This window comes from Hemiscyllium ocellatum, unplaced genomic scaffold (genome assembly GCF_020745735.1).
Source record: "Hemiscyllium ocellatum isolate sHemOce1 unplaced genomic scaffold, sHemOce1.pat.X.cur. scaffold_1801_pat_ctg1, whole genome shotgun sequence".
NCBI lineage: Eukaryota > Metazoa > Chordata > Chondrichthyes > Orectolobiformes > Hemiscylliidae > Hemiscyllium > Hemiscyllium ocellatum.
The window spans coordinates 1-67,969 of NW_026867883.1; the positions used below are offsets into that span (position 1 = coordinate 1).

A 67,969-nucleotide genomic window follows, 5' to 3' on the forward strand; every position below is an offset into this window, starting at 1 on the left:
AGGCAATGAATAGGATCTTTCCGTCAAGGCCAACATTTCTCGCCCCATGCCGAGATCAGCCTGGTGGTGAGCTGCTCTCTCGACCGCTGCAGTCCAAGTGCTGTCGGTAGCCCCGCGATGCTGTTTGGGCGGGGATTCCGATTTTGACCCGGTAACACCGGAGGAACAAAGACATATTTGCAATTCAGGACAGCGAGTGTCTCGGCGGGGGGGGAGAACTTGCGAATGGTGGTGTTCCTGTGGATCTGCTGCCGTCTTCCTTCGAGGCTGCGTTGGCCATGGGTTTGCAAGGTGATGCCTGAGGAATTCTGGTGAATCTTGTAGATGCCGGGGGAATGAATGACCCTGCCGGGGGAATGAATGACCCTGCCGCCGCCGCTGTCCCGATCACCGGGAGAAACCTCTCTGCAGTCGACCTGACGTGCGGTGGCTCCGGCCCGTGCCATCTGATTGGTCGTCAGCGCGACCTACGCGGCTACGTAACAGATGGAGAGAAAAGCACGGGGAAAGCACAGCGACTGCTGCAGAGTGATCTTCCGGTCTGGTTGGATATCTTGAAGGAAGGTAGACGGTAAGGGAATAAAGGAACTTTGAATATCATCAAACTGATGGAAAGGATAGTCGGCAAATATGACCTCCACCGTGGGAGTATTAATGTGCTATCGCTTCTCGGCCTTTTGGCGTGGAATATGTGTAGTTTCTGTTCTTATCAGTTTAATCGCTGATATCTCCGAAGGTGGGAGTGTTTGTATTAAATGGATTTTTGGAGCAGGGAGATGGCTTTAGGGCTTGCTCTGTCCTCTCCATGTATCAGCCTGGTATTGCAGTGTTTTCCAGGAATGGTGCACCCAACGCTTACCCAAGTTCAAAAGCAGGTGAATGCAATGTGAATCTCTTGCCTTTGCTAGTTTGGCGTGTTGATGGCAGTCAGTGATTGTTGCATCTATTGTCTTTTCAGTTGCAGGAAACTATCGTCTTTTGTTACGGGTTTTCTGTCTTATGAACCTGCTCTGCAGTTACCTGATGAAGGTGCAGAACGCTGAAAGCCAGGACAGGGGTAACCCCAACGTGCTACAGGGAACATTCTGAACCAGGGGCCTGCCAGGAAGGTAACTTGCCATTTGAATGAATGGATTTGCCCTTGTCTGCCGTTTTGGGCTTCTGCGGTCGTTCTTGGAACGTATCCACCGATGGTACGGCGGTGGCGGGGGGTGGGGTGACTGCTGTAATTTCAAAGAACCCCGTTGGCCTGAAACCTGGTGTTGTGGGATTTTTACACAGTCAAATCAGGTTGTGGGATCCCATGACTCAGCCAATGTCAAATGGCTATCAGATCAGCCCCCACAGCCCCTTCCCAAACCCCCCCGCCTCCCCCCCCACCCCGAGGCAACAAATTTATCCTAATATTTTCTTGAACAAGAAAGAAATGTCTTTGGTCTGTTTCCTGAATAGAGTGAAACCCCCATCTCTGTTTGTTTCTTCGCAAACTACTGTACGGAAGCGACCTGCTTTAGTAGCTACGTCTGTACGTAAAGATTATTCACGCAGACGATCGCCAAGGCTGGAACTGGCTTCAGCTCCCTGGTGCCACCAGGCAGCCGTACTAACCACTGATCCACTGTGCACCCGTACGATTTGGAACGATTTGTCATCATTGCGGTGCAAGTAGCGAAACAGTTGTCAGTTTGTCAACTGGGTCGGATTATAATGTTGTCAGCGATCTGCTGCAATGTGAACGGAGATGTCGAATCGAGCTGCTGGTGTGATGAGGCGCGCTTGCAGCGTGACATGTTTACACGGGGAGATCAGCTCCTCCCCATTCTCCACAGAGAGTCGGATACAAGTAGAGAGGATATTGAGAGTGGACGATAAAGAAAGGGTGCACGGACGTAATTCGCTTTTCGCAACTTTTCGGATTGATGCGGAATGCCGAGGAGCGAATCCTGTACGTGAGGGAAACGATGATTGGCATTTATGGGCAAGCTACACCAACCAAGGGGAGGCAATGAATAGGATCTTTCCGTCAAGGCCAACAATTTCTCGCCCATGCCGAGATCAGCCTGGTGGTGAGCTGCTCTCTCGAAACGCTGCAGTCCAAGTGATGTCGGTAGCCCCGCGATGCTGTTTGGGCCGGGATTCCCGATTTTGACCCGGTAACACCGGAGGAACAAGGACATATTGGCAATTCAGGACAGCGAGTGTCTCGGGGGGGGCGGGGGGGGAGAACTTGCGAATGGTGGTGTTCCCGTGGATCTGCTGCCGTCATCCTTCGAGGCTGCGTTGGCCATGGGTTTGCAAGGTGCTGCCTGAGGAATTCTGGTGAATCTTGTAGATGCCGGGGGAATGAATGACCCTGCCGGGGGAATGAATGACCCTGCCGCCGCCGCTGTCCCGATCACCGGGAGAAACCTCTCTGCAGTCGACCTGACGTGCGGTGGCTCCGGCCCGTGCCATCTGATTGGTCGTCAGCGCGACCTACGCGGCTACGTAACAGATGGACAGAAAAAGCACGGGGAAAGCACAGCGACTGCTGCAGAGTGATCTTCCGGTCTGTTGGATATCTTGGAAGGAAGGTAGACGGTAAGGGAATAAAGGAACTTTGAATATCATCAAACTGATGGAAAGGATAGTCGGCAAATATGACCTCCACCGTTGGAGTATTGATGTGCTATCGCTTCTCGGCCTTTTGGCTTGGAATATGTGTAGTTTCTGTTCTTATCAGTTTAATCGCTGATATCTCCCGAAGGTGGGAGTGTTTGTATTAATGGATTTTTGGAGCAGGGAGATGGCTTAAGGGGCTTGCTCTGTCCTCTCCATGTATCAGCCTGGTATGCAGTGTTTCCAGGAATGGTGCACCCAACGCTTACCCAAGTTCAAAAGCAGGTGAATGCAATGTGAATCTCTTGCCTTTGCTAGTTTGCCGTGTTGATGTCAGTCAGTGATTGTTGCATCTATTGTCTTTTTCAGTTGCAGGAAACTATCGTCTTTTGTTAAGGGTTTTCTGTCTTATGAACCTGCTCTGCAGTTACCTGATGAAGGTGCAGCACGCAGAAAGCCAGGACAGGGGTAACCCCAACGTGCTACAGGGAACATTCTGGAACCAGGGGCCTGCCAGGAAGGTAACTTGCCAATTTAATGAATGGATTTGCCCTTGTCTGCCGTTTTGGGCTTCTGCGGTCGTTCTTGGAACGTATCCCACCAATGGTACGGCGGTGGCGGGGGGTGGGGTGACTGCTGTAATTTCAAAGAACCCCGTTGGGCTGAAACCTGGTGTTGTGGGATTTTTAACACAGTCAAATCAGGTTGTGGGATCCCATGACTCAGCCAATGTCAAATGGCTATCAGATCAGCCCCCACAGCCCCTTCCCAACCCCCCGCCTCCCCCCCCACCCCCGAGGCAACAAATTTATCCTAATATTTTCTTGAACAAGAAAGAAATGTCTTTGGTCTGTTTCCTGAATAGAGTGAAACCCCCATCTCTGTTTGTTTCTTCGCAAACTACTGTACGGAAGCGACCTGCTTTAGTAGCTACGTCTGTACGTAAAGATTATTCACGCAGACGATCGCCCAAGGCTGGAACTGGCTTCAGCTCCCTGGTGCCACCAGGCAGCCGTACTAACCACTGATCACTGTGCCACCCGTACGATTTGGAACGATTTGTCATCATTTGCGGTGCAAGTAGCGAAACAGTTGTCAGTTTGTCAACTGGGTCGGATTATAATGTTGTCAGCGATCTGCAGCAATGTGAACGGAGATGTCGAATCGAGCTGCTGGTGGTGATGAGGCGCGCTTGCAGCGTGACATGTTTACACGGGGAGATCAGCTCCCTCCCCATTCTCCCAGAGAGTCGGATACAAGTAGAGAGGATATTGAGAGTGGACGATAAAGAAAGGGTGCACGGACGTAATTCGCTTTCGCAACTTTTCGGATTGATGCGGAATGCCGAGGAGCGAATCCTGTACGTGAGGGAAACGATGATTGGCATTTATGGGCAAGCTACACCAACACAAGGGGAGGCAATGAATAGGATCTTTCCGTCAAGGCCAACATTTCTCGCCCATGCCGAGATCAGCCTGGTGGTGAGCTGCTCTCTCGAACCGCTGCAGTCCAAGTGCTGTCGGTAGCCCCGCGATGCTGTTTGGGCGGGGATTCCCGATTTTGACCCGGTAACACCGGAGGAACAAAGACATATTTGCAATTCAGGACAGCGAGTGTCTCGGGGGGGGGGAGGGTGGAGAACTTGCGAATGGTGGTGTTTCCCGTGGATCTGCTGCCGTCATCCTTCGAGGCTGCGTTGGCCATGGGTTTGCAAGGTGCTGCCTGTGGAATTCTGGTGAATCTTGTAGATGCGGGGGGAATGAATGACCCTGCCGGGGGAATGAATGACCCTGCCGCCGCCGCTGTCCCCATCACCGGGAGAAACCTCTCTGCAGTCGACCTGACGTGCGGTGGCTCCGGCCCGTGCCATCTGATTGGTCGTCAGCGCGACCTACGCGGCTACGTAACAGATGGAGAGAAAAGCACGGGGAAAGCACAGCGACTGCTGCAGAGTGATCTTCCGGTCTGGTTGGATATCTTGGAAGGAAGGTAGACGGTAAGGGAATAAAGGAACTTTGAATATCATCAAACTGATGGAAAGGATAGTCGGCAAATATGACCTCCACCGTTGGAGTATTGATGTGCTATCGCTTCTCGGCCTTTTGGCTTGGAATATGTGTAGTTTCTGTTCTTATCAGTTTAATCGCTGATATCTCCCGAAGGTGGGAGTGTTTGTATTAAATGGATTTTTGGAGCAGGGAGATGGCTTAAGGGCTTGCTCTGTCCTCTCCATGTATCAGCCTGGTATTGCAGTGTTTCCAGGAATGGTGCACCCAACGCTTACCCAAGTTCAAAAGCAGGTGAATGCAATGTGAATCTCTTGCCTTTGCTAGTTTGCCGTGTTGATGGCAGTCAGTGATTGTTGCATCTATTGTCTTTTCAGTTGCAGGAAACTATCGTCTTTTGTTACGGGTTTTCTGTCTTATGAACCTGCTCTGCAGTTACCTGATGAAGGTGCAGCACGCAGAAAGCCAGGACAGGGGTAACCCCAACGTGCTACAGGGAACATTCTGGAACCAGGGGCCTGCCAGGATGGTAACTTGCCAATTTAAATGAATGGATTTGCCCTTGTCTGCCGTTTTGGGCTTCTGCGGTCGTTCTTGGAACGTATCCCACCGTTGGTACGGCGGGGTGGCGGGGGGTGGGGTGACTGCTGTAATTTCAAAGAACCCCGTTGGCCTGAAACCTGGTGTTGTGGGATTTTTAACACAGTCAAATCAGGTTGTGGGATCCCATGACTCAGCCAATGTCAAATGGCTATCAGATCAGCCCCCACAGCCCCTTCCCAACCCCCGCGCCTCCCCCCCCACCCCGAGGCAACAAATTTATCCTAATATTTTCTTGAACAAGAAAGAAATGTCTTTGGTCTGTTTCCTGAATAGAGTGAAACCCCCATCTCTGTTTGTTTCTTCGCAAACTACTGTACGGAAGCGACCTGCTTTAGTAGCTACGTCTGTACGTAAAGATTATTCACGCAGACGATCGCCCAAGGCTGGAACTGGCTTCAGCTCCCTGGTGCCACCAGGCAGCCGTACTAACCACTGATCCACTGTGCCACCCGTACGATTTGGAACGATTTGTCATCATTTGCGGTGCAAGTAGCGAAACAGTTGTCAGTTTGTCAACTGGGTCGGATTATAATGTTGTCAGCGATCTGCAGCAATGTGAACGGAGATGTCGAATCGAGCTGCTGGTGGTGATGAGGCGCGCTTGCAGCGTGACATGTTTACACGGGGAGATCAGCTCCCTCCCCATTCTCCAGAGAGTCGGATACAAGTAGAGAGGATATTGAGAGTGGACGATAAAGAAAGGGTGCACGGACGTAATTCGCTTTTCGCAACTTTTCGGATTGATGCGGAATGCCGAGGAGCGAATCCTGTACGTGAGGGAAACGATGATTGGCATTTATGGGCAAGCTACACCAACACAAGGGGAGGCAATGAATAGGATCTTTCCGTCAAGGCCAACATTTCTCGCCCATGCCGAGATCAGCCTGGTGGTGAGCTGCTCTCTCGAACCGCTGCAGTCCAAGTGCTGTCGGTAGCCCCGCGATGCTGTTTGGGCGGGGATTCCCGATTTTGACCCGGTAACACCGGAGGAACAAGACATATTTGCAATTCAGGACAGCGAGTGTCTCGGGGGGGGGGGGAGGGGGGAGAACTTGCGAATGGTGGTGTTCCTGTGGATCTGCTGCCGTCATCCTTCGAGGCTGCGTTGGCCATGGGTTTGCAAGGTGCTGCCTGAGGAATTCTGGTGAATCTTGTAGATGCCGGGGGAATGAATGACCCTGCCGGGGGAATGAATGACCCTGCCGCCGCCGCTGTCCCCGATCACCGGGAGAAACCTCTCTGCAGTCGACCTGACGTGCGGTGGCTCCGGCCCGTGCCATCTGATTGGTCGTCAGCGCGACCTACGCGGCTACGTAACAGATGGAGAGAAAAGCACGGGGAAAGCACAGCGACTGCTGCAGAGTGATCTTCCGGTCTGGTTGGATATCTTGGAAGGAAGGTAGACGGTAAGGGAATAAAGGAACTTTGAATATCATCAAACTGATGGAAAGGATAGTCGGCAAATATGACCTCCACCGTTGGAGTATTGATGTGCTATCGCTTCTCGGCCTTTTGGCTTGGAATATGTGTAGTTTCTGTTCTTATCAGTTTAATCGCTGATATCTCCCGAAGGTGGGAGTGTTTGTATTAAATGGATTTTTGGAGCAGGGAGATGGCTTAAGGGCTTGCTCTGTCCTCTCCATGTATCAGCCTGGTATTGCAGTGTTTCCAGGAATGGTGCACCAACGCTTACCCAAGTTCAAAAGCAGGTGAATGCAATGTGAATCTCTTGCCTTTGCTAGTTTGCCGTGTTGATGGCAGTCAGTGATTGTTGCATCTATTGTCTTTTCAGTTGCAGGAAACTATCGTCTTTTGTTACGGGTTTTCTGTCTTATGAACCTGCTCTGCAGTTACCTGATGAAGGTGCAGCACGCAGAAAGCCAGGACAGGGGTAACCCCAACGTGCTACAGGGAACATTCTGGAACCAGGGGCCTGCCAGGAAGGTAACTTGCCAATTTAAATGAATGGATTTGCCCTTGTCTGCCGTTTTGGGCTTCTGCGGTCGTTCTTGGAACGTATCCCACCGATGGTACGGCGGTGGCGGGGGGGGGGGTGACTGCTGTAATTTCAAAGAACCCCGTTGGCCTGAAACCTGGTGTTGTGGGATTTTTAACACAGTCAAATCAGGTTGTGGGATCCCATGACTCAGCCAATGTCAAATGGCTATCAGATCAGCCCCCACAGCCCCTTCCCAACCCCCCGCCTCCCCCCCCACCCCCGAGGCAACAAATTTATCCTAATATTTTCTTGAACAAGAAGAAATGTCTTTGGTCTGTTTCCTGAATAGAGTGAAACCCCCATCTCTGTTTGTTTCTTCGCAAACTACTGTACGGAAGCGACCTGCTTTAGTAGCTACGTCTGTACGTAAAGATTATTCACGCAGACGATCGCCCAAGGCTGGAACTGGCTTCAGCTCCCTGGTGCCACCAGGCAGCCGTACTAACCACTGATCCACTGTGCCACCCGTACGATTTGGAACGATTTGTCATCATTTGCGGTGCAAGTAGCGAAACAGTTGTCAGTTTGTCAACTGGGTCGGATTATAATGTTGTCAGCGATCTGCAGCAATGTGAACGGAGATGTCGAATCGAGCTGCTGGTGGTGATGAGGCGCGCTTGCAGCGTGACATGTTTACACGGGGAGATCAGCTCCCTCCCCATTCTCCAGAGAGTCGGATACAAGTAGAGAGGATATTGAGAGTGGACGATAAAGAAAGGGTGCACGGACGTAATTCGCTTTTCGCAACTTTTCGGATTGATGCGGAATGCCGAGGAGCGAATCCTGTACGTGAGGGAAACGATGATTGGCATTTATGGGCAAGCTACACCAACACAAGGGGAGGCAATGAATAGGATCTTTCCGTCAAGGCCAACATTTCTCGCCCATGCCGAGATCAGCCTGGTGGTGAGCTGCTCTCTCGAACCGCTGCAGTCCAAGTGCTGTCGGTAGCCCCGCGATGCTGTTTGGGCGGGGATTCCCGATTTTGACCCGGTAACACCGGAGGAACAAGACATATTTGCAATTCAGGACAGCGAGTGCCTCGGGGGGGGGGGGGGAGAACTTGCGAATGGTGGTGTTCCTGTGGATCTGCTGCCGTCATCCTTCGAGGCTGCGTTGGCCATGGGTTTGCAAGGTGCTGCCTGAGGAATTCTGGTGAATCTTGTAGATGCCGGGGGAATGAATGACCCTGCCGGGGAATGAATGACCCTGCCGCCGCCGCTGTCCCCGATCACCGGGAGAAACCTCTCTGCAGTCGACCTGACGTGCGGTGGCTCCGGCCCGTGCCATCTGATTGGTCGTCAGCGCGACCTACGCGGCTACGTAACAGATGGAGAGAAAAGCACGGGGAAAGCACAGCGACTGCTGCAGAGTGATCTTCCGGTCTGGTTGGATATCTTGGAAGGAAGGTAGACGGTAAGGGAATAAAGGAACTTTGAATATCATCAAACTGATGGAAAGGATAGTCGGCAAATATGACCTCCACCGTTGGAGTATTGATGTGCTATCGCTTCTCGGCCTTTTGGCTTGGAATATGTGTAGTTTCTGTTCTTATCAGTTTAATCGCTGATATCTCCGAAGGTGGGAGTGTTTGTATTAAATGGATTTTTGGAGCAGGGAGATGGCTTAAGGGCTTGCTCTGTCCTCTCCATGTATCAGCCTGGTATTGCAGTGTTTCCAGGAATGGTGCACCCAACGCTTACCCAAGTTCAAAAGCAGGTGAATGCAATGTGAATCTCTTGCCTTTGCTAGTTTGCCGTGTTGATGGCAGTCAGTGATTGTTGCATCTATTGTCTTTTCAGTTGCAGGAAACTATCGTCTTTTGTTACGGGTTTTCTGTCTTATGAACCTGCTCTGCAGTTACCTGATGAAGGTGCAGCACGCAGAAAGCCAGGACAGGGGTAACCCCAACGTGCTACAGGGAACATTCTGGAACCAGGGGCCTGCCAGGAAGGTAACTTGCCAATTTAAATGAATGGATTTGCCCTTGTCTGCCGTTTTGGGCTTCTGCGGTCGTTCTTGGAACGTATCCACCGATGGTACGGCGGTGGCGGGGGGTGGGGTGACTGCTGTAATTTCAAAGAACCCCGTTGGCCTGAAACCTGGTGTTGTGGGATTTTTAACACAGTCAAATCAGGTTGTGGGATCCCATGACTCAGCCAATGTCAAATGGCTATCAGATCAGCCCCCACAGCCCCTTCCCAACCCCCCCGCCTCCCCCCCCACCCCCGAGGCAACAAATTTATCCTAATATTTTCTTGAACAAGAAAGAAATGTCTTTGGTCTGTTTCCTGAATAGAGTGAAACCCCCATCTCTGTTTGTTTCTTCGCAAACTACTGTACGGAAGCGACCTGCTTTAGTAGCTACGTCTGTACGTAAAGATTATTCACGCAGACGATCGCCCAAGGCTGGAACTGGCTTCAGCTCCCTGGTGCCACCAGGCAGCCGTACTAACCACTGATCCACTGTGCCACCCGTACGATTTGGAACGATTTGTCATCATTTGCGGTGCAAGTAGCGAAACAGTTGTCAGTTTGTCAACTGGGTCGGATTATAATGTTGTCAGCGATCTGCAGCAATGTGAACGGAGATGTCGAATCGAGCTGCTGGTGATGATGAGGCGCGCTTGCAGCGTGACATGTTTACACGGGGAGATCAGCTCCCTCCCCATTCTCCAGAGAGTCGGATACAAGTAGAGAGGATATTGAGAGTGGACGATAAAGAAAGGGTGCACGGACGTAATTCGCTTTTCGCAACTTTTCGGATTGATGCGGAATGCCGAGGAGCGAATCCTGTACGTGAGGGAAACGATGATTGGCATTTATGGGCAAGCTACACCAACACAAGGGGAGGCAATGAATAGGATCTTTCCGTCAAGGCCAACATTTCTCGCCCATGCCGAGATCAGCCTGGTGGTGAGCTGCTCTCTCGAACCGCTGCAGTCCAAGTGCTGTCGGTAGCCCCGCGATGCTGTTTGGGCGGGGATTCCCGATTTTGACCCGGTAACACCGGAGGAACAAGACATATTTGCAATTCAGGACAGCGAGTGCCTCGGGGGGGGGGAGGGGGGAGAACTTGCGAATGGTGGTGTTCCTGTGGATCTGCTGCCGTCATCCTTCGAGGCTGCGTTGGCCATGGGTTTGCAAGGTGCTGCCTGAGGAATTCTGGTGAATCTTGTAGATGCCGGGGAATGAATGACCCTGCCGGGGGAATGAATGACCCTGCCGCCGCCGCTGTCCCCGATCACCGGGAGAAACCTCTCTGCAGTCGACCTGACGTGCGGTGGCTCCGGCCCGTGCCATCTGATTGGTCGTCAGCGCGACCTACGCGGCTACGTAACAGATGGAGAGAAAAGCACGGGGAAAGCACAGCGACTGCTGCAGAGTGATCTTCCGGTCTGGTTGGATATCTTGGAAGGAAGGTAGACGGTAAGGGAATAAAGGAACTTTGAATATCATCAAACTGATGGAAAGGATAGTCGGCAAATATGACCTCCACCGTTGGAGTATTGATGTGCTATCGCTTCTCGGCCTTTTGGCTTGGAATATGTGTAGTTTCTGTTCTTATCAGTTTAATCGCTGATATCTCCCGAAGGTGGGAGTGTTTGTATTAAATGGATTTTTGGAGCAGGGAGATGGCTTAAGGGCTTGCTCTGTCCTCTCCATGTATCAGCCTGGTATTGCAGTGTTTCCAGGAATGGTGCACCCAACGCTTACCCAAGTTCAAAAGCAGGTGAATGCAATGTGAATCTCTTGCCTTTGCTAGTTTGCCGTGTTGATGGCAGTCAGTGATTGTTGCATCTATTGTCTTTTCAGTTGCAGGAAACTATCGTCTTTTGTTACGGGTTTTCTGTCTTATGAACCTGCTCTGCAGTTACCTGATGAAGGTGCAGCACGCAGAAAGCCAGGACAGGGGTAACCCCAACGTGCTACAGGGAACATTCTGGAACCAGGGGCCTGCCAGGAAGGTAACTTGCCAATTTAAATGAATGGATTTGCCCTTGTCTGCCGTTTTGGGCTTCTGCGGTCGTTCTTGGAACGTATCCCACCGATGGTACGGCGGTGGCGGGGGGTGGGGTGACTGCTGTAATTTCAAAGAACCCCGTTGGCCTGAAACCTGGTGTTGTGGGATTTTTAACACAGTCAAATCAGGTTGTGGGATCCCATGACTCAGCCAATGTCAAATGGCTATCAGATCAGCCCCCACAGCCCCTTCCCAACCCCCCCGCCTCCCCCCCCACCCCCCGAGGCAACAAATTTATCCTAATATTTTCTTGAACAAGAAAGAAATGTCTTTGGTCTGTTTCCTGAATAGAGTGAAACCCCCATCTCTGTTTGTTTCTTCGCAAACTACTGTACGGAAGCGACCTGCTTTAGTAGCTACGTCTGTACGTAAAGATTATTCACGCAGACGATCGCCCAAGGCTGGAACTGGCTTCAGCTCCCTGGTGCCACCAGGCAGCCGTACTAACCACTGATCCACTGTGCCACCCGTACGATTTGGAACGATTTGTCATCATTTGCGGTGCAAGTAGCGAAACAGTTGTCAGTTTGTCAACTGGGTCGGATTATAATGTTGTCAGCGATCTGCAGCAATGTGAACGGAGATGTCGAATCGAGCTGCTGGTGGTGATGAGGCGCGCTTGCAGCGTGACATGTTTACACGGGGAGATCAGCTCCCTCCCCATTCTCCAGAGAGTCGGATACAAGTAGAGAGGATATTGAGAGTGGACGATAAAGAAAGGGTGCACGGACGTAATTCGCTTTTCGCAACTTTTCGGATTGATGCGGAATGCCGAGGAGCGAATCCTGTACGTGAGGGAAACGATGATTGGCATTTATGGGCAAGCTACACCAACACAAGGGGAGGCAATGAATAGGATCTTTCCGTCAAGGCCAACATTTCTCGCCCATGCCGAGATCAGCCTGGTGGTGAGCTGCTCTCTCGAACCGCTGCAGTCCAAGTGCTGTCGGTAGCCCCGCGATGCTGTTTGGGCGGGGATTCCCGATTTTGACCCGGTAACACCGGAGGAACAAAGACATATTTGCAATTCAGGACAGCGAGTGTCTCGGGGGGGGGGGAGGGTGGAGAACTTGCGAATGGTGGTGTTCCCGTGGATCTGCTGCCGTCATCCTTCGAGGCTGCGTTGGCCATGGGTTTGCAAGGTGCTGCCTGAGGAATTCTGGTGAATCTTGTAGATGCCGGGGGAATGAATGACCCTGCCGGGGGAATGAATGACCCTGCCGCCGCCGCTGTCCCCGATCACCGGGAGAAACCTCTCTGCAGTCGACCTGACGTGCGGTGGCTCCGGCCCGTGCCATCTGATTGGTCGTCAGCGCGACCTACGCGGCTACGTAACAGATGGAGAGAAAAGCACGGGGAAAGCACAGCGACTGCTGCAGAGTGATCTTCCGGTCTGGTTGGATATCTTGGAAGGAAGGTAGACGGTAAGGGAATAAAGGAACTTTGAATATCATCAAACTGATGGAAAGGATAGTCGGCAAATATGACCTCCACCGTTGGAGTATTGATGTGCTATCGCTTCTCGGCCTTTTGGCTTGGAATATGTGTAGTTTCTGTTCTTATCAGTTTAATCGCTGATATCTCCCGAAGGTGGGAGTGTTTGTATTAAATGGATTTTTGGAGCAGGGAGATGGCTTAAGGGCTTGCTCTGTCCTCTCCATGTATCAGCCTGGTATTGCAGTGTTTCCAGGAATGGTGCACCCAACGCTTACCCAAGTTCAAAAGCAGGTGAATGCAATGTGAATCTCTTGCCTTTGCTAGTTTGCCGTGTTGATGGCAGTCAGTGATTGTTGCATCTATTGTCTTTTCAGTTGCAGGAAACTATCGTCTTTTGTTACGGGTTTTCTGTCTTATGAACCTGCTCTGCAGTTACCTGATGAAGGTGCAGCACGCAGAAAGCCAGGACAGGGGTAACCCCAACGTGCTACAGGGAACATTCTGGAACCAGGGGCCTGCCAGGAAGGTAACTTGCCAATTTAAATGAATGGATTTGCCCTTGTCTGCCGTTTTGGGCTTCTGCGGTCGTTCTTGGAACGTATCCCACCGATGGTACGGCGGTGGCGGGGGGTGGGGTGACTGCTGTAATTTCAAAGAACCCCGTTGGGCTGAAACCTGGTGTTGTGGGATTTTTTACACAGTCAAATCAGGTTGTGGGATCCCATGACTCAGCCAATGTCAAATGGCTATCAGATCAGCCCCCACAGCCCCTTCCCAACCCCCCCGCCTCCCCCCCCCACCCCCGAGGCAACAAATTTATCCTAATATTTTCTTGAACAAGAAAGAAATGTCTTTAGTCTGTTTCCTGAATAGAGTGAAACCCCCATCTCTGTTTGTTTCTTCGCAAACTACTGTACGGAAGCGACCTGCTTTAGTAGCTACGTCTGTACGTAAAGATTATTCACGCAGACGATCGCCCAAGGCTGGAACTGGCTTCAGCTCCCTGGTGCCACCAGGCAGCCGTACTAACCACTGATCCACTGTGCCACCCGTACGATTTGGAACGATTTGTCATCATTTGCGGTGCAAGTAGCGAAACAGTTGTCAGTTTGTCAACTGGGTCGGATTATAATGTTGTCAGCGATCTGCAGCAATGTGAACGGAGATGTCGAATCGAGCTGCTGGTGGTGATGAGGCGCGCTTGCAGCGTGACATGTTTACACGGGGAGATCAGCTCCCTCCCCATTCTCCAGAGAGTCGGATACAAGTAGAGAGGATATTGAGAGTGGACGATAAAGAAAGGGTGCACGGACGTAATTCGCTTTTCGCAACTTTTCGGATTGATGCGGAATGCCGAGGAGCAAATCCTGTACGTGAGGGAAACGATGATTGGCATTTATGGGCAAGCTACACCAACACAAGGGGAGGCAATGAATAGGATCTTTCCGTCAAGGCCAACATTTCTCGCCCATGCCGAGATCAGCCTGGTGGTGAGCTGCTCTCTCGAACCGCTGCAGTCCAAGTGCTGTCGGTAGCCCCGCGATGCTGTTTGGGCGGGGATTCCCGATTTTGACCCGGTAACACCGGAGGAACAAAGACATATTTGCAATTCAGGACAGCGAGTGTCTCGGAGGGGGGGGAGAACTTGCGAATGGTGGTGTTCCCGTGGATCTGCTGCCGTCATCCTTCGAGGCTGCGTTGGCCATGGGTTTGCAAGGTGCTGCCTGAGGAATTCTGGTGAATCTTGTAGATGCCGGGGGAATGAATGACCCTGCCGCCGCCGCTGTCCCCGATCACCGGGAGAAACCTCTCTGCAGTCGACCTGACGTGCGGTGGCTCCGGCCCGTGCCATCTGATTGGTCGTCAGCGCGACCTACGCGGCTACGTAACAGATGGACAGAAAAGCACGGGGAAAGCACAGCGACTGCTGCAGAGTGATCTTCCGGTCTGGTTGGATATCTTGGAAGGAAGGTAGACGGTAAGGGAATAAAGGAACTTTGAATATCATCAAACTGATGGAAAGGATAGTCGGCAAATATGACCTCCACCGTTGGAGTATTGATGTGCTATCGCTTCTCGGCCTTTTGGCTAAGATCAAGTGTCTGTTCTTATCAGGACAGGTGTCGAGTTGCGAGTCATCAGAGCTAGTGGAGAGACCATCGCTGGATCGTGATTGGACGTTGGAGGATCGTTTGGTTGTGCTGACCTGCTATTGGTGGATCTTCATGCTGGCTTCGGCCTAACGCCAATTCAGGGACCAGCCAATCTTGGAGCCATGGCCTCAGCAGCCATTCGCAGCCCTGGCCAGGGCATTCGCAACACAGTCAGGGTGACTGTGAAGAAGGTGGAGGAGCACACACCGGTCGATCGGACGGTGTTTGTGAAGAAGGTCTTGCTGGAGTGCTGTGGGTTTGCAGCAGCGGATGTGTACTGCCTGCAGGATTTCCCTGGGGCAGGCTACTTCGACGTGACCTTCAGGAGCGTGAAGCATTGTGAGCAGCTCCTGAAGGTCTTCAAGGAGAAGGAAGGGGAACCTCTGTTCTCCATCTTGTCGGCGGTCCCGTTGTGTGTGCTTCCTGCGCAGAGAAGTCGGGTTGTTACAATCCAAATGTACAACCCCTACGTCCCAGCGGCAGATGTTCTCACCTTCTTGAAGAGGTATGTCCAGGTTGAAGGAGAAAGCACTGATGTCGTTGATCCTTTCGGGATCTGGACAAGTAAAAGACAGGTCAAGGTAACCCTGAGGGTCGATGGCAGCGGGAACATCCTCCACCCACCCTCCAGCTTCGCAATTGGAGGGAGCAGAGGCTACCTGACGTACGCAGGGCAGCCGAAGGTGTGCCGAACCTGCGGGAGGTCAGGCCACATGGCGGCCGACTGCAAGGTGACCGTATGCCGAAATTGCAAGCAGGAAGGCCACCTGACCAAGGATTGTAAGGAGGCCAAGAACTGTAACCTGTGCGGAGAGGCGGGCCACATGTACAAGGCCTGCCCAAGACGAGGAGCCGCTACCTACGCACAGATGGCCGGAGGTAGCAACACGAATACGAGCCGCGGACCAACAAAGGCGAGGAAGGCAAATGAAAATAGCGTGGAAACGGTGCCTGGAGGCACCCAGAAGGAAGAGCAGGCAGTAGCGGAGCAGACGGCAGACAGCGGGGAGGTGCAGCAGCCGATCCAAGCTCCGTCAATGCAGTCAGAGGAAATGGAAGAGGAGGAATCAAAGGATGCAGAGGACTGGATCACAGTAAAAAACAGGAAGAGGAAACCTCTTGGGGGCCCCAAAGCCACCCAGCGAAGGGGAAAGCGACACCTACAAGGCGAAGACGCATGCAGCTCTTCCGATGGTGAGGATGGGCGCAAGAAGGGTCGTCATCAGAGGAAGAGGCAGAGCGTTGTGAGGAGAAAGGAGGGCAGCACCGCCCAGGAAGGAAAGGACGATCCCTCTGAGGGGACGGGTAATGGCCTCCCCCTACCCGGTGAGAACCAGGAGGTACTCACCGGCCCACAGCTCCAGGTATCTGGGAGCAGCGGTCCTATGACAGCCCTGCTGTCAGACGGAGAACTGGTCAGTGCGGACCACGGGCCCGACACGAAGACAACAGAGTGGGGTAATGGCTCCAGCGCGGAGCTGGACAGTTACCTCAGCCCTGCGAAGGTCCAACAGTTTGCCGCCACCACAGGGATGCACGCAGCTACCCCAGAAGGGCAGGACCAGCAGCAAACGGACACCGGTAAACCTGTAAACTGTTAAAATGGGGTTGAAAATTGCTAGCATCAACGTGCGTAGCATCAAATCGGCTACGCGATGCGTTTCAACACTGGCCTCCCTGGCCAGCGTCAAAGCCGACGTCCTGTTTCTGCAGGAGTGCGGGATACCCCACCTCAGCAGTTACAGGAGGTGGTCGAGCTTGTGGGCCCATGGGCCGTCAGTGTGGTCGGGGGGCAACGATAACCGCTCCTCAGGCCTAGGGATCCTTTTGCGGGGAGGTAACTTCACTATCTCCGAGGTTAAGGAGGTGGTGGGCGGGCGCCTCCTCGTCGTGGATGTTAAATACAGAAACGCTCCCGTAAGACTAATCAACGTGTACGCCCCAGCGGATAAGAGTGAACGGTTGGCCGTCCTGCAACAGCTTCCACTGCTGCTGGCTACGTCCAGGCCGGTCATCCTGGCCGGAGACTTCAACTGCATCATTGATGCAGATGGACGATCCGGCGGGGGGGACAGTAAACTGGACGCTACGTCCAGAGCCCTGATGGAAACGGTCAAAGATGCCAAGCTGCACGACGTCTTCAGCACCCCTGCAGATGGAGCGCAGCGTAGATACACATGGTCACGGGCAGACGGGTCTATCCGCTCAAGGATAGATTACCTGTTTGTGTCCCGAACGTTCTCGGTCAGAACCACCGACGTCAAGCCGGTGTTCTTCTCTGACCACTGCCTCCTACTGGCCGACTGTCACCTACAGGACGAGCAGCGGACGGGCAAGGGAACGTGGAAACTGAACACTAAGCTGTTGACCCCGGGAAACATCAAGGAGCTCAAGAGGGATTACGCAGGTTGGAGAACCGCGAAGTGTCTCTTTGAGTCTCCAGCAGACTGGTGGGAAACAGTAAAAGGGAACATCAAGAGATTCTTCATCCTCAAAGGTGTTCAGGAGGCGAGAGAGAGGCGGGGAAAACTGTCCCAGCTCCAGGAAAGTATGCAGAACCTGCTCCTGCTGCAGACGTTGGGGGTCGATGTCACGGAGGACCTCAAGGAGGTGAAGGGCCAGCAAGCCTCGCTCTTTGCCTCGGAGGCCTCCAAGATAATCTTCCGGTCCAGGGTCCGCTCGGTAGAGCAGGACGAGACGTGCTCACGTTTCTTCTTCCAGAAGGTGCACAAAGAGAGCTCCGTGCTCAGCAGCCTGAAGGAAGAAGATGGCTCGGTAACGTCATCTCAGGCTGACGTCATGAGGATCAGTAAATCCTTCTATGCCAGCCTGTATGACGCGAAGCCAACCGACAGCACGGCCTCACAGTCGTTCCTGTCCTCTATCACGGAGGTCCTAGAGGACGGAACGCGAGAGAGGCTGGACCAGCCGCTATCTCTGGATGAGCTGACCAGGGCCCTCGAGTCCTTCGAAAAGAATAAAACTCCCGGAAGCGACGGCTTACCGGTCGAGATCTATTCCGCTCTTTGGGACTTGATTGGCCGGGACCTGCTGGAGGTGTATGTCAGTATGCTTCGGGCAGGTACCATGAGTGAATCCATGAGGAAAGGCATCATCACCCTCATCTATAAGCGGAAGGGGGAGAGGGATGAAATTAGAAATTGGAGACCGATCTCACTGCTAAACACAGACTACAAAATCTTGTCAAAGGTCATCGCAAACCGGGTCAGGTCTGCTCTGGGAACGGTGATCCACCCCGACCAAACCTGTGCTGTACCGGGCAGGAAGATCTCTGAGAGCCTCGCACTCCTCAGGGATACGATCGCCTACGTGCAGGACAGGGGGGTGGACACCTGCCTCATCAGCCTGGACCAGGAGAAAGCCTTTGACAGGATATCGCATACATATATGAGGGATGTCCTCTCCAAAATGGGCTTTGGGGAGGGAATCTGCAATTGGATCAGACTGCTCTACACCAACATTGTCAGTGCAGTCTCAATCAATGGGTGGGAATCAGATAGCTTCCCTGTAAGATCTGGAGTCAGGCAGGGCTGCCCACTCTCTCCTGCCTTGTTTGTATGTTGCATAGAGCCATTTGCCGAATCCATCAGGAAGGATGCGAGCCTGAGAGGGGTGACTATTCCTGGCAGCGGGGGCCTACAGGTTAAGGCCTCCCTGTACATGGATGACGTCGCCGTTTTCTGCTCGGATCCGCTGTCCGTGCACAGACTCCTGTGCATCTGCGACCAGTTCGAGCGGGCCTCGGGGGCCAAGGTAAACCGAGGGAAGAGCGAGGCCATGCTCTTCGGGAACTGGACCGACCAATCCTATATCCCCTTCACCGTCAGGACTGGCCACCTGAAGGTGCTGGGTATTTGGTTCGGGGGTGCTGGGGCGTGCGCCAAGACCTGGGAGGAGCGGATCAGGAAGATGAGACAGAAACTGGGCAGATGGGAGCAACGGTCGCTCTCCATCGCGGGGAAAAACCTGGTCATCAGGTGCGAGGTACTCTCAGTATTGTTGTATGTGGCACAGGCCTGGCCTATCCCCAGAACCTGTGCTGCCGCAGTCACCCGGGCCATCTTCCACTTCATGTGGAGATCAAAGATGGACCGGGTCCGAAGAGACACCATGTACAAAGACCGGTGCAATGGGGGAAAAAACACTCCCAATGCCACCCTCGCCCTGATGGCCACCTTTGTGTGTGGCTGCATCAAGCTGTGCGTGGATCCCCGGTACGCAAACACCAAGTGTCACTACGTACTGAGGTTCTACCTGTCCCCGGTGTTGCGAAGGATGGGCCTGGCCTCGCTGCCGCGGAACGCTCCGAGTAGTTGGACCGTTCCGTACCACCTGTCCTTCGTGGAGAAATTTCTGAAGAAAAACACCTTTGACCACAAGTCCATCAGGAAGTGGTCAGCACGTAGTGTCCTTGAGACCCTTCGGGAAAAGGAGAGGGCGGATCCTGTTGAGTGGTTCCCTGAGCAGACTGTCAAAGCAATTTGGCAGAATGCCTCATCGCCAGAACTTTCTAACAAGCACCAAGACATGGCTTGGCTGGTGGTGAGAAGGGCTCTACCCGTGAGATCGTTTATGCACGCCCGGACTCTCTGCCGCACCGCACGCTGCCCTCGAAGTGGCTGCGGGGGGGACGAGACTGTCACACACCTCCTTCTGGAATGTGCCTATGCAGAGGAAGTCTGGAGAGGAATGCAGTGGTATTTGTCGAGGTTCGTCCCGAGCAGCGCCGTGACACGGGACTCCGTGCTCTACGGCCTGTTCCCCGGGACGCACACCGAGACGAATATCAACTGCGCCTGGAGGATCATCAACTCGGTGAAGGACGCTCTCTGGGTGGTCCGAAACCTGTTGATCTTCCAGCTGAAGGAGTTGACCCCGACTGAGTGTTGCAGACTGGCACATTCCAAGGTCCAAGACTACGTGTTGAGGGACGCGCTGAAGCTTGGGGCAGCTGCCGCCAAGGCGCGGTGGGGAAAGACCACCGTTTAACATCTGCCTGTCTAAAGAAGATCAGGGGGCCCATGCAGTCATTTGGGCTCTGCTGACGCCTCAGCCCAATATAAGGGCATAGGAGTGAGAAATGCACAGACTTGCATATAAAAAGGAAAATTCTAAACTGTGTATGTTAATGTGAACATATGTATGGCATTACCCAATGTACAGTGTATCAAATTATTTATGAATATTTACGAATAAAGTATATTTTGAAATAAAAAAAAAAAAATTCTGTTCTTATCAGTTTAATCGCTGATATCTCCCGAAGGTGGGAGTGTTTGTATTAAATGGATTTTTGGAGCAGGGAGATGGCTTAAGGGCTTGCTCTGTCCTCTCCATGTATCAGCCTGGTATTGCAGTGTTTCCAGGAATGGTGCACCCAACGCTTACCCAAGTTCAAAAGCAGGTGAATGCAATGTGAATCTCTTGCCTTTGCTAGTTTGCCGTGTTGATGGCAGTCAGTGATTGTTGCATCTATTGTCTTTTCAGTTGCAGGAAACTATCGTCTTTTGTTACGGGTTTTCTGTCTTATGAACCTGCTCTGCAGTTACCTGATGAAGGTGCAGCACGCAGAAAGCCAGGACAGGGGTAACCCCAACGTGCTACAGGGAACATTCTGGAACCAGGGGCCTGCCAGGAAGGTAACTTGCCAATTTAAATGAATGGATTTGCCCTTGTCTGCCGTTTTGGGCTTCTGCGGTCGTTCTTGGAACGTATCCCACCGATGGTACGGCGGTGGCGGGGGGTGGGGTGACTGCTGTAATTTCAAAGAACCCCGTTGGGCTGAAACCTGGTGTTGTGGGATTTTTAACACAGTCAAATCAGGTTGTGGGATCCCATGACTCAGCCAATGTCAAATGGCTATCAGATCAGCCCCCACAGCCCCTTCCCAACCCCCCCGCCTCCCCCCCCACCCCCGAGGCAACAAATTTATCCTAATATTTTCTTGAACAAGAAAGAAATGTCTTTGGTCTGTTTCCTGAATAGAGTGAAACCCCCATCTCTGTTTGTTTCTTCGCAAACTACTGTACGGAAGCGACCTGCTTTAGTAGCTACGTCTGTACGTAAAGATTATTCACGCAGACAATCGCCCAAGGCTGGAACTGGCTTCAGCTCCCTGGTGCCACCAGGCAGCCGTACTAACCACTGATCCACTGTGCCACCCGTACGATTTGGAACGATTTGTCATCATTTGCGGTGCAAGTAGCGAAACAGTTGTCAGTTTGTCAACTGGGTCGGATTATAATGTTGTCAGCGATCTGCAGCAATGTGAACGGAGATGTCGAATCGAGCTGCTGGTGGTGATGAGGCGCGCTTGCAGCGTGACATGTTTACACGGGGAGATCAGCTCCCTCCCCATTCTCCAGAGAGTCGGATACAAGTAGAGAGGATATTGAGAGTGGACGATAAAGAAAGGGTGCACGGACGTAATTCGCTTTTCGCAACTTTTCGGATTGATGCGGAATGCCGAGGAGCAAATCCTGTACGTGAGGGAAACGATGATTGGCATTTATGGGCAAGCTACACCAACACAAGGGGAGGCAATGAATAGGATCTTTCCGTCAAGGCCAACATTTCTCGCCCATGCCGAGATCAGCCTGGTGGTGAGCTGCTCTCTCGAACCGCTGCAGTCCAAGTGCTGTCGGTAGCCCCGCGATGCTGTTTGGGCGGGGATTCCCGATTTTGACCCGGTAACACCGGAGGAACAAAGACATATTTGCAATTCAGGACAGCGAGTGTCTCGGAGGGGGGGGGAGAACTTGCGAATGGTGGTGTTCCCGTGGATCTGCTGCCGTCATCCTTCGAGGCTGCGTTGGCCATGGGTTTGCAAGGTGCTGCCTGAGGAATTCTGGTGAATCTTGTAGATGCCGGGGGAATGAATGACCCTGCCGCCGCCGCTGTCCCCGATCACCGGGAGAAACCTCTCTGCAGTCGACCTGACGTGCGGTGGCTCCGGCCCGTGCCATCTGATTGGTCGTCAGCGCGACCTACGCGGCTACGTAACAGATGGAGAGAAAAGCACGGGGAAAGCACAGCGACTGCTGCAGAGTGATCTTCCGGTCTGGTTGGATATCTTGGAAGGAAGGTAGACGGTAAGGGAATAAAGGAACTTTGAATATCATCAAACTGATGGAAAGGATAGTCGGCAAATATGACCTCCAACGTTGGAGTATTGATGTGCTATCGCTTCTCGGCCTTTTGGCTAAGATCAAGTGTCTGTTCTTATCAGGACAGGTGTCGAGTTGCGAGTCATCAGAGCTAGTGGAGAGACCATCGCTGGATCGTGATTGGACGTTGGAGGATCGTTTGGTTGTGCTGACCTGCTATTGGTGGATCTTCATGCTGGCTTCGGCCTAACGCCAATTCAGGGACCAGCCAATCTTGGAGCCATGGCCTCAGCAGCCATTCGCAGCCCTGGCCAGGGCATTCGCAACACAGTCAGGGTGACTGTGAAGAAGGTGGAGGAGCACACACCGGTCGATCGGACGGTGTTTGTGAAGAAGGTCTTGCTGGAGTGCTGTGGGTTTGCAGCAGCGGATGTGTACTGCCTGCAGGATTTCCCTGGGGCAGGCTACTTCGACGTGACCTTCAGGAGCGTGAAGCATTGTGAGCAGCTCCTGAAGGTCTTCAAGGAGAAGGAAGGGGAACCTCTGTTCTCCATCTTGTCGGCGGTCCCGTTGTGTGTGCTTCCTGCGCAGAGAAGTCGGGTTGTTACAATCCAAATGTACAACCCCTACGTCCCAGCGGCAGATGTTCTCACCTTCTTGAAGAGGTATGTCCAGGTTGAAGGAGAAAGCACTGATGTCGTTGATCCTTTCGGGATCTGGACAAGTAAAAGACAGGTCAAGGTAACCCTGAGGGTCGATGGCAGCGGGAACATCCTCCACCCACCCTCCAGCTTCGCAATTGGAGGGAGCAGAGGCTACCTGACGTACGCAGGGCAGCCGAAGGTGTGCCGAACCTGCGGGAGGTCAGGCCACATGGCGGCCGACTGCAAGGTGACCGTATGCCGAAATTGCAAGCAGGAAGGCCACCTGACCAAGGATTGTAAGGAGGCCAAGAACTGTAACCTGTGCGGAGAGGCGGGCCACATGTACAAGGCCTGCCCAAGACGAGGAGCCGCTACCTACGCACAGATGGCCGGAGGTAGCAACACGAATACGAGCCGCGGACCAACAAAGGCGAGGAAGGCAAATGAAAATAGCGTGGAAACGGTGCCTGGAGGCACCCAGAAGGAAGAGCAGGCAGTAGCGGAGCAGACGGCAGACAGCGGGGAGGTGCAGCAGCCGATCCAAGCTCCGTCAATGCAGTCAGAGGAAATGGAAGAGGAGGAATCAAAGGATGCAGAGGACTGGATCACAGTAAAAAACAGGAAGAGGAAACCTCTTGGGGGCCCCAAAGCCACCCAGCGAAGGGGAAAGCGACACCTACAAGGCGAAGACGCATGCAGCTCTTCCGATGGTGAGGATGGGCGCAAGAAGGGTCGTCATCAGAGGAAGAGGCAGAGCGTTGTGAGGAGAAAGGAGGGCAGCACCGCCCAGGAAGGAAAGGACGATCCCTCTGAGGGGACGGGTAATGGCCTCCCCCTACCCGGTGAGAACCAGGAGGTACTCACCGGCCCACAGCTCCAGGTATCTGGGAGCAGCGGTCCTATGACAGCCCTGCTGTCAGACGGAGAACTGGTCAGTGCGGACCACGGGCCCGACACGAAGACAACAGAGTGGGGTAATGGCTCCAGCGCGGAGCTGGACAGTTACCTCAGCCCTGCGAAGGTCCAACAGTTTGCCGCCACCACAGGGATGCACGCAGCTACCCCAGAAGGGCAGGACCAGCAGCAAACGGACACCGGTAAACCTGTAAACTGTTAAAATGGGGTTGAAAATTGCTAGCATCAACGTGCGTAGCATCAAATCGGCTACGCGATGCGTTTCAACACTGGCCTCCCTGGCCAGCGTCAAAGCCGACGTCCTGTTTCTGCAGGAGTGCGGGATACCCCACCTCAGCAGTTACAGGAGGTGGTCGAGCTTGTGGGCCCATGGGCCGTCAGTGTGGTCGGGGGGCAACGATAACCGCTCCTCAGGCCTAGGGATCCTTTTGCGGGGAGGTAACTTCACTATCTCCGAGGTTAAGGAGGTGGTGGGCGGGCGCCTCCTCGTCGTGGATGTTAAATACAGAAACGCTCCCGTAAGACTAATCAACGTGTACGCCCCAGCGGATAAGAGTGAACGGTTGGCCGTCCTGCAACAGCTTCCACTGCTGCTGGCTACGTCCAGGCCGGTCATCCTGGCCGGAGACTTCAACTGCATCATTGATGCAGATGGACGATCCGGCGGGGGGGACAGTAAACTGGACGCTACGTCCAGAGCCCTGATGGAAACGGTCAAAGATGCCAAGCTGCACGACGTCTTCAGCACCCCTGCAGATGGAGCGCAGCGTAGATACACATGGTCACGGGCAGACGGGTCTATCCGCTCAAGGATAGATTACCTGTTTGTGTCCCGAACGTTCTCGGTCAGAACCACCGACGTCAAGCCGGTGTTCTTCTCTGACCACTGCCTCCTACTGGCCGACTGTCACCTACAGGACGAGCAGCGGACGGGCAAGGGAACGTGGAAACTGAACACTAAGCTGTTGACCCCGGGAAACATCAAGGAGCTCAAGAGGGATTACGCAGGTTGGAGAACCGCGAAGTGTCTCTTTGAGTCTCCAGCAGACTGGTGGGAAACAGTAAAAGGGAACATCAAGAGATTCTTCATCCTCAAAGGTGTTCAGGAGGCGAGAGAGAGGCGGGGAAAACTGTCCCAGCTCCAGGAAAGTATGCAGAACCTGCTCCTGCTGCAGACGTTGGGGGTCGATGTCACGGAGGACCTCAAGGAGGTGAAGGGCCAGCAAGCCTCGCTCTTTGCCTCGGAGGCCTCCAAGATAATCTTCCGGTCCAGGGTCCGCTCGGTAGAGCAGGACGAGACGTGCTCACGTTTCTTCTTCCAGAAGGTGCACAAAGAGAGCTCCGTGCTCAGCAGCCTGAAGGAAGAAGATGGCTCGGTAACGTCATCTCAGGCTGACGTCATGAGGATCAGTAAATCCTTCTATGCCAGCCTGTATGACGCGAAGCCAACCGACAGCACGGCCTCACAGTCGTTCCTGTCCTCTATCACGGAGGTCCTAGAGGACGGAACGCGAGAGAGGCTGGACCAGCCGCTATCTCTGGATGAGCTGACCAGGGCCCTCGAGTCCTTCGAAAAGAATAAAACTCCCGGAAGCGACGGCTTACCGGTCGAGATCTATTCCGCTCTTTGGGACTTGATTGGCCGGGACCTGCTGGAGGTGTATGTCAGTATGCTTCGGGCAGGTACCATGAGTGAATCCATGAGGAAAGGCATCATCACCCTCATCTATAAGCGGAAGGGGGAGAGGGATGAAATTAGAAATTGGAGACCGATCTCACTGCTAAACACAGACTACAAAATCTTGTCAAAGGTCATCGCAAACCGGGTCAGGTCTGCTCTGGGAACGGTGATCCACCCCGACCAAACCTGTGCTGTACCGGGCAGGAAGATCTCTGAGAGCCTCGCACTCCTCAGGGATACGATCGCCTACGTGCAGGACAGGGGGGTGGACACCTGCCTCATCAGCCTGGACCAGGAGAAAGCCTTTGACAGGATATCGCATACATATATGAGGGATGTCCTCTCCAAAATGGGCTTTGGGGAGGGAATCTGCAATTGGATCAGACTGCTCTACACCAACATTGTCAGTGCAGTCTCAATCAATGGGTGGGAATCAGATAGCTTCCCTGTAAGATCTGGAGTCAGGCAGGGCTGCCCACTCTCTCCTGCCTTGTTTGTATGTTGCATAGAGCCATTTGCCGAATCCATCAGGAAGGATGCGAGCCTGAGAGGGGTGACTATTCCTGGCAGCGGGGGCCTACAGGTTAAGGCCTCCCTGTACATGGATGACGTCGCCGTTTTCTGCTCGGATCCGCTGTCCGTGCACAGACTCCTGTGCATCTGCGACCAGTTCGAGCGGGCCTCGGGGGCCAAGGTAAACCGAGGGAAGAGCGAGGCCATGCTCTTCGGGAACTGGACCGACCAATCCTATATCCCCTTCACCGTCAGGACTGGCCACCTGAAGGTGCTGGGTATTTGGTTCGGGGGTGCTGGGGCGTGCGCCAAGACCTGGGAGGAGCGGATCAGGAAGATGAGACAGAAACTGGGCAGATGGGAGCAACGGTCGCTCTCCATCGCGGGGAAAAACCTGGTCATCAGGTGCGAGGTACTCTCAGTATTGTTGTATGTGGCACAGGCCTGGCCTATCCCCAGAACCTGTGCTGCCGCAGTCACCCGGGCCATCTTCCACTTCATGTGGAGATCAAAGATGGACCGGGTCCGAAGAGACACCATGTACAAAGACCGGTGCAATGGGGGAAAAAACACTCCCAATGCCACCCTCGCCCTGATGGCCACCTTTGTGTGTGGCTGCATCAAGCTGTGCGTGGATCCCCGGTACGCAAACACCAAGTGTCACTACGTACTGAGGTTCTACCTGTCCCCGGTGTTGCGAAGGATGGGCCTGGCCTCGCTGCCGCGGAACGCTCCGAGTAGTTGGACCGTTCCGTACCACCTGTCCTTCGTGGAGAAATTTCTGAAGAAAAACACCTTTGACCACAAGTCCATCAGGAAGTGGTCAGCACGTAGTGTCCTTGAGACCCTTCGGGAAAAGGAGAGGGCGGATCCTGTTGAGTGGTTCCCTGAGCAGACTGTCAAAGCAATTTGGCAGAATGCCTCATCGCCAGAACTTTCTAACAAGCACCAAGACATGGCTTGGCTGGTGGTGAGAAGGGCTCTACCCGTGAGATCGTTTATGCACGCCCGGACTCTCTGCCGCACCGCACGCTGCCCTCGAAGTGGCTGCGGGGGGGACGAGACTGTCACACACCTCCTTCTGGAATGTGCCTATGCAGAGGAAGTCTGGAGAGGAATGCAGTGGTATTTGTCGAGGTTCGTCCCGAGCAGCGCCGTGACACGGGACTCCGTGCTCTACGGCCTGTTCCCCGGGACGCACACCGAGACGAATATCAACTGCGCCTGGAGGATCATCAACTCGGTGAAGGACGCTCTCTGGGTGGTCCGAAACCTGTTGATCTTCCAGCTGAAGGAGTTGACCCCGACTGAGTGTTGCAGACTGGCACATTCCAAGGTCCAAGACTACGTGTTGAGGGACGCGCTGAAGCTTGGGGCAGCTGCCGCCAAGGCGCGGTGGGGAAAGACCACCGTTTAACATCTGCCTGTCTAAAGAAGATCAGGGGGCCCATGCAGTCATTTGGGCTCTGCTGACGCCTCAGCCCAATATAAGGGCATAGGAGTGAGAAATGCACAGACTTGCATATAAAAAGGAAAATTCTAAACTGTGTATGTTAATGTGAACATATGTATGGCATTACCCAATGTACAGTGTATCAAATTATTTATGAATATTTACGAATAAAGTATATTTTGAAATAAAAAAAAAAAAATTCTGTTCTTATCAGTTTAATCGCTGATATCTCCCGAAGGTGGGAGTGTTTGTATTAAATGGATTTTTGGAGCAGGGAGATGGCTTAAGGGCTTGCTCTGTCCTCTCCATGTATCAGCCTGGTATTGCAGTGTTTCCAGGAATGGTGCACCCAACGCTTACCCAAGTTCAAAAGCAGGTGAATGCAATGTGAATCTCTTGCCTTTGCTAGTTTGCCGTGTTGATGGCAGTCAGTGATTGTTGCATCTATTGTCTTTTCAGTTGCAGGAAACTATCGTCTTTTGTTACGGGTTTTCTGTCTTATGAACCTGCTCTGCAGTTACCTGATGAAGGTGCAGCACGCAGAAAGCCAGGACAGGGGTAACCCCAACGTGCTACAGGGAACATTCTGGAACCAGGGGCCTGCCAGGAAGGTAACTTGCCAATTTAAATGAATGGATTTGCCCTTGTCTGCCGTTTTGGGCTTCTGCGGTCGTTCTTGGAACGTATCCCACCGATGGTACGGCGGTGGCGGGGGGTGGGGTGACTGCTGTAATTTCAAAGAACCCCGTTGGGCTGAAACCTGGTGTTGTGGGATTTTTAACACAGTCAAATCAGGTTGTGGGATCCCATGACTCAGCCAATGTCAAATGGCTATCAGATCAGCCCCCACAGCCCCTTCCCAACCCCCCCGCCCTCCCCCCCCACCCCCGAGGCAACAAATTTATCCTAATATTTTCTTGAACAAGAAAGAAATGTCTTTGGTCTGTTTCCTGAATAGAGTGAAACCCCCATCTCTGTTTGTTTCTTCGCAAACTACTGTACGGAAGCGACCTGCTTTAGTAGCTACGTCTGTACGTAAAGATTATTCACGCAGACGATCGCCCAAGGCTGGAACTGGCTTCAGCTCCCTGGTGCCACCAGGCAGCCGTACTAACCACTGATCCACTGTGCCACCCGTACGATTTGGAACGATTTGTCATCATTTGCGGTGCAAGTAGCGAAACAGTTGTCAGTTTGTCAACTGGGTCGGATTATAATGTTGTCAGCGATCTGCAGCAATGTGAACGGAGATGTCGAATCAAGCTGCTGGTGGTGATGAGGCGCGCTTGCAGCGTGACATGTTTACACGGGGAGATCAGCTCCCTCCCCATTCTCCAGAGAGTCGGATACAAGTAGAGAGGATATTGAGAGTGGACGATAAAGAAAGGGTGCACGGACGTAATTCGCTTTTCGCAACTTTTCGGATTGATGCGGAATGCCGAGGAGCAAATCCTGTACGTGAGGGAAACGATGATTGGCATTTATGGGCAAGCTACACCAACACAAGGGGAGGCAATGAATAGGATCTTTCCGTCAAGGCCAACATTTCTCGCCCATGCCGAGATCAGCCTGGTGGTGAGCTGCTCTCTCGAACCGCTGCAGTCCAAGTGCTGTCGGTAGCCCCGCGATGCTGTTTGGGCGGGGATTCCCGATTTTGACCCGGTAACACCGGAGGAACAAAGACATATTTGCAATTCAGGACAGCGAGTGTCTCGGAGGGGGGGGAGAACTTGCGAATGGTGGTGTTCCCGTGGATCTGCTGCCGTCATCCTTCGAGGCTGCGTTGGCCATGGGTTTGCAAGGTGCTGCCTGAGGAATTCTGGTGAATCTTGTAGATGCCGGGGGAATGAATGACCCTGCCGCCGCCGCTGTCCCCGATCACCGGGAGAAACCTCTCTGCAGTCGACCTGACGTGCGGTGGCTCCGGCCCGTGCCATCTGATTGGTCGTCAGCGCGACCTACGCGGCTACGTAACAGATGGAGAGAAAAGCACGGGGAAAGCACAGCGACTGCTGCAGAGTGATCTTCCGGTCTGGTTGGATATCTTGGAAGGAAGGTAGACGGTAAGGGAATAAAGGAACTTTGAATATCATCAAACTGATGGAAAGGATAGTCGGCAAATATGACCTCCACCGTTGGAGTATTGATGTGCTATCGCTTCTCGGCCTTTTGGCTAAGATCAAGTGTCTGTTCTTATCAGGACAGGTGTCGAGTTGCGAGTCATCAGAGCTAGTGGAGAGACCATCGCTGGATCGTGATTGGACGTTGGAGGATCGTTTGGTTGTGCTGACCTGCTATTGGTGGATCTTCATGCTGGCTTCGGCCTAACGCCAATTCAGGGACCAGCCAATCTTGGAGCCATGGCCTCAGCAGCCATTCGCAGCCCTGGCCAGGGCATTCGCAACACAGTCAGGGTGACTGTGAAGAAGGTGGAGGAGCACACACCGGTCGATCGGACGGTGTTTGTGAAGAAGGTCTTGCTGGAGTGCTGTGGGTTTGCAGCAGCGGACGTGTACTGCCTGCAGGATTTCCCTGGGGCAGGCTACTTCGACGTGACCTTCAGGAGCGTGAAGCATTGTGAGCAGCTCCTGAAGGTCTTCAAGGAGAAGGAAGGGGAACCTCTGTTCTCCATCTTGTCGGCGGTCCCGTTGTGTGTGCTTCCTGCGCAGAGAAGTCGGGTTGTTACAATCCAAATGTACAACCCCTACGTCCCAGCGGCAGATGTTCTCACCTTCTTGAAGAGGTATGTCCAGGTTGAAGGAGAAAGCACTGATGTCGTTGATCCTTTCGGGATCTGGACAAGTAAAAGACAGGTCAAGGTAACCCTGAGGGTCGATGGCAGCGGGAACATCCTCCACCCACCCTCCAGCTTCGCAATTGGAGGGAGCAGAGGCTACCTGACGTACGCAGGGCAGCCGAAGGTGTGCCGAACCTGCGGGAGGTCAGGCCACATGGCGGCCGACTGCAAGGTGACCGTATGCCGAAATTGCAAGCAGGAAGGCCACCTGACCAAGGATTGTAAGGAGGCCAAGAACTGTAACCTGTGCGGAGAGGCGGGCCACATGTACAAGGCCTGCCCAAGACGAGGAGCCGCTACCTACGCACAGATGGCCGGAGGTAGCAACACGAATACGAGCCGCGGACCAACAAAGGCGAGGAAGGCAAATGAAAATAGCGTGGAAACGGTGCCTGGAGGCACCCAGAAGGAAGAGCAGGCAGTAGCGGAGCAGACGGCAGACAGCGGGGAGGTGCAGCAGCCGATCCAAGCTCCGTCAATGCAGTCAGAGGAAATGGAAGAGGAGGAATCAAAGGATGCAGAGGACTGGATCACAGTAAAAAACAGGAAGAGGAAACCTCTTGGGGGCCCCAAAGCCACCCAGCGAAGGGGAAAGCGACACCTACAAGGCGAAGACGCATGCAGCTCTTCCGATGGTGAGGATGGGCGCAAGAAGGGTCGTCATCAGAGGAAGAGGCAGAGCGTTGTGAGGAGAAAGGAGGGCAGCACCGCCCAGGAAGGAAAGGACGATCCCTCTGAGGGGACGGGTAATGGCCTCCCCCTACCCGGTGAGAACCAGGAGGTACTCACCGGCCCACAGCTCCAGGTATCTGGGAGCAGCGGTCCTATGACAGCCCTGCTGTCAGACGGAGAACTGGTCAGTGCGGACCACGGGCCCGACACGAAGACAACAGAGTGGGGTAATGGCTCCAGCGCGGAGCTGGACAGTTACCTCAGCCCTGCGAAGGTCCAACAGTTTGCCGCCACCACAGGGATGCACGCAGCTACCCCAGAAGGGCAGGACCAGCAGCAAACGGACACCGGTAAACCTGTAAACTGTTAAAATGGGGTTGAAAATTGCTAGCATCAACGTGCGTAGCATCAAATCGGCTACGCGATGCGTTTCAACACTGGCCTCCCTGGCCAGCGTCAAAGCCGACGTCCTGTTTCTGCAGGAGTGCGGGATACCCCACCTCAGCAGTTACAGGAGGTGGTCGAGCTTGTGGGCCCATGGGCCGTCAGTGTGGTCGGGGGGCAACGATAACCGCTCCTCAGGCCTAGGGATCCTTTTGCGGGGAGGTAACTTCACTATCTCCGAGGTTAAGGAGGTGGTGGGCGGGCGCCTCCTCGTCGTGGATGTTAAATACAGAAACGCTCCCGTAAGACTAATCAACGTGTACGCCCCAGCGGATAAGAGTGAACGGTTGGCCGTCCTGCAACAGCTTCCACTGCTGCTGGCTACGTCCAGGCCGGTCATTCTGGCCGGAGACTTCAACTGCATCATTGATGCAGATGGACGATCCGGCGGGGGGGACAGTAAACTGGACGCTACGTCCAGAGCCCTGATGGAAACGGTCAAAGATGCCAAGCTGCACGACGTCTTCAGCACCCCTGCAGATGGAGCGCAGCGTAGATACACATGGTCACGGGCAGACGGGTCTATCCGCTCAAGGATAGATTACCTGTTTGTGTCCCGAACGTTCTCGGTCAGAACCACCGACGTCAAGCCGGTGTTCTTCTCTGACCACTGCCTCCTACTGGCCGACTGTCACCTACAGGACGAGCAGCGGACGGGCAAGGGAACGTGGAAACTGAACACTAAGCTGTTGACCCCGGGAAACATCAAGGAGCTCAAGAGGGATTACGCAGGTTGGAGAACCGCGAAGTGTCTCTTTGAGTCTCCAGCAGACTGGTGGGAAACAGTAAAAGGGAACATCAAGAGATTCTTCATCCTCAAAGGTGTTCAGGAGGCGAGAGAGAGGCGGGGAAAACTGTCCCAGCTCCAGGAAAGTATGCAGAACCTGCTCCTGCTGCAGACGTTGGGGGTCGATGTCACGGAGGACCTCAAGGAGGTGAAGGGCCAGCAAGCCTCGCTCTTTGCCTCGGAGGCCTCCAAGATAATCTTCCGGTCCAGGGTCCGCTCGGTAGAGCAGGACGAGACGTGCTCACGTTTCTTCTTCCAGAAGGTGCACAAAGAGAGCTCCGTGCTCAGCAGCCTGAAGGAAGAAGATGGCTCGGTAACGTCATCTCAGGCTGACGTCATGAGGATCAGTAAATCCTTCTATGCCAGCCTGTATGACGCGAAGCCAACCGACAGCACGGCCTCACAGTCGTTCCTGTCCTCTATCACGGAGGTCCTAGAGGACGGAACGCGAGAGAGGCTGGACCAGCCGCTATCTCTGGATGAGCTGACCAGGGCCCTCGAGTCCTTCGAAAAGAATAAAACTCCCGGAAGCGACGGCTTACCGGTCGAGATCTATTCCGCTCTTTGGGACTTGATTGGCCGGGACCTGCTGGAGGTGTATGTCAGTATGCTTCGGGCAGGTACCATGAGTGAATCCATGAGGAAAGGCATCATCACCCTCATCTATAAGCGGAAGGGGGAGAGGGATGAAATTAGAAATTGGAGACCGATCTCACTGCTAAACACAGACTACAAAATCTTGTCAAAGGTCATCGCAAACCGGGTCAGGTCTGCTCTGGGAACGGTGATCCACCCCGACCAAACCTGTGCTGTACCGGGCAGGAAGATCTCTGAGAGCCTCGCACTCCTCAGGGATACGATCGCCTACGTGCAGGACAGGGGGGTGGACACCTGCCTCATCAGCCTGGACCAGGAGAAAGCCTTTGACAGGATATCGCATACATATATGAGGGATGTCCTCTCCAAAATGGGCTTTGGGGAGGGAATCTGCAATTGGATCAGACTGCTCTACACCAACATTGTCAGTGCAGTCTCAATCAATGGGTGGGAATCAGATAGCTTCCCTGTAAGATCTGGAGTCAGGCAGGGCTGCCCACTCTCTCCTGCCTTGTTTGTATGTTGCATAGAGCCATTTGCCGAATCCATCAGGAAGGATGCGAGCCTGAGAGGGGTGACTATTCCTGGCAGCGGGGGCCTACAGGTTAAGGCCTCCCTGTACATGGATGACGTCGCCGTTTTCTGCTCGGATCCGCTGTCCGTGCACAGACTCCTGTGCATCTGCGACCAGTTCGAGCGGGCCTCGGGGGCCAAGGTAAACCGAGGGAAGAGCGAGGCCATGCTCTTCGGGAACTGGACCGACCAATCCTATATCCCCTTCACCGTCAGGACTGGCCACCTGAAGGTGCTGGGTATTTGGTTCGGGGGTGCTGGGGCGTGCGCCAAGACCTGGGAGGAGCGGATCAGGAAGATGAGACAGAAACTAGGCAGATGGGAGCAACGGTCGCTCTCCATCGCGGGGAAAAACCTGGTCATCAGGTGCGAGGTACTCTCAGTATTGTTGTATGTGGCACAGGCCTGGCCTATCCCCAGAACCTGTGCTGCCGCAGTCACCCGGGCCATCTTCCACTTCATGTGGAGATCAAAGATGGACCGGGTCCGAAGAGACACCATGTACAAAGACCGGTGCAATGGGGGAAAAAACACTCCCAATGCCACCCTCGCCCTGATGGCCACCTTTGTGTGTGGCTGCATCAAGCTGTGCGTGGATCCCCGGTACGCAAACACCAAGTGTCACTACGTACTGAGGTTCTACCTGTCCCCGGTGTTGCGAAGGATGGGCCTGGCCTCGCTGCCGCGGAACGCTCCGAGTAGTTGGACCGTTCCGTACCACCTGTCCTTCGTGGAGAAATTTCTGAAGAAAAACACCTTTGACCACAAGTCCATCAGGAAGTGGTCAGCACGTAGTGTCCTTGAGACCCTTCGGGAAAAGGAGAGGGCGGATCCTGTTGAGTGGTTCCCTGAGCAGACTGTCAAAGCAATTTGGCAGAATGCCTCATCGCCAGAACTTTCTAACAAGCACCAAGACATGGCTTGGCTGGTGGTGAGAAGGGCTCTACCCGTGAGATCGTTTATGCACGCCCGGACTCTCTGCCGCACCGCACGCTGCCCTCGAAGTGGCTGCGGGGGGGACGAGACTGTCACACACCTCCTTCTGGAATGTGCCTATGCAGAGGAAGTCTGGAGAGGAATGCAGTGGTATTTGTCGAGGTTCGTCCCGAGCAGCGCCGTGACACGGGACTCCGTGCTCTACGGCCTGTTCCCCGGGACGCACACCGAGACGAATATCAACTGCGCCTGGAGGATCATCAACTCGGTGAAGGACGCTCTCTGGGTGGTCCGAAACCTGTTGATCTTCCAGCTGAAGGAGTTGACCCCGACTGAGTGTTGCAGACTGGCACATTCCAAGGTCCAAGACTACGTGTTGAGGGACGCGCTGAAGCTTGGGGCAGCTGCCGCCAAGGCGCGGTGGGGAAAGACCACCGTTTAACATCTGCCTGTCTAAAGAAGATCAGGGGGCCCATGCAGTCATTTGGGCTCTGCTGACGCCTCAGCCCAATATAAGGGCATAGGAGTGAGAAATGCACAGACTTGCATATAAAAAGGAAAATTCTAAACTGTGTATGTTAATGTGAACATATGTATGGCATTACCCAATGTACAGTGTATCAAATTATTTATGAATATTTACGAATAAAGTATATTTTGAAATAAAAAAAAAAAATTCTGTTCTTATCAGTTTAATCGCTGATATCTCCCGAAGGTGGGAGTGTTTGTATTAAATGGATTTTTGGAGCAGGGAGATGGCTTAAGGGCTTGCTCTGTCCTCTCCATGTATCAGCCTGGTATTGCAGTGTTTCCAGGAATGGTGCACCCAACGCTTACCCAAGTTCAAAAGCAGGTGAATGCAATGTGAATCTCTTGCCTTTGCTAGTTTGCCGTGTTGATGGCAGTCAGTGATTGTTGCATCTATTGTCTTTTCAGTTGCAGGAAACTATCGTCTTTTGTTACGGGTTTTCTGTCTTATGAACCTGCTCTGCAGTTACCTGATGAAGGTGCAGCACGCAGAAAGCCAGGACAGGGGTAACCCCAACGTGCTACAGGGAACATTCTGGAACCAGGGGCCTGCCAGGAAGGTAACTTGCCAATTTAAATGAATGGATTTGCCCTTGTCTGCCGTTTTGGGCTTCTGCGGTCGTTCTTGGAACGTATCCCACCGATGGTACGGCGGTGGCGGGGGGTGGGGTGACTGCTGTAATTTCAAAGAACCCCGTTGGGCTGAAACCTGGTGTTGTGGGATTTTTAACACAGTCAAATCAGGTTGTGGGATCCCATGACTCAGCCAATGTCAAATGGCTATCAGATCAGCCCCCACAGCCCCTTCCCAACCCCCCCGCCTCCCCCCCCACCCCCGAGGCAACAAATTTATCCTAATATTTTCTTGAACAAGAAAGAAATGTCTTTGGTCTGTTTCCTGAATAGAGTGAAACCCCCAACTCTGTTTGTTTCTTCGCAAACTACTGTACGGAAGCGACCTGCTTTAGTAGCTACGTCTGTACGTAAAGATTATTCACGCAGACGATCGCCCAAGGCTGGAACTGGCTTCAGCTCCCTGGTGCCACCAGGCAGCCGTACTAACCACTGATCCACTGTGCCACCCGTACGATTTGGAACGATTTGTCATCATTTGCGGTGCAAGTAGCGAAACAGTTGTCAGTTTGTCAACTGGGTCGGATTATAATGTTGTCAGCGATCTGCAGCAATGTGAACGGAGATGTCGAATCGAGCTGCTGGTGGTGATGAGGCGCGCTTGCAGCGTGACATGTTTACACGGGGAGATCAGCTCCCTCCCCATTCTCCAGAGAGTCGGATACAAGTAGAGAGGATATTGAGAGTGGACGATAAAGAAAGGGTGCACGGACGTAATTCGCTTTTCGCAACTTTTCGGATTGATGCGGAATGCCGAGGAGCAAATCCTGTACGTGAGGGAAACGATGATTGGCATTTATGGGCAAGCTACACCAACACAAGGGGAGGCAATGAATAGGATCTTTCCGTCAAGGCCAACATTTCTCACCCATGCCGAGATCAGCCTGGTGGTGAGCTGCTCTCTCGAACCGCTGCAGTCCAAGTGCTGTCGGTAGCCCCGCGATGCTGTTTGGGCGGGGATTCCCGATTTTGACCCGGTAACACCGGAGGAACAAAGACATATTTGCAATTCAGGACAGCGAGTGTCTCGGAGGGGGGGGAGAACTTGCGAATGGTGGTGTTCCCGTGGATCTGCTGCCGTCATCCTTCGAGGCTGCGTTGGCCATGGGTTTGCAAGGTGCTGCCTGAGGAATTCTGGTGAATCTTGTAGATGCCGGGGGAATGAATGACCCTGCCGGGGGAATGAATGACCCTGCCGCCGCCGCTGTCCCCGATCACCGGGAGAAACCTCTCTGCAGTCGACCTGACGTGCGGTGGCTCCGGCCCGTGCCATCTGATTGGTCGTCAGCGCGACCTACGCGGCTACGTAACAGATGGAGAGAAAAGCACGGGGAAAGCACAGCGACTGCTGCAGAGTGATCTTCCGGTCTGGTTGGATATCTTGGAAGGAAGGTAGACGGTAAGGGAATAAAGGAACTTTGAATATCATCAAACTGATGGAAAGGATAGTCGGCAAATATGACCTCCACCGTTGGAGTATTGATGTGCTATCGCTTCTCGGCCTTTTGGCTAAGATCAAGTGTCTGTTCTTATCAGGACAGGTGTCGAGTTGCGAGTCATCAGAGCTAGTGGAGAGACCATCGCTGGATCGTGATTGGACGTTGGAGGATCGTTTGGTTGTGCTGACCTGCTATTGGTGGATCTTCATGCTGGCTTCGGCCTAACGCCAATTCAGGGACCAGCCAATCTTGGAGCCATGGCCTCAGCAGCCATTCGCAGCCCTGGCCAGGGCATTCGCAACACAGTCAGGGTGACTGTGAAGAAGGTGGAGGAGCACACACCGGTCGATCGGACGGTGTTTGTGAAGAAGGTCTTGCTGGAGTGCTGTGGGTTTGCAGCAGCGGATGTGTACTGCCTGCAGGATTTCCCTGGGGCAGGCTACTTCGACGTGACCTTCAGGAGCGTGAAGCATTGTGAGCAGCTCCTGAAGGTCTTCAAGGAGAAGGAAGGGGAACCTCTGTTCTCCATCTTGTCGGCGGTCCCGTTGTGTGTGCTTCCTGCGCAGAGAAGTCGGGTTGTTACAATCCAAATGTACAACCCCTACGTCCCAGCGGCAGATGTTCTCACCTTCTTGAAGAGGTATGTCCAGGTTGAAGGAGAAAGCACTGATGTCGTTGATCCTTTCGGGATCTGGACAAGTAAAAGACAGGTCAAGGTAACCCTGAGGGTCGATGGCAGCGGGAACATCCTCCACCCACCCTCCAGCTTCGCAATTGGAGGGAGCAGAGGCTACCTGACGTACGCAGGGCAGCCGAAGGTGTGCCGAACCTGCGGGAGGTCAGGCCACATGGCGGCCGACTGCAAGGTGACCGTATGCCGAAATTGCAAGCAGGAAGGCCACCTGACCAAGGATTGTAAGGAGGCCAAGAACTGTAACCTGTGCGGAGAGGCGGGCCACATGTACAAGGCCTGCCCAAGACGAGGAGCCGCTACCTACGCACAGATGGCCGGAGGTAGCAACACGAATACGAGCCGCGGACCAACAAAGGCGAGGAAGGCAAATGAAAATAGCGTGGAAACGGTGCCTGGAGGCACCCAGAAGGAAGAGCAGGCAGTAGCGGAGCAGACGGCAGACAGCGGGGAGGTGCAGCAGCCGATCCAAGCTCCGTCAATGCAGTCAGAGGAAATGGAAGAGGAGGAATCAAAGGATGCAGAGGACTGGATCACAGTAAAAAACAGGAAGAGGAAACCTCTTGGGGGCCCCAAAGCCACCCAGCGAAGGGGAAAGCGACACCTACAAGGCGAAGACGCATGCAGCTCTTCCGATGGTGAGGATGGGCGCAAGAAGGGTCGTCATCAGAGGAAGAGGCAGAGCGTTGTGAGGAGAAAGGAGGGCAGCACCGCCCAGGAAGGAAAGGACGATCCCTCTGAGGGGACGGGTAATGGCCTCCCCCTACCCGGTGAGAACCAGGAGGTACTCACCGGCCCACAGCTCCAGGTATCTGGGAGCAGCGGTCCTATGACAGCCCTGCTGTCAGACGGAGAACTGGTCAGTGCGGACCACGGGCCCGACACGAAGACAACAGAGTGGGGTAATGGCTCCAGCGCGGAGCTGGACAGTTACCTCAGCCCTGCGAAGGTCCAACAGTTTGCCGCCACCACAGGGATGCACGCAGCTACCCCAGAAGGGCAGGACCAGCAGCAAACGGACACCGGTAAACCTGTAAACTGTTAAAATGGGGTTGAAAATTGCTAGCATCAACGTGCGTAGCATCAAATCGGCTACGCGATGCGTTTCAACACTGGCCTCCCTGGCCAGCGTCAAAGCCGACGTCCTGTTTCTGCAGGAGTGCGGGATACCCCACCTCAGCAGTTACAGGAGGTGGTCGAGCTTGTGGGCCCATGGGCCGTCAGTGTGGTCGGGGGGCAACGATAACCGCTCCTCAGGCCTAGGGATCCTTTTGCGGGGAGGTAACTTCACTATCTCCGAGGTTAAGGAGGTGGTGGGCGGGCGCCTCCTCGTCGTGGATGTTAAATACAGAAACGCTCCCGTAAGACTAATCAACGTGTACGCCCCAGCGGATAAGAGTGAACGGTTGGCCGTCCTGCAACAGCTTCCACTGCTGCTGGCTACGTCCAGGCCGGTCATTCTGGCCGGAGACTTCAACTGCATCATTGATGCAGATGGACGATCCGGCGGGGGGGACAGTAAACTGGACGCTACGTCCAGAGCCCTGATGGAAACGGTCAAAGATGCCAAGCTGCACGACGTCTTCAGCACCCCTGCAGATGGAGCGCAGCGTAGATACACATGGTCACGGGCAGACGGGTCTATCCGCTCAAGGATAGATTACCTGTTTGTGTCCCGAACGTTCTCGGTCAGAACCACCGACGTCAAGCCGGTGTTCTTCTCTGACCACTGCCTCCTACTGGCCGACTGTCACCTACAGGACGAGCAGCGGACGGGCAAGGGAACGTGGAAACTGAACACTAAGCTGTTGACCCCGGGAAACATCAAGGAGCTCAAGAGGGATTACGCAGGTTGGAGAACCGCGAAGTGTCTCTTTGAGTCTCCAGCAGACTGGTGGGAAACAGTAAAAGGGAACATCAAGAGATTCTTCATCCTCAAAGGTGTTCAGGAGGCGAGAGAGAGGCGGGGAAAACTGTCCCAGCTCCAGGAAAGTATGCAGAACCTGCTCCTGCTGCAGACGTTGGGGGTCGATGTCACGGAGGACCTCAAGGAGGTGAAGGGCCAGCAAGCCTCGCTCTTTGCCTCGGAGGCCTCCAAGATAATCTTCCGGTCCAGGGTCCGCTCGGTAGAGCAGGACGAGACGTGCTCACGTTTCTTCTTCCAGAAGGTGCACAAAGAGAGCTCCGTGCTCAGCAGCCTGAAGGAAGAAGATGGCTCGGTAACGTCATCTCAGGCTGACGTCATGAGGATCAGTAAATCCTTCTATGCCAGCCTGTATGACGCGAAGCCAACCGACAGCACGGCCTCACAGTCGTTCCTGTCCTCTATCACGGAGGTCCTAGAGGACGGAACGCGAGAGAGGCTGGACCAGCCGCTATCTCTGGATGAGCTGACCAGGGCCCTCGAGTCCTTCGAAAAGAATAAAACTCCCGGAAGCGACGGCTTACCGGTCGAGATCTATTCCGCTCTTTGGGACTTGATTGGCCGGGACCTGCTGGAGGTGTATGTCAGTATGCTTCGGGCAGGTACCATGAGTGAATCCATGAGGAAAGGCATCATCACCCTCATCTATAAGCGGAAGGGGGAGAGGGATGAAATTAGAAATTGGAGACCGATCTCACTGCTAAACACAGACTACAAAATCTTGTCAAAGGTCATCGCAAACCGGGTCAGGTCTGCTCTGGGAACGGTGATCCACCCCGACCAAACCTGTGCTGTACCGGGCAGGAAGATCTCTGAGAGCCTCGCACTCCTCAGGGATACGATCGCCTACGTGCAGGACAGGGGGGTGGACACCTGCCTCATCAGCCTGGACCAGGAGAAAGCCTTTGACAGGATATCGCATACATATATGAGGGATGTCCTCTCCAAAATGGGCTTTGGGGAGGGAATCTGCAATTGGATCAGACTGCTCTACACCAACATTGTCAGTGCAGTCTCAATCAATGGGTGGGAATCAGATAGCTTCCCTGTAAGATCTGGAGTCAGGCAGGGCTGCCCACTCTCTCCTGCCTTGTTTGTATGTTGCATAGAGCCATTTGCCGAATCCATCAGGAAGGATGCGAGCCTGAGAGGGGTGACTATTCCTGGCAGCGGGGGCCTACAGGTTAAGGCCTCCCTGTACATGGATGACGTCGCCGTTTTCTGCTCGGATCCGCTGTCCGTGCACAGACTCCTGTGCATCTGCGACCAGTTCGAGCGGGCCTCGGGGGCCAAGGTAAACCGAGGGAAGAGCGAGGCCATGCTCTTCGGGAACTGGACCGACCAATCCTATATCCCCTTCACCGTCAGGACTGGCCACCTGAAGGTGCTGGGTATTTGGTTCGGGGGTGCTGGGGCGTGCGCCAAGACCTGGGAGGAGCGGATCAGGAAGATGAGACAGAAACTAGGCAGATGGGAGCAACGGTCGCTCTCCATCGCGGGGAAAAACCTGGTCATCAGGTGCGAGGTACTCTCAGTATTGTTGTATGTGGCACAGGCCTGGCCTATCCCCAGAACCTGTGCTGCCGCAGTCACCCGGGCCATCTTCCACTTCATGTGGAGATCAAAGATGGACCGGGTCCGAAGAGACACCATGTACAAAGACCGGTGCAATGGGGGAAAAAAAACACTCCCAATGCCACCCTCGCCCTGATGGCCACCTTTGTGTGTGGCTGCATCAAGCTGTGCGTGGATCCCCGGTACGCAAACACCAAGTGTCACTACGTACTGAGGTTCTACCTGTCCCCGGTGTTGCGAAGGATGGGCCTGGCCTCGCTGCCGCGGAACGCTCCGAGTAGTTGGACCGTTCCGTACCACCTGTCCTTCGTGGAGAAATTTCTGAAGAAAAACACCTTTGACCACAAGTCCATCAGGAAGTGGTCAGCACGTAGTGTCCTTGAGACCCTTCGGGAAAAGGAGAGGGCGGATCCTGTTGAGTGGTTCCCTGAGCAGACTGTCAAAGCAATTTGGCAGAATGCCTCATCGCCAGAACTTTCTAACAAGCACCAAGACATGGCTTGGCTGGTGGTGAGAAGGGCTCTACCCGTGAGATCGTTTATGCACGCCCGGACTCTCTGCCGCACCGCACGCTGCCCTCGAAGTGGCTGCGGGGGGGACGAGACTGTCACACACCTCCTTCTGGAATGTGCCTATGCAGAGGAAGTCTGGAGAGGAATGCAGTGGTATTTGTCGAGGTTCGTCCCGAGCAGCGCCGTGACACGGGACTCCGTGCTCTACGGCCTGTTCCCCGGGACGCACACCGAGACGAATATCAACTGCGCCTGGAGGATCATCAACTCGGTGAAGGACGCTCTCTGGGTGGTCCGAAACCTGTTGATCTTCCAGCTGAAGGAGTTGACCCCGACTGAGTGTTGCAGACTGGCACATTCCAAGGTCCAAGACTACGTGTTGAGGGACGCGCTGAAGCTTGGGGCAGCTGCCGCCAAGGCGCGGTGGGGAAAGACCACCGTTTAACATCTGCCTGTCTAAAGAAGATCAGGGGGCCCATGCAGTCATTTGGGCTCTGCTGACGCCTCAGCCCAATATAAGGGCATAGGAGTGAGAAATGCACAGACTTGCATATAAAAAGGAAAATTCTAAACTGTGTATGTTAATGTGAACATATGTATGGCATTACCCAATGTACAGTGTATCAAATTATTTATGAATATTTACGAATAAAGTATATTTTGAAATAAAAAAAAAAAAATTCTGTTCTTATCAGTTTAATCGCTGATATCTCCCGAAGGTGGGAGTGTTTGTATTAAATGGATTTTTGGAGCAGGGAGATGGCTTAAGGGCTTGCTCTGTCCTCTCCATGTATCAGCCTGGTATTGCAGTGTTTCCAGGAATGGTGCACCCAACGCTTACCCAAGTTCAAAAGCAGGTGAATGCAATGTGAATCTCTTGCCTTTGCTAGTTTGCCGTGTTGATGGCAGTCAGTGATTGTTGCATCTATTGTCTTTTCAGTTGCAGGAAACTATCGTCTTTTGTTACGGGTTTTCTGTCTTATGAACCTGCTCTGCAGTTACCTGATGAAGGTGCAGCACGCAGAAAGCCAGGACAGGGGTAACCCCAACGTGCTACAGGGAACATTCTGGAACCAGGGGCCTGCCAGGAAGGTAACTTGCCAATTTAAATGAATGGATTTGCCCTTGTCTGCCGTTTTGGGCTTCTGCGGTCGTTCTTGGAACGTATCCCACCGATGGTACGGCGGTGGCGGGGGGTGGGGTGACTGCTGTAATTTCAAAGAACCCCGTTGGGCTGAAACCTGGTGTTGTGGGATTTTTAACACAGTCAAATCAGGTTGTGGGATCCCATGACTCAGCCAATGTCAAATGGCTATCAGATCAGCCCCCACAGCCCCTTCCCAACCCCCCCCCCTCCCCCCCCACCCCCGAGGCAACAAATTTATCCTAATATTTTCTTGAACAAGAAAGAAATGTCTTTGGTCTGTTTCCTGAATAGAGTGAAACCCCCATCTCTGTTTGTTTCTTCGCAAACTACTGTACGGAAGCGACCTGCTTTAGTAGCTACGTCTGCACGTAAAGATTATTCACGCAGACGATCGCCCAAGGCTGGAACTGGCTTCAGCTCCCTGGTGCCACCAGGCAGCCGTACTAACCACTGATCCACTGTGCCACCCGTACGATTTGGAACGATTTGTCATCATTTGCGGTGCAAGTAGCGAAACAGTTGTCAGTTTGTCAACTGGGTCGGATTATAATGTTGTCAGCGATCTGCAGCAATGTGAACGGAGATGTCGAATCGAGCTGCTGGTGGTGATGAGGCGCGCTTGCAGCGTGACATGTTTACACGGGGAGATCAGCTCCCTCCCCATTCTCCAGAGAGTCGGATACAAGTAGAGAGGATATTGAGAGTGGACGATAAAGAAAGGGTGCACGGACGTAATTCGCTTTTCGCAACTTTTCGGATTGATGCGGAATGCCGAGGAGCAAATCCTGTACGTGAGGGAAACGATGATTGGCATTTATGGGCAAGCTACACCAACACAAGGGGAGGCAATGAATAGGATCTTTCCGTCAAGGCCAACATTTCTCACCCATGCCGAGATCAGCCTGGTGGTGAGCTGCTCTCTCGAACCGCTGCAGTCCAAGTGCTGTCGGTAGCCCCGCGATGCTGTTTGGGCGGGGATTCCCGATTTTGACCCGGTAACACCGGAGGAACAAAGACATATTTGCAATTCAGGACAGCGAGTGTCTCGGAGGGGGGGGAGAACTTGCGAATGGTGGTGTTCCCGTGGATCTGCTGCCGTCATCCTTCGAGGCTGCGTTGGCCATGGGTTTGCAAGGTGCTGCCTGAGGAATTCTGGTGAATCTTGTAGATGCCGGGGGAATGAATGACCCTGCCGGGGGAATGAATGACCCTGCCGCCGCCGCTGTCCCCGATCACCGGGAGAAACCTCTCTGCAGTCGACCTGACGTGCGGTGGCTCCGGCCCGTGCCATCTGATTGGTCGTCAGCGCGACCTACGCGGCTACGTAACAGATGGAGAGAAAAGCACGGGGAAAGCACAGCGACTGCTGCAGAGTGATCTTCCGGTCTGGTTGGATATCTTGGAAGGAAGGTAGACGGTAAGGGAATAAAGGAACTTTGAATATCATCAAACTGATGGAAAGGATAGTCGGCAAATATGACCTCCACCGTTGGAGTATTAATGTGCTATCGCTTCTCGGCCTTTTGGCTTGGAATATGTGTAGTTTCTGTTCTTATCAGTTTAATCGCTGATATCTCCCGAAGGTGGGAGTGTTTGTATTAAATGGATTTTTGGAGCAGGGAGATGGCTTAAGGGCTTGCTCTGTCCTCTCCATGTATCAGCCTGGTATTGCAGTGTTTCCAGGAATGGTGCACCCAACGCTTACCCAAGTTCAAAAGCAGGTGAATGCAATGTGAATCTCTTGCCTTTGCTAGTTTGCCATGTTGATGGCAGTCAGTGATTGTTGCATCTATTGTCTTTTCAGTTGCAGGAAACTATCGTCTTTTGTTACGGGTTTTCTGTCTTATGAACCTGCTCTGCAGTTACCTGATGAAGGTGCAGCACGCAGAAAGCCAGGACAGGGGTAACCCCAACGTGCTACAGGGAACATTCTGGAACCAGGGGCCTGCCAGGAAGGTAACTTGCCAATTTAAATGAATGGATTTGCCCTTGTCTGCCGTTTTGGGCTTCTGCGGTCGTTCTTGGAACGTATCCCACCGATGGTACGGCGGTGGCGGGGGGTGGGGTGACTGCTGTAATTTCAAAGAACCCCGTTGGGCTGAAACCTGGTGTTGTGGGATTTTTAACACAGTCAAATCAGGTTGTGGGATCCCATGACTCAGCCAATGTCAAATGGCTATCAGATCAGCCCCCACAGCCCCTTCCCAACCCCCCCGCCTCCCCCCCCACCCCCGAGGCAACAAATTTATCCTAATATTTTCTTGAACAAGAAAGAAATGTCTTTGGTCTGTTTCCTGAATAGAGTGAAACCCCCATCTCTGTTTGTTTCTTCGCAAACTACTGTACGGAAGCGACCTGCTTTAGTAGCTACGTCTGTACGTAAAGATTATTCACGCAGACGATCGCCCAAGGCTGGAACTGGCTTCAGCTCCCTGGTGCCACCAGGCAGCCGTACTAACCACTGATCCACTGTGCCACCCGTACGATTTGGAACGATTTGTCATCATTTGCGGTGCAAGTAGCGAAACAGTTGTCAGTTTGTCAACTGGGTCGGATTATAATGTTGTCAGCGATCTGCAGCAATGTGAACGGAGATGTCGAATCGAGCTGCTGGTGGTGATGAGGCGCGCTTGCAGCGTGACATGTTTACACGGGGAGATCAGCTCCCTCCCCATTCTCCAGAGAGTCGGATACAAGTAGAGAGGATATTGAGAGTGGACGATAAAGAAAGGGTGCACGGACGTAATTCGCTTTTCGCAACTTTTCGGATTGATGCGGAATGCCGAGGAGCAAATCCTGTACGTGAGGGAAACGATGATTGGCATTTATGGGCAAGCTACACCAACACAAGGGGAGGCAATGAATAGGATCTTTCCGTCAAGGCCAACATTTCTCGCCCATGCCGAGATCAGCCTGGTGGTGAGCTGCTCTCTCGAACCGCTGCAGTCCAAGTGCTGTCGGTAGCCCCGCGATGCTGTTTGGGCGGGGATTCCCGATTTTGACCCGGTAACACCGGAGGAACAAAGACATATTTGCAATTCAGGACAGCGAGTGTCTCGGGGGGGGGGGGGGGGAGAACTTGCGAATGGTGGTGTTCCCGTGGATCTGCTGCCGTCATCCTTCGAGGCTGCGTTGGCCATGGGTTTGCAAGGTGCTGCCTGAGGAATTCTGGTGAATCTTGTAGATGCCGGGGGAATGAATGACCCTGCCGGGGGAATGAATGACCCTGCCGCCGCCGCTGTCCCCGATCACCTGGAGAAACCTCTCTGCAGTCGACCTGACGTGCGGTGGCTCCGGCCCGTGCCATCTGATTGGTCGTCAGCGCGACCTACGCGGCTACGTAACAGATGGAGAGAAAAGCACGGGGAAAGCACAGCGACTGCTGCAGAGTGATCTTCCGGTCTGGTTGGATATCTTGGAAGGAAGGTAGACGGTAAGGGAATAAAGGAACTTTGAATATCATCAAACTGATGGAAAGGATAGTCGGCAAATATGACCTCCACCGTTGGAGTATTGATGTGCTATCGCTTCTCGGCCTTTTGGCTTGGAATATGTGTAGTTTCTGTTCTTATCAGTTTAATCGCTGATATCTCCCGAAGGTGGGAGTGTTTGTATTAAATGGATTTTTGGAGCAGGGAGATGGCTTAAGGGCTTGCTCTGTCCTCTCCATGTATCAGCCTGGTATTGCAGTGTTTCCAGGAATGGTGCACCCAACGCTTACCCAAGTTCAAAAGCAGGTGAATGCAATGTGAATCTCTTGCCTTTGCTAGTTTGCCGTGTTGATGGCAGTCAGTGATTGTTGCATCTATTGTCTTTTCAGTTGCAGGAAACTATCGTCTTTTGTTACGGGTTTTCTGTCTTATGAACCTGCTCTGCAGTTACCTGATGAAGGTGCAGCACGCAGAAAGCCAGGACAGGGGTAACCCCAACGTGCTACAGGGAACATTCTGGAACCAGGGGCCTGCCAGGAAGGTAACTTGCCAATTTAAATGAATGGATTTGCCCTTGTCTGCCGTTTTGGGCTTCTGCGGTCGTTCTTGGAACGTATCCCACCGATGGTACGGCGGTGGCGGGGGGTGGGGTGACTGCTGTAATTTCAAAGAACCCCGTTGGGCTGAAACCTGGTGTTGTGGGATTTTTAACACAGTCAAATCAGGTTGTGGGATCCCATGACTCAGCCAATGTCAAATGGCTATCAGATCAGCCCCCACAGCCCCTTCCCAACCCCCCCGCCTCCCCCCCCACCCCCGAGGCAACAAATTTATCCTAATATTTTCTTGAACAAGAAAGAAATGTCTTTGGTCTGTTTCCTGAATAGAGTGAAACCCCCAACTCTGTTTGTTTCTTCGCAAACTACTGTACGGAAGCGACCTGCTTTAGTAGCTACGTCTGTACGTAAAGATTATTCACGCAGACGATCGCCCAAGGCTGGAACTGGCTTCAGCTCCCTGGTGCCACCAGGCAGCCGTACTAACCACTGATCCACTGTGCCACCCGTACGATTTGGAACGATTTGTCATCATTTGCGGTGCAAGTAGCGAAACAGTTGTCAGTTTGTCAACTGGGTCGGATTATAATGTTGTCAGCGATCTGCAGCAATGTGAACGGAGATGTCGAATCGAGCTGCTGGTGGTGATGAGGCGCGCTTGCAGCGTGACATGTTTACACGGGGAGATCAGCTCCCTCCCCATTCTCCAGAGAGTCGGATACAAGTAGAGAGGATATTGAGAGTGGACGATAAAGAAAGGGTGCACGGACGTAATTCGCTTTTCGCAACTTTTCGGATTGATGCGGAATGCCGAGGAGCAAATCCTGTACGTGAGGGAAACGATGATTGGCATTTATGGGCAAGCTACACCAACACAAGGGGAGGCAATGAATAGGATCTTTCCGTCAAGGCCAACATTTCTCACCCATGCCGAGATCAGCCTGGTGGTGAGCTGCTCTCTCGAACCGCTGCAGTCCAAGTGCTGTCGGTAGCCCCGCGATGCTGTTTGGGCGGGGATTCCCGATTTTGACCCGGTAACACCGGAGGAACAAAGACATATTTGCAATTCAGGACAGCGAGTGTCTCGGAGGGGGGGGAGAACTTGCGAATGGTGGTGTTCCCGTGGATCTGCTGCCGTCATCCTTCGAGGCTGCGTTGGCCATGGGTTTGCAAGGTGCTGCCTGAGGAATTCTGGTGAATCTTGTAGATGCCGGGGGAATGAATGACCCTGCCGGGGGAATGAATGACCCTGCCGCCGCCGCTGTCCCCGATCACCGGGAGAAACCTCTCTGCAGTCGACCTGACGTGCGGTGGCTCCGGCCCGTGCCATCTGATTGGTCGTCAGCGCGACCTACGCGGCTACGTAACAGATGGAGAGAAAAGCACGGGGAAAGCACAGCGACTGCTGCAGAGTGATCTTCCGGTCTGGTTGGATATCTTGGAAGGAAGGTAGACGGTAAGGGAATAAAGGAACTTTGAATATCATCAAACTGATGGAAAGGATAGTCGGCAAATATGACCTCCACCGTTGGAGTATTGATGTGCTATCGCTTCTCGGCCTTTTGGCTTGGAATATGTGTAGTTTCTGTTCTTATCAGTTTAATCGCTGATATCTCCCGAAGGTGGGAGTGTTTGTATTAAATGGATTTTTGGAGCAGGGAGATGGCTTAAGGGCTTGCTCTGTCCTCTCCATGTATCAGCCTGGTATTGCAGTGTTTCCAGGAATGGTGCACCCAACGCTTACCCAAGTTCAAAAGCAGGTGAATGCAATGTGAATCTCTTGCCTTTGCTAGTTTGCCGTGTTGATGGCAGTCAGTGATTGTTGCATCTATTGTCTTTTCAGTTGCAGGAAACTATCGTCTTTTGTTACGGGTTTTCTGTCTTATGAACCTGCTCTGCAGTTACCTGATGAAGGTGCAGCACGCAGAAAGCCAGGACAGGGGTAACCCCAACGTGCTACAGGGAACATTCTGGAACCAGGGGCCTGCCAGGAAGGTAACTTGCCAATTTAAATGAATGGATTTGCCCTTGTCTGCCGTTTTGGGCTTCTGCGGTCGTTCTTGGAACGTATCCCACCGATGGTACGGCGGTGGCGGGGGGTGGGGTGACTGCTGTAATTTCAAAGAACCCCGTTGGGCTGAAACCTGGTGTTGTGGGATTTTTAACACAGTCAAATCAGGTTGTGGGATCCCATGACTCAGCCAATGTCAAATGGCTATCAGATCAGCCCCCACAGCCCCTTCCCAACCCCCCCGCCTCCCCCCCCACCCCCGAGGCAACAAATTTATCCTAATATTTTCTTGAACAAGAAAGAAATGTCTTTGGTCTGTTTCCTGAATAGAGTGAAACCCCCATCTCTGTTTGTTTCTTCGCAAACTACTGTACGGAAGCGACCTGCTTTAGTAGCTACGTCTGTACGTAAAGATTATTCACGCAGACGATCGCCCAAGGCTGGAACTGGCTTCAGCTCCCTGGTGCCACCAGGCAGCCGTACTAACCACTGATCCACTGTGCCACCCGTACGATTTGGAACGATTTGTCATCATTTGCGGTGCAAGTAGCGAAACAGTTGTCAGTTTGTCAACTGGGTCGGATTATAATGTTGTCAGCGATCTGCAGCAATGTGAACGGAGATGTCGAATCGAGCTGCTGGTGGTGATGAGGCGCGCTTGCAGCGTGACATGTTTACACGGGGAGATCAGCTCCCTCCCCATTCTCCAGAGAGTCGGATACAAGTAGAGAGGATATTGAGAGTGGACGATAAAGAAAGGGTGCACGGACGTAATTCGCTTTTCGCAACTTTTCGGATTGATGCGGAATGCCGAGGAGCAAATCCTGTACGTGAGGGAAACGATGATTGGCATTTATGGGCAAGCTACACCAACACAAGGGGAGGCAATGAATAGGATCTTTCCGTCAAGGCCAACATTTCTCACCCATGCCGAGATCAGCCTGGTGGTGAGCTGCTCTCTCGAACCGCTGCAGTCCAAGTGCTGTCGGTAGCCCCGCGATGCTGTTTGGGCGGGGATTCCCGATTTTGACCCGGTAACACCGGAGGAACAAAGACATATTTGCAATTCAGGACAGCGAGTGTCTCGGAGGGGGGGGAGAACTTGCGAATGGTGGTGTTCCCGTGGATCTGCTGCCGTCATCCTTCGAGGCTGCGTTGGCCATGGGTTTGCAAGGTGCTGCCTGAGGAATTCTGGTGAATCTTGTAGATGCCGGGGGAATGAATGACCCTGCCGGGGGAATGAATGACCCTGCCGCCGCCGCTGTCCCCGATCACCGGGAGAAACCTCTCTGCAGTCGACCTGACGTGCGGTGGCTCCGGCCCGTGCCATCTGATTGGTCGTCAGCGCGACCTACGCGGCTACGTAACAGATGGAGAGAAAAGCACGGGGAAAGCACAGCGACTGCTGCAGAGTGATCTTCCGGTCTGGTTGGATATCTTGGAAGGAAGGTAGACGGTAAGGGAATAAAGGAACTTTGAATATCATCAAACTGATGGAAAGGATAGTCGGCAAATATGACCTCCACCGTTGGAGTATTAATGTGCTATCGCTTCTCGGCCTTTTGGCTTGGAATATGTGTAGTTTCTGTTCTTATCAGTTTAATCGCTGATATCTCCCGAAGGTGGGAGTGTTTGTATTAAATGGATTTTTGGAGCAGGGAGATGGCTTAAGGGCTTGCTCTGTCCTCTCCATGTATCAGCCTGGTATTGCAGTGTTTCCAGGAATGGTGCACCCAACGCTTACCCAAGTTCAAAAGCAGGTGAATGCAATGTGAATCTCTTGCCTTTGCTAGTTTGCCGTGTTGATGGCAGTCAGTGATTGTTGCATCTATTGTCTTTTCAGTTGCAGGAAACTATCGTCTTTTGTTACGGGTTTTCTGTCTTATGAACCTGCTCTGCAGTTACCTGATGAAGGTGCAGCACGCAGAAAGCCAGGACAGGGGTAACCCCAACGTGCTACAGGGAACATTCTGGAACCAGGGGCCTGCCAGGAAGGTAACTTGCCAATTTAAATGAATGGATTTGCCCTTGTCTGCCGTTTTGGGCTTCTGCGGTCGTTCTTGGAACGTATCCCACCGATGGTACGGCGGTGGCGGGGGGTGGGGTGACTGCTGTAATTTCAAAGAACCCCGTTGGGCTGAAACCTGGTGTTGTGGGATTTTTAACACAGTCAAATCAGGTTGTGGGATCCCATGACTCAGCCAATGTCAAATGGCTATCAGATCAGCCCCCACAGCCCCTTCCCAACCCCCCCGCCTCCCCCCCCACCCCCGAGGCAACAAATTTATCCTAATATTTTCTTGAACAAGAAAGAAATGTCTTTGGTCTGTTTCCTGAATAGAGTGAAACCCCCATCTCTGTTTGTTTCTTCGCAAACTACTGTACGGAAGCGACCTGCTTTAGTAGCTACGTCTGTACGTAAAGATTATTCACGCAGACGATCGCCCAAGGCTGGAACTGGCTTCAGCTCCCTGGTGCCACCAGGCAGCCGTACTAACCACTGATCCACTGTGCCACCCGTACGATTTGGAACGATTTGTCATCATTTGCGGTGCAAGTAGCGAAACAGTTGTCAGTTTGTCAACTGGGTCGGATTATAATGTTGTCAGCGATCTGCAGCAATGTGAACGGAGATGTCGAATCGAGCTGCTGGTGGTGATGAGGCGCGCTTGCAGCGTGACATGTTTACACGGGGAGATCAGCTCCCTCCCCATTCTCCAGAGAGTCGGATACAAGTAGAGAGGATATTGAGAGTGGACGATAAAGAAAGGGTGCACGGACGTAATTCGCTTTTCGCAACTTTTCGGATTGATGCGGAATGCCGAGGAGCAAATCCTGTACGTGAGGGAAACGATGATTGGCATTTATGGGCAAGCTACACCAACACAAGGGGAGGCAATGAATAGGATCTTTCCGTCAAGGCCAACATTTCTCACCCATGCCGAGATCAGCCTGGTGGTGAGCTGCTCTCTCGAACCGCTGCAGTCCAAGTGCTGTCGGTAGCCCCGCGATGCTGTTTGGGCGGGGATTCCCGATTTTGACCCGGTAACACCGGAGGAACAAAGACATATTTGCAATTCAGGACAGCGAGTGTCTCGGAGGGGGGGGAGAACTTGCGAATGGTGGTGTTCCCGTGGATCTGCTGCCGTCATCCTTCGAGGCTGCGTTGGCCATGGGTTTGCAAGGTGCTGCCTGAGGAATTCTGGTGAATCTTGTAGATGCCGGGGGAATGAATGACCCTGCCGGGGGAATGAATGACCCTGCCGCCGCCGCTGTCCCCGATCACCGGGAGAAACCTCTCTGCAGTCGACCTGACGTGCGGTGGCTCCGGCCCGTGCCATCTGATTGGTCGTCAGCGCGACCTACGCGGCTACGTAACAGATGGAGAGAAAAGCACGGGGAAAGCACAGCGACTGCTGCAGAGTGATCTTCCGGTCTGGTTGGATATCTTGGAAGGAAGGTAGACGGTAAGGGAATAAAGGAACTTTGAATATCATCAAACTGATGGAAAGGATAGTCGGCAAATATGACCTCCACCGTTGGAGTATTGATGTGCTATCGCTTCTCGGCCTTTTGGCTTGGAATATGTGTAGTTTCTGTTCTTATCAGTTTAATCGCTGATATCTCCCGAAGGTGGGAGTGTTTGTATTAAATGGATTTTTGGAGCAGGGAGATGGCTTAAGGGCTTGCTCTGTCCTCTCCATGTATCAGCCTGGTATTGCAGTGTTTCCAGGAATGGTGCACCCAACGCTTACCCAAGTTCAAAAGCAGGTGAATGCAATGTGAATCTCTTGCCTTTGCTAGTTTGCCGTGTTGATGGCAGTCAGTGATTGTTGCATCTATTGTCTTTTCAGTTGCAGGAAACTATCGTCTTTTGTTACGGGTTTTCTGTCTTATGAACCTGCTCTGCAGTTACCTGATGAAGGTGCAGCACGCAGAAAGCCAGGACAGGGGTAACCCCAACGTGCTACAGGGAACATTCTGGAACCAGGGGCCTGCCAGGAAGGTAACTTGCCAATTTAAATGAATGGATTTGCCCTTGTCTGCCGTTTTGGGCTTCTGCGGTCGTTCTTGGAACGTATCCCACCGATGGTACGGCGGTGGCGGGGGGTGGGGTGACTGCTGTAATTTCAAAGAACCCCGTTGGGCTGAAACCTGGTGTTGTGGGATTTTTAACACAGTCAAATCAGGTTGTGGGATCCCATGACTCAGCCAATGTCAAATGGCTATCAGATCAGCCCCCACAGCCCCTTCCCAACCCCCCCGCCCTCCCCCCCCACCCCCGAGGCAACAAATTTATCCTAATATTTTCTTGAACAAGAAAGAAATGTCTTTGGTCTGTTTCCTGAATAGAGTGAAACCCCCATCTCTGTTTGTTTCTTCGCAAACTACTGTACGGAAGCGACCTGCTTTAGTAGCTACGTCTGTACGTAAAGATTATTCACGCAGACGATCGCCCAAGGCTGGAACTGGCTTCAGCTCCCTGGTGCCACCAGGCAGCCGTACTAACCACTGATCCACTGTGCCACCCGTACGATTTGGAACGATTTGTCATCATTTGCGGTGCAAGTAGCGAAACAGTTGTCAGTTTGTCAACTGGGTCGGATTATAATGTTGTCAGCGATCTGCAGCAATGTGAACGGAGATGTCGAATCGAGCTGCTGGTGGTGATGAGGCGCGCTTGCAGCGTGACATGTTTACACGGGGAGATCAGCTCCCTCCCCATTCTCCAGAGAGTCGGATACAAGTAGAGAGGATATTGAGAGTGGACGATAAAGAAAGGGTGCACGGACGTAATTCGCTTTTCGCAACTTTTCGGATTGATGCGGAATGCCGAGGAGCAAATCCTGTACGTGAGGGAAACGATGATTGGCATTTATGGGCAAGCTACACCAACACAAGGGGAGGCAATGAATAGGATCTTTCCGTCAAGGCCAACATTTCTCACCCATGCCGAGATCAGCCTGGTGGTGAGCTGCTCTCTCGAACCGCTGCAGTCCAAGTGCTGTCGGTAGCCCCGCGATGCTGTTTGGGCGGGGATTCCCGATTTTGACCCGGTAACACCGGAGGAACAAAGACATATTTGCAATTCAGGACAGCGAGTGTCTCGGGGGGGGGGGGAGAACTTGCGAATGGTGGTGTTCCCGTGGATCTGCTGCCGTCATCCTTCGAGGCTGCGTTGGCCATGGGTTTGCAAGGTGCTGCCTGAGGAATTCTGGTGAATCTTGTAGATGCCGGGGGAATGAATGACCCTGCCGGGGGAATGAATGACCCTGCCGCCGCCGCTGTCCCCGATCACCGGGAGAAACCTCTCTGCAGTCGACCTGACGTGCGGTGGCTCCGGCCCGTGCCATCTGATTGGTCGTCAGCGCGACCTACGCGGCTACGTAACAGATGGAGAGAAAAGCACGGGGAAAGCACAGCGACTGCTGCAGAGTGATCTTCCGGTCTGGTTGGATATCTTGGAAGGAAGGTAGACGGTAAGGGAATAAAGGAACTTTGAATATCATCAAACTGATGGAAAGGATAGTCGGCAAATATGACCTCCACCGTTGGAGTATTAATGTGCTATCGCTTCTCGGCCTTTTGGCTTGGAATATGTGTAGTTTCTGTTCTTATCAGTTTAATCGCTGATATCTCCCGAAGGTGGGAGTGTTTGTATTAAATGGATTTTTGGAGCAGGGAGATGGCTTAAGGGCTTGCTCTGTCCTCTCCATGTATCAGCCTGGTATTGCAGTGTTTCCAGGAATGGTGCACCCAACGCTTACCCAAGTTCAAAAGCAGGTGAATGCAATGTGAATCTCTTGCCTTTGCTAGTTTGCCGTGTTGATGGCAGTCAGTGATTGTTGCATCTATTGTCTTTTCAGTTGCAGGAAACTATCGTCTTTTGTTACGGGTTTTCTGTCTTATGAACCTGCTCTGCAGTTACCTGATGAAGGTGCAGCACGCAGAAAGCCAGGACAGGGGTAACCCCAACGTGCTACAGGGAACATTCTGGAACCAGGGGCCTGCCAGGAAGGTAACTTGCCAATTTAAATGAATGGATTTGCCCTTGTCTGCCGTTTTGGGCTTCTGCGGTCGTTCTTGGAACGTATCCCACCGATGGTACGGCGGTGGCGGGGGGTGGGGTGACTGCTGTAATTTCAAAGAACCCCGTTGGGCTGAAACCTGGTGTTGTGGGATTTTTAACACAGTCAAATCAGGTTGTGGGATCCCATGACTCAGCCAATGTCAAATGGCTATCAGATCAGCCCCCACAGCCCCTTCCCAACCCCCCCGCCTCCCCCCCCACCCCCGAGGCAACAAATTTATCCTAATATTTTCTTGAACAAGAAAGAAATGTCTTTGGTCTGTGTCCTGAATAGAGTGAAACCCCCATCTCTGTTTGTTTCTTCGCAAACTACTGTACGGAAGCGACCTGCTTTAGTAGCTACGTCTGTACGTAAAGATTATTCACGCAGACGATCGCCCAAGGCTGGAACTGGCTTCAGCTCCCTGGTGCCACCAGGCAGCCGTACTAACCACTGATCCACTGTGCCACCCGTACGATTTGGAACGATTTGTCATCATTTGCGGTGCAAGTAGCGAAACAGTTGTCAGTTTGTCAACTGGGTCGGATTATAATGTTGTCAGCGATCTGCAGCAATGTGAACGGAGATGTCGAATCGAGCTGCTGGTGGTGATGAGGCGCGCTTGCAGCATGACATGTTTACACGGGGAGATCAGCTCCCTCCCCATTCTCCAGAGAGTCAGATACAAGTAGAGAGGATATTGAGAGTGGACGATAAAGAAAGGGTGCACGGACGTAATTCGCTTTTCGCAACTTTTCGGATTGATGCGGAATGCCGAGGAGCAAATCCTGTACGTGAGGGAAACGATGATTGGCATTTATGGGCAAGCTACACCAACACAAGGGGAGGCAATGAATAGGATCTTTCCGTCAAGGCCAACATTTCTCACCCATGCCGAGATCAGCCTGGTGGTGAGCTGCTCTCTCGAACCGCTGCAGTCCAAGTGCTGTCGGTAGCCCCGCGATGCTGTTTGGGCGGGGATTCCCGATTTTGACCCGGTAACACCGGAGGAACAAAGACATATTTGCAATTCAGGACAGCGAGTGTCTCGGAGGGGGGGGGGGAGAACTTGCGAATGGTGGTGTTCCCGTGGATCTGCTGCCGTCATCCTTCGAGGCTGCGTTGGCCATGGGTTTGCAAGGTGCTGCCTGAGGAATTCTGGTGAATCTTGTAGATGCCGGGGGAATGAATGACCCTGCCGGGGGAATGAATGACCCTGCCGCCGCCGCTGTCCCCGATCACCGGGAGAAACCTCTCTGCAGTCGACCTGACGTGCGGTGGCTCCGGCCCGTGCCATCTGATTGGTCGTCAGCGCGACCTACGCGGCTACGTAACAGATGGAGAGAAAAGCACGGGGAAAGCACAGCGACTGCTGCAGAGTGATCTTCCGGTCTGGTTGGATATCTTGGAAGGAAGGTAGACGGTAAGGGAATAAAGGAACTTTGAATATCATCAAACTGATGGAAAGGATAGTCGGCAAATATGACCTCCACCGTTGGAGTATTAATGTGCTATCGCTTCTCGGCCTTTTGGCTTGGAATATGTGTAGTTTCTGTTCTTATCAGTTTAATCGCTGATATCTCCCGAAGGTGGGAGTGTTTGTATTAAATGGATTTTTGGAGCAGGGAGATGGCTTAAGGGCTTGCTCTGTCCTCTCCATGTATCAGCCTGGTATTGCAGTGTTTCCAGGAATGGTGCACCCAACGCTTACCCAAGTTCAAAAGCAGGTGAATGCAATGTGAATCTCTTGCCTTTGCTAGTTTGCCGTGTTGATGGCAGTCAGTGATTGTTGCATCTATTGTCTTTTCAGTTGCAGGAAACTATCGTCTTTTGTTACGGGTTTTCTGTCTTATGAACCTGCTCTGCAGTTACCTGATGAAGGTGCAGCACGCAGAAAGCCAGGACAGGGGTAACCCCAACGTGCTACAGGGAACATTCTGGAACCAGGGGCCTGCCAGGAAGGTAACTTGCCAATTTAAATGAATGGATTTGCCCTTGTCTGCCGTTTTGGGCTTCTGCGGTCGTTCTTGGAACGTATCCCACCGATGGTACGGCGGTGGCGGGGGGTGGGGTGACTGCTGTAATTTCAAAGAACCCCGTTGGCCTGAAACCTGGTGTTGTGGGATTTTTAACACAGTCAAATCAGGTTGTGGGATCCCATGACTCAGCCAATGTCAAATGGCTATCAGATCAGCCCCCACAGCCCCTTCCCAACCCCCCCGCCTCCCCCCCCACCCCCGAGGCAACAAATTTATCCTAATATTTTCTTGAACAAGAAAGAAATGTCTTTGGTCTGTTTCCTGAATAGAGTGAAACCCCCATCTCTGTTTGTTTCTTCGCAAACTACTGTACGGAAGCGACCTGCTTTAGTAGCTACGTCTGTACGTAAAGATTATTCACGCAGACGATCGCCCAAGGCTGGAACTGGCTTCAGCTCCCTGGTGCCACCAGGCAGCCGTACTAACCACTGATCCACTGTACCACCCGTACGATTTGGAACGATTTGTCATCATTTGCGGTGCAAGTAGCGAAACAGTTGTCAGTTTGTCAACTGGGTCGGATTATAATGTTGTCAGCGATCTGCAGCAATGTGAACGGAGATGTCGAATCGAGCTGCTGGTGGTGATGAGGCGCGCTTGCAGCGTGACATGTTTACACGGGGAGATCAGCTCCCTCCCCATTCTCCAGAGAGTCGGATACAAGTAGAGAGGATATTGAGAGTGGACGATAAAGAAAGGGTGCACGGACGTAATTCGCTTTTCGCAACTTTTCGGATTGATGCGGAATGCCGAGGAGCAAATCCTGTACGTGAGGGAAACGATGATTGGCATTTATGGGCAAGCTACACCAACACAAGGGGAGGCAATGAATAGGATCTTTCCGTCAAGGCCAACATTTCTCACCCATGCCGAGATCAGCCTGGTGGTGAGCTGCTCTCTCGAACCGCTGCAGTCCAAGTGCTGTCGGTAGCCCCGCGATGCTGTTTGGGCGGGGATTCCCGATTTTGACCCGGTAACACCGGAGGAACAAAGACATATTTGCAATTCAGGACAGCGAGTGTCTCGGAGGGGGGGGAGAACTTGCGAATGGTGGTGTTCCCGTGGATCTGCTGCCGTCATCCTTCGAGGCTGCGTTGGCCATGGGTTTGCAAGGTGCTGCCTGAGGAATTCTGGTGAATCTTGTAGATGCCGGGGGAATGAATGACCCTGCCGGGGGAATGAATGACCCTGCCGCCGCCGCTGTCCCCGATCACCGGGAGAAACCTCTCTGCAGTCGACCTGACGTGCGGTGGCTCCGGCCCGTGCCATCTGATTGGTCGTCAGCGCGACCTACGCGGCTACGTAACAGATGGAGAGAAAAGCACGGGGAAAGCACAGCGACTGCTGCAGAGTGATCTTCCGGTCTGGTTGAATATCTTGGAAGGAAGGTAGACGGTAAGGGAAAAAGGAACTTTGAATATCATCAAACTGATGGAAAGGATAGTCGGCAAATATGACCTCCACCGTTGGAGTATTGATGTGCTATCGCTTCTCGGCCTTTTGGCTTGGAATATGTGTAGTTTCTGTTCTTATCAGTTTAATCGCTGATATCTCCCGAAGGTGGGAGTGTTTGTATTAAATGGATTTTTGGAGCAGGGAGATGGCTTAAGGGCTTGCTCTGTCCTCTCCATGTATCAGCCTGGTATTGCAGTGTTTCCAGGAATGGTGCACCCAACGCTTACCCAAGTTCAAAAGCAGGTGAATGCAATGTGAATCTCTTGCCTTTGCTAGTTTGCCGTGTTGATGGCAGTCAGTGATTGTTGCATCTATTGTCTTTTCAGTTGCAGGAAACTATCGTCTTTTGTTACGGGTTTTCTGTCTTATGAACCTGCTCTGCAGTTACCTGATGAAGGTGCAGCACGCAGAAAGCCAGGACAGGGGTAACCCCAACGTGCTACAGGGAACATTCTGGAACCAGGGGCCTGCCAGGAAGGTAACTTGCCAATTTAAATGAATGGATTTGCCCTTGTCTGCCGTTTTGGGCTTCTGCGGTCGTTCTTGGAACGTATCCCACCGATGGTACGGCGGTGGCGGGGGGTGGGGTGACTGCTGTAATTTCAAAGAACCCCGTTGGGCTGAAACCTGGTGTTGTGGGATTTTTAACACAGTCAAATCAGGTTGTGGGATCCCATGACTCAGCCAATGTCAAATGGCTATCAGATCAGCCCCCACAGCCCCTTCCCAACCCCCCCGCCCTCCCCCCCCACCCCCGAGGCAACAAATTTATCCTAATATTTTCTTGAACAAGAAAGAAATGTCTTTGGTCTGTTTCCTGAATAGAGTGAAACCCCCATCTCTGTTTGTTTCTTCGCAAACTACTGTACGGAAGCGACCTGCTTTAGTAGCTACGTCTGTACGTAAAGATTATTCACGCAGACGATCGCCCAAGGCTGGAACTGGCTTCAGCTCCCTGGTGCCACCAGGCAGCCGTACTAACCACTGATCCACTGTGCCACCCGTACGATTTGGAACGATTTGTCATCATTTGCGGTGCAAGTAGCGAAACAGTTGTCAGTTTGTCAACTGGGTCGGATTATAATGTTGTCAGCGATCTGCAGCAATGTGAACGGAGATGTCGAATCGAGCTGCTGGTGGTGATGAGGCGCGCTTGCAGCGTGACATGTTTACACGGGGAGATCAGCTCCCTCCCCATTCTCCAGAGAGTCGGATACAAGTAGAGAGGATATTGAGAGTGGACGATAAAGAAAGGGTGCACGGACGTAATTCGCTTTTCGCAACTTTTCGGATTGATGCGGAATGCCGAGGAGCAAATCCTGTACGTGAGGGAAACGATGATTGGCATTTATGGGCAAGCTACACCAACACAAGGGGAGGCAATGAATAGGATCTTTCCGTCAAGGCCAACATTTCTCACCCATGCCGAGATCAGCCTGGTGGTGAGCTGCTCTCTCGAACCGCTGCAGTCCAAGTGCTGTCGGTAGCCCCGCGATGCTGTTTGGGCGGGGATTCCCGATTTTGACCCGGTAACACCGGAGGAACAAAGACATATTTGCAATTCAGGACAGCGAGTGTCTCGGGGGGGGGGGGAGAACTTGCGAATGGTGGTGTTCCCGTGGATCTGCTGCCGTCATCCTTCGAGGCTGCGTTGGCCATGGGTTTGCAAGGTGCTGCCTGAGGAATTCTGGTGAATCTTGTAGATGCCGGGGGAATGAATGACCCTGCCGGGGGAATGAATGACCCTGCCGCCGCCGCTGTCCCCGATCACCGGGAGAAACCTCTCTGCAGTCGACCTGACGTGCGGTGGCTCCGGCCCGTGCCATCTGATTGGTCGTCAGCGCGACCTACGCGGCTACGTAACAGATGGAGAGAAAAGCACGGGGAAAGCACAGCGACTGCTGCAGAGTGATCTTCCGGTCTGGTTGGATATCTTGGAAGGAAGGTAGACGGTAAGGGAATAAAGGAACTTTGAATATCATCAAACTGATGGAAAGGATAGTCGGCAAATATGACCTCCACCGTTGGAGTATTAATGTGCTATCGCTTCTCGGCCTTTTGGCTTGGAATATGTGTAGTTTCTGTTCTTATCAGTTTAATCGCTGATATCTCCCGAAGGTGGGAGTGTTTGTATTAAATGGATTTTTGGAGCAGGGAGATGGCTTAAGGGCTTGCTCTGTCCTCTCCATGTATCAGCCTGGTATTGCAGTGTTTCCAGGAATGGTGCACCCAACGCTTACCCAAGTTCAAAAGCAGGTGAATGCAATGTGAATCTCTTGCCTTTGCTAGTTTGCCGTGTTGATGGCAGTCAGTGATTGTTGCATCTATTGTCTTTTCAGTTGCAGGAAACTATCGTCTTTTGTTACGGGTTTTCTGTCTTATGAACCTGCTCTGCAGTTACCTGATGAAGGTGCAGCACGCAGAAAGCCAGGACAGGGGTAACCCCAACGTGCTACAGGGAACATTCTGGAACCAGGGGCCTGCCAGGAAGGTAACTTGCCAATTTAAATGAATGGATTTGCCCTTGTCTGCCGTTTTGGGCTTCTGCGGTCGTTCTTGGAACGTATCCCACCGATGGTACGGCGGTGGCGGGGGGTGGGGTGACTGCTGTAATTTCAAAGAACCCCGTTGGGCTGAAACCTGGTGTTGTGGGATTTTTAACACAGTCAAATCAGGTTGTGGGATCCCATGACTCAGCCAATGTCAAATGGCTATCAGATCAGCCCCCACAGCCCCTTCCCAACCCCCCCGCCTCCCCCCCCCACCCCCGAGGCAACAAATTTATCCTAATATTTTCTTGAACAAGAAAGAAATGTCTTTGGTCTGTTTCCTGAATAGAGTGAAACCCCCATCTCTGTTTGTTTCTTCGCAAACTACTGTACGGAAGCGACCTGCTTTAGTAGCTACGTCTGTACGTAAAGATTATTCACGCAGACGATCGCCCAAGGCTGGAACTGGCTTCAGCTCCCTGGTGCCACCAGGCAGCCGTACTAACCACTGATCCACTGTACCACCCGTACGATTTGGAACGATTTGTCATCATTTGCGGTGCAAGTAGCGAAACAGTTGTCAGTTTGTCAACTGGGTCGGATTATAATGTTGTCAGCGATCTGCAGCAATGTGAACGGAGATGTCGAATCGAGCTGCTGGTGGTGATGAGGCGCGCTTGCAGCGTGACATGTTTACACGGGGAGATCAGCTCCCTCCCCATTCTCCAGAGAGTCGGATACAAGTAGAGAGGATATTGAGAGTGGACGATAAAGAAAGGGTGCACGGACGTAATTCGCTTTTCGCAACTTTTCGGATTGATGCGGAATGCCGAGGAGCAAATCCTGTACGTGAGGGAAACGATGATTGGCATTTATGGGCAAGCTACACCAACACAAGGGGAGGCAATGAATAGGATCTTTCCGTCAAGGCCAACATTTCTCACCCATGCCGAGATCAGCCTGGTGGTGAGCTGCTCTCTCGAACCGCTGCAGTCCAAGTGCTGTCGGTAGCCCCGCGATGCTGTTTGGGCGGGGATTCCCGATTTTGACCCGGTAACACCGGAGGAACAAAGACATATTTGCAATTCAGGACAGCGAGTGTCTCGGGGGGGGGGGGAGAACTTGCGCATGGTGGTGTTCCCGTGGATCTGCTGCCGTCATCCTTCGAGGCTGCGTTGGCCATGGGTTTGCAAGGTGCTGCCTGAGGAATTCTGGTGAATCTTGTAGATGCCGGGGGAATGAATGACCCTGCCGGGGGAATGAATGACCCTGCCGCCGCCGCTGTCCCCGATCACCGGGAGAAACCTCTCTGCAGTCGACCTGACGTGCGGTGGCTCCGGCCCGTGCCATCTGATTGGTCGTCAGCGCGACCTACGCGGCTACGTAACAGATGGAGAGAAAAGCACGGGGAAAGCACAGCGACTGCTGCAGAGTGATCTTCCGGTCTGGTTGAATATCTTGGAAGGAAGGTAGACGGTAAGGGAAAAAAGGAACTTTGAATATCATCAAACTGATGGAAAGGATAGTCGGCAAATATGACCTCCACCGTTGGAGTATTGATGTGCTATCGCTTCTCGGCCTTTTGGCTTGGAATATGTGTAGTTTCTGTTCTTATCAGTTTAATCGCTGATATCTCCCGAAGGTGGGAGTGTTTGTATTAAATGGATTTTTGGAGCAGGGAGATGGCTTAAGGGCTTGCTCTGTCCTCTCCATGTATCAGCCTGGTATTGCAGTGTTTCCAGGAATGGTGCACCCAACGCTTACCCAAGTTCAAAAGCAGGTGAATGCAATGTGAATCTCTTGCCTTTGCTAGTTTGCCGTGTTGATGGCAGTCAGTGATTGTTGCATCTATTGTCTTTTCAGTTGCAGGAAACTATCGTCTTTTGTTACGGGTTTTCTGTCTTATGAACCTGCTCTGCAGTTACCTGATGAAGGTGCAGCACGCAGAAAGCCAGGACAGGGGTAACCCCAACGTGCTACAGGGAACATTCTGGAACCAGGGGCCTGCCAGGAAGGTAACTTGCCAATTTAAATGAATGGATTTGCCCTTGTCTGCCGTTTTGGGCTTCTGCGGTCGTTCTTGGAACGTATCCCACCGATGGTACGGCGGTGGCGGGGGGTGGGGTGACTGCTGTAATTTCAAAGAACCCCGTTGGGCTGAAACCTGGTGTTGTGGGATTTTTAACACAGTCAAATCAGGTTGTGGGATCCCATGACTCAGCCAATGTCAAATGGCTATCAGATCAGCCCCCACAGCCCCTTCCCAACCCCCCCGCCTCCCCCCCCACCCCGAGGCAACAAATTTATCCTAATATTTTCTTGAACAAGAAAGAAATGTCTTTGGTCTGTTTCCTGAATAGAGTGAAACCCCCATCTCTGTTTGTTTCTTCGCAAACTACTGTACGGAAGCGACCTGCTTTAGTAGCTACGTCTGTACGTAAAGATTATTCACGCAGACGATCGCCCAAGGCTGGAACTGGCTTCAGCTCCCTGGTGCCACCAGGCAGCCGTACTAACCACTGATCCACTGTGCCACCCGTACGATTTGGAACGATTTGTCATCATTTGCGGTGCAAGTAGCGAAACAGTTGTCAGTTTGTCAACTGGGTCGGATTATAATGTTGTCAGCGATCTGCAGCAATGTGAACGGAGATGTCGAATCGAGCTGCTGGTGGTGATGAGGCGCGCTTGCAGCGTGACATGTTTACACGGGGAGATCAGCTCCCTCCCCATTCTCCAGAGAGTCGGATACAAGTAGAGAGGATATTGAGAGTGGACGATAAAGAAAGGGTGCACGGACGTAATTCGCTTTTCGCAACTTTTCGGATTGATGCGGAATGCCGAGGAGCAAATCCTGTACGTGAGGGAAACGATGATTGGCATTTATGGGCAAGCTACACCAACACAAGGGGAGGCAATGAATAGGATCTTTCCGTCAAGGCCAACATTTCTCACCCATGCCGAGATCAGCCTGGTGGTGAGCTGCTCTCTCGAACCGCTGCAGTCCAAGTGCTTTCGGTAGCCCCGCGATGCTGTTTGGGCGGGGATTCCCGATTTTGACCCGGTAACACCGGAGGAACAAAGACATATTTGCAATTCAGGACAGCGAGTGTCTCGGGGGGGGGGGGAGAACTTGCGAATGGTGGTGTTCCCGTGGATCTGCTGCCGTCATCCTTCGAGGCTGCGTTGGCCATGGGTTTGCAAGGTGCTGCCTGAGGAATTCTGGTGAATCTTGTAGATGCCGGGGAATGAATGACCCTGCCGGGGGAATGAATGACCCTGCCGCCGCCGCTGTCCCCGATCACCGGGAGAAACCTCTCTGCAGTCGACCTGACGTGCGGTGGCTCCGGCCCGTGCCATCTGATTGGTCGTCAGCGCGACCTGCGCGGCTACGTAACAGATGGAGAGAAAAGCACGGGGAAAGCACAGCGACTGCTGCAGAGTGATCTTCCGGTCTGGTTGGATATCTTGGAAGGAAGGTAGACGGTAAGGGAATAAAGGAACTTTGAATATCATCAAACTGATGGAAAGGATAGTCGGCAAATATGACCTCCACCGTTGGAGTATTAATGTGCTATCGCTTCTCGGCCTTTTGGCTTGGAATATGTGTAGTTTCTGTTCTTATCAGTTTAATCGCTGATATCTCCCGAAGGTGGGAGTGTTTGTATTAAATGGATTTTTGGAGCAGGGAGATGGCTTAAGGGCTTGCTCTGTCCTCTCCATGTATCAGCCTGGTATTGCAGTGTTTCCAGGAATGGTGCACCCAACGCTTACCCAAGTTCAAAAGCAGGTGAATGCAATGTGAATCTCTTGCCTTTGCTAGTTTGCCGTGTTGATGGCAGTCAGTGATTGTTGCATCTATTGTCTTTTCAGTTGCAGGAAACTATCGTCTTTTGTTACGGGTTTTCTGTCTTATGAACCTGCTCTGCAGTTACCTGATGAAGGTGCAGCACGCAGAAAGCCAGGACAGGGGTAACCCCAACGTGCTACAGGGAACATTCTGGAACCAGGGGCCTGCCAGGAAGGTAACTTGCCAATTTAAATGAATGGATTTGCCCTTGTCTGCCGTTTTGGGCTTCTGCGGTCGTTCTTGGAACGTATCCCACCGATGGTACGGCGGTGGCGGGGGGTGGGGTGACTGCTGTAATTTCAAAGAACCCCGTTGGGCTGAAACCTGGTGTTGTGGGATTTTTAACACAGTCAAATCAGGTTGTGGGATCCCATGACTCAGCCAATGTCAAATGGCTATCAGATCAGCCCCCACAGCCCCTTCCCAACCCCCCCGCCTCCCCCCCCACCCCCGAGGCAACAAATTTATCCTAATATTTTCTTGAACAAGAAAGAAATGTCTTTGGTCTGTTTCCTGAATAGAGTGAAACCCCCATCTCTGTTTGTTTCTTCGCAAACTACTGTACGGAAGCGACCTGCTTTAGTAGCTACGTCTGTACGTAAAGATTATTCACGCAGACGATCGCCCAAGGCTGGAACTGGCTTCAGCTCCCTGGTGCCACCAGGCAGCCGTACTAACCACTGATCCACTGTGCCACCCGTACGATTTGGAACGATTTGTCATCATTTGCGGTGCAAGTAGCGAAACAGTTGTCAGTTTGTCAACTGGGTCGGATTATAATGTTGTCAGCGATCTGCAGCAATGTGAACGGAGATGTCGAATCGAGCTGCTGGTGGTGATGAGGCGCGCTTGCAGCATGACATGTTTACACGGGGAGATCAGCTCCCTCCCCATTCTCCAGAGAGTCAGATACAAGTAGAGAGGATATTGAGAGTGGACGATAAAGAAAGGGTGCACGGACGTAATTCGCTTTTCGCAACTTTTCGGATTGATGCGGAATGCCGAGGAGCAAATCCTGTACGTGAGGGAAACGATGATTGGCATTTATGGGCAAGCTACACCAACACAAGGGGAGGCAATGAATAGGATCTTTCCGTCAAGGCCAACATTTCTCACCCATGCCGAGATCAGCCTGGTGGTGAGCTGCTCTCTCGAACCGCTGCAGTCCAAGTGCTGTCGGTAGCCCCGCGATGCTGTTTGGGCGGGGATTCCCGATTTTGACCCGGTAACACCGGAGGAACAAAGACATATTTGCAATTCAGGACAGCGAGTGTCTCGGGGGGGGGGGGAGAACTTGCGAATGGTGGTGTTCCCGTGGATCTGCTGCCGTCATCCTTCGAGGCTGCGTTGGCCATGGGTTTGCAAGGTGCTGCCTGAGGAATTCTGGTGAATCTTGTAGATGCCGGGGGAATGAATGACCCTGCCGGGGGAATGAATGACCCTGCCGCCGCCGCTGTCCCCGATCACCGGGAGAAACCTCTCTGCAGTCGACCTGACGTGCGGTGGCTCCGGCCCGTGCCATCTGATTGGTCGTCAGCGCGACCTACGCGGCTACGTAACAGATGGAGAGAAAAGCACGGGGAAAGCACAGCGACTGCTGCAGAGTGATCTTCCGGTCTGGTTGGATATCTTGGAAGGAAGGTAGACGGTAAGGGAATAAAGGAACTTTGAATATCATCAAACTGATGGAAAGGATAGTCGGCAAATATGACCTCCACCGTTGGAGTATTAATGTGCTATCGCTTCTCGGCCTTTTGGCTTGGAATATGTGTAGTTTCTGTTCTTATCAGTTTAATCGCTGATATCTCCCGAAGGTGGGAGTGTTTGTATTAAATGGATTTTTGGAGCAGGGAGATGGCTTAAGGGCTTGCTCTGTCCTCTCCATGTATCAGCCTGGTATTGCAGTGTTTCCAGGAATGGTGCACCCAACGCTTACCCAAGTTCAAAAGCAGGTGAATGCAATGTGAATCTCTTGCCTTTGCTAGTTTGCCGTGTTGATGGCAGTCAGTGATTGTTGCATCTATTGTCTTTTCAGTTGCAGGAAACTATCGTCTTTTGTTACGGGTTTTCTGTCTTATGAACCTGCTCTGCAGTTACCTGATGAAGGTGCAGCACGCAGAAAGCCAGGACAGGGGTAACCCCAACGTGCTACAGGGAACATTCTGGAACCAGGGGCCTGCCAGGAAGGTAACTTGCCAATTTAAATGAATGGATTTGCCCTTGTCTGCCGTTTTGGGCTTCTGCGGTCGTTCTTGGAACGTATCCCACCGATGGTACGGCGGTGGCGGGGGGTGGGGTGACTGCTGTAATTTCAAAGAACCCCGTTGGGCTGAAACCTGGTGTTGTGGGATTTTTAACACAGTCAAATCAGGTTGTGGGATCCCATGACTCAGCCAATGTCAAATGGCTATCAGATCAGCCCCCACAGCCCCTTCCCAACCCCCCCGCCTCCCCCCCCCACCCCCGAGGCAACAAATTTATCCTAATATTTTCTTGAACAAGAAAGAAATGTCTTTGGTCTGTTTCCTGAATAGAGTGAAACCCCCATCTCTGTTTGTTTCTTCGCAAACTACTGTACGGAAGCGACCTGCTTTAGTAGCTACGTCTGTACGTAAAGATTATTCACGCAGACGATCGCCCAAGGCTGGAACTGGCTTCAGCTCCCTGGTGCCACCAGGCAGCCGTACTAACCACTGATCCACTGTACCACCCGTACGATTTGGAACGATTTGTCATCATTTGCGGTGCAAGTAGCGAAACAGTTGTCAGTTTGTCAACTGGGTCGGATTATAATGTTGTCAGCGATCTGCAGCAATGTGAACGGAGATGTCGAATCGAGCTGCTGGTGGTGATGAGGCGCGCTTGCAGCGTGACATGTTTACACGGGGAGATCAGCTCCCTCCCCATTCTCCAGAGAGTCGGATACAAGTAGAGAGGATATTGAGAGTGGACGATAAAGAAAGGGTGCACGGACGTAATTCGCTTTTCGCAACTTTTCGGATTGATGCGGAATGCCGAGGAGCAAATCCTGTACGTGAGGGAAACGATGATTGGCATTTATGGGCAAGCTACACCAACACAAGGGGAGGCAATGAATAGGATCTTTCCGTCAAGGCCAACATTTCTCACCCATGCCGAGATCAGCCTGGTGGTGAGCTGCTCTCTCGAACCGCTGCAGTCCAAGTGCTGTCGGTAGCCCCGCGATGCTGTTTGGGCGGGGATTCCCGATTTTGACCCGGTAACACCGGAGGAACAAAGACATATTTGCAATTCAGGACAGCGAGTGTCTCGGAGGGGGGGGAGAACTTGCGAATGGTGGTGTTCCCGTGGATCTGCTGCCGTCATCCTTCGAGGCTGCGTTGGCCATGGGTTTGCAAGGTGCTGCCTGAGGAATTCTGGTGAATCTTGTAGATGCCGGGGGAATGAATGACCCTGCCGGGGAATGAATGACCCTGCCGCCGCCGCTGTCCCCGATCACCGGGAGAAACCTCTCTGCAGTCGACCTGACGTGCGGTGGCTCCGGCCCGTGCCATCTGATTGGTCGTCAGCGCGACCTACGCGGCTACGTAACAGATGGAGAGAAAAGCACGGGGAAAGCACAGCGACTGCTGCAGAGTGATCTTCCGGTCTGGTTGAATATCTTGGAAGGAAGGTAGACGGT

The 67,969-nt window shown here is 52.8% G+C and overlaps 19 non-coding genes and 4 pseudogenes across 19 annotated transcripts; all 23 read left to right on the forward strand.

Annotated features, from left to right (window-relative positions):
* The first annotated feature begins 661 nt into the window (after positions 1 to 661).
* LOC132810662 (U2 spliceosomal RNA) lies at positions 662 to 853 on the forward strand. The gene has a single exon (XR_009642996.1). It is a non-coding gene; the product is annotated as a U2 spliceosomal RNA (small nuclear RNA).
* A 1,817-nt stretch (positions 854 to 2,670) lies between these two features.
* On the forward strand, positions 2,671 to 2,861 carry LOC132810663 (U2 spliceosomal RNA). Its single transcript, XR_009642997.1, has one exon. It is a non-coding gene; the product is annotated as a U2 spliceosomal RNA (small nuclear RNA).
* A 1,823-nt stretch (positions 2,862 to 4,684) lies between these two features.
* On the forward strand, positions 4,685 to 4,876 carry LOC132810636 (U2 spliceosomal RNA). Its single transcript, XR_009642971.1, has one exon. It is a non-coding gene; the product is annotated as a U2 spliceosomal RNA (small nuclear RNA).
* Positions 4,877 to 6,703: 1,827 nt separating this feature from the next.
* LOC132810657 (U2 spliceosomal RNA) lies at positions 6,704 to 6,895 on the forward strand. Its single transcript, XR_009642992.1, has one exon. It is a non-coding gene; the product is annotated as a U2 spliceosomal RNA (small nuclear RNA).
* Positions 6,896 to 8,712: 1,817 nt separating this feature from the next.
* LOC132810659 (U2 spliceosomal RNA) lies at positions 8,713 to 8,903 on the forward strand. Its single transcript, XR_009642994.1, has one exon. It is a non-coding gene; the product is annotated as a U2 spliceosomal RNA (small nuclear RNA).
* A 1,822-nt stretch (positions 8,904 to 10,725) lies between these two features.
* On the forward strand, positions 10,726 to 10,917 carry LOC132810647 (U2 spliceosomal RNA). Its single transcript, XR_009642982.1, has one exon. It is a non-coding gene; the product is annotated as a U2 spliceosomal RNA (small nuclear RNA).
* A 1,827-nt stretch (positions 10,918 to 12,744) lies between these two features.
* Positions 12,745 to 12,936, forward strand: LOC132810658 (U2 spliceosomal RNA). Its single transcript, XR_009642993.1, has one exon. It is a non-coding gene; the product is annotated as a U2 spliceosomal RNA (small nuclear RNA).
* A 7,104-nt stretch (positions 12,937 to 20,040) lies between these two features.
* LOC132810665 (U2 spliceosomal RNA) lies at positions 20,041 to 20,220 on the forward strand (annotated as a pseudogene).
* A 7,104-nt stretch (positions 20,221 to 27,324) lies between these two features.
* Positions 27,325 to 27,504, forward strand: LOC132810666 (U2 spliceosomal RNA; annotated as a pseudogene).
* A 7,104-nt stretch (positions 27,505 to 34,608) lies between these two features.
* On the forward strand, positions 34,609 to 34,787 carry LOC132810664 (U2 spliceosomal RNA; annotated as a pseudogene).
* Positions 34,788 to 41,913: 7,126 nt separating this feature from the next.
* LOC132810667 (U2 spliceosomal RNA) lies at positions 41,914 to 42,093 on the forward strand (annotated as a pseudogene).
* A 1,819-nt stretch (positions 42,094 to 43,912) lies between these two features.
* Positions 43,913 to 44,104, forward strand: LOC132810669 (U2 spliceosomal RNA). Its single transcript, XR_009642999.1, has one exon. It is a non-coding gene; the product is annotated as a U2 spliceosomal RNA (small nuclear RNA).
* A 1,824-nt stretch (positions 44,105 to 45,928) lies between these two features.
* Positions 45,929 to 46,120, forward strand: LOC132810670 (U2 spliceosomal RNA). The gene has a single exon (XR_009643000.1). It is a non-coding gene; the product is annotated as a U2 spliceosomal RNA (small nuclear RNA).
* Positions 46,121 to 47,939: 1,819 nt separating this feature from the next.
* LOC132810637 (U2 spliceosomal RNA) lies at positions 47,940 to 48,131 on the forward strand. The gene has a single exon (XR_009642972.1). It is a non-coding gene; the product is annotated as a U2 spliceosomal RNA (small nuclear RNA).
* Positions 48,132 to 49,950: 1,819 nt separating this feature from the next.
* LOC132810638 (U2 spliceosomal RNA) lies at positions 49,951 to 50,142 on the forward strand. The gene has a single exon (XR_009642973.1). It is a non-coding gene; the product is annotated as a U2 spliceosomal RNA (small nuclear RNA).
* Positions 50,143 to 51,961: 1,819 nt separating this feature from the next.
* LOC132810639 (U2 spliceosomal RNA) lies at positions 51,962 to 52,153 on the forward strand. Its single transcript, XR_009642974.1, has one exon. It is a non-coding gene; the product is annotated as a U2 spliceosomal RNA (small nuclear RNA).
* A 1,821-nt stretch (positions 52,154 to 53,974) lies between these two features.
* LOC132810640 (U2 spliceosomal RNA) lies at positions 53,975 to 54,166 on the forward strand. The gene has a single exon (XR_009642975.1). It is a non-coding gene; the product is annotated as a U2 spliceosomal RNA (small nuclear RNA).
* Positions 54,167 to 55,988: 1,822 nt separating this feature from the next.
* On the forward strand, positions 55,989 to 56,180 carry LOC132810641 (U2 spliceosomal RNA). Its single transcript, XR_009642976.1, has one exon. It is a non-coding gene; the product is annotated as a U2 spliceosomal RNA (small nuclear RNA).
* A 1,818-nt stretch (positions 56,181 to 57,998) lies between these two features.
* Positions 57,999 to 58,190, forward strand: LOC132810642 (U2 spliceosomal RNA). The gene has a single exon (XR_009642977.1). It is a non-coding gene; the product is annotated as a U2 spliceosomal RNA (small nuclear RNA).
* A 1,821-nt stretch (positions 58,191 to 60,011) lies between these two features.
* Positions 60,012 to 60,203, forward strand: LOC132810643 (U2 spliceosomal RNA). Its single transcript, XR_009642978.1, has one exon. It is a non-coding gene; the product is annotated as a U2 spliceosomal RNA (small nuclear RNA).
* A 1,821-nt stretch (positions 60,204 to 62,024) lies between these two features.
* LOC132810644 (U2 spliceosomal RNA) lies at positions 62,025 to 62,216 on the forward strand. Its single transcript, XR_009642979.1, has one exon. It is a non-coding gene; the product is annotated as a U2 spliceosomal RNA (small nuclear RNA).
* Positions 62,217 to 64,034: 1,818 nt separating this feature from the next.
* Positions 64,035 to 64,226, forward strand: LOC132810645 (U2 spliceosomal RNA). The gene has a single exon (XR_009642980.1). It is a non-coding gene; the product is annotated as a U2 spliceosomal RNA (small nuclear RNA).
* A 1,820-nt stretch (positions 64,227 to 66,046) lies between these two features.
* Positions 66,047 to 66,238, forward strand: LOC132810646 (U2 spliceosomal RNA). The gene has a single exon (XR_009642981.1). It is a non-coding gene; the product is annotated as a U2 spliceosomal RNA (small nuclear RNA).
* The last annotated feature ends 1,731 nt before the right edge of the window (positions 66,239 to 67,969 follow it).